General features: G+C 40.1%; 1 protein-coding gene across 1 annotated transcript; it reads right to left on the bottom strand.

Annotated features, from left to right (window-relative positions):
- Nucleotides 1-25637: 25637 nt before the first annotated feature.
- On the bottom strand, nt 25638-65456 carry LOC135216427 (long-chain specific acyl-CoA dehydrogenase, mitochondrial-like). Its single transcript, XM_064251785.1, has 9 exons — nt 65267-65456; nt 62303-62482; nt 59018-59155; nt 47362-47526; nt 36104-36335; nt 33661-33762; nt 28343-28456; nt 27547-27674; nt 25638-26263 (listed from the first exon to the last, which is right to left on the bottom strand). Exons 1-9 carry the CDS (start codon nt 65362-65364, stop codon nt 26077-26079), a joined length of 1344 nt encoding a protein of 447 aa, XP_064107855.1. The 5' UTR covers nt 65365-65456; the 3' UTR covers nt 25638-26076.
- Between the last annotated feature and the right edge of the window lie 6633 nt (nt 65457-72089).

The following is a 72089-nucleotide window of genomic DNA, read 5'->3' as shown; positions in this document are numbered from 1 at the left end:
AAAGTACTCATATTAAAGGTTAATATAACATTGTTTTAGATAAATAGAAACAAGATTAATAGGCCGATACAGAAGAGGAAAAGAGTACAGACTTCTCGAGCGAAATGGAATGTAAAACAACAAGTTGGTGGGATGAAAAATGGCCTAGGACAGAGCACATCATAAAATAAGAATGAATTAACTAATAACGCTTCATTCTAATGGCATTCTATTAACTCAATGAATTCATGGACAGAGAGGATGACGGCAATTATCTGGGAAAAAGTATTCCGGGGTCCTCAGCATTATAACAGTCTTGTACCTGACTCACTGGCGTAATTGTAGCCCCATTTGGGCTGCGTCTAGCTGCTTCTGTACAAACAGGCAAGGTCTATAGACCCTGCATACAGGCATCCTCGAACAAATGTACCGGTTTTGCTGAAAATCATTCACCCGCTTGAAAAAAGATGAACTGCGCTCTCTCTTCACCCACAAAACAACACCAACGCACTCTGCCATATCTCAAGAATGAAGGAAGTGAACTGTATTAAATGCTTTCTCTTACTAAAACAATCTAGGTCCTCTGAGAAATTTCCCTTCGTGGTTAATGCAATTATAACCTATACCAAATGTTTCTGAGCATACCTGTGAATCTTTTTGTAATTTTGGTCATTCATGGTTTGCGATACGGTCTCCGAGAGTCTCGTGTTTAAGACATTCAACTGTTAGGCATAACAGGAAAACTAAAAACTGAAAAGACGTTCGGTAACAACACCGTAGAAGATGCACGTTGAACTTATGACTAGAATAAATAGTAAAAACAAATACTGCCTCAAAACCGTGCGTCAACTCCACACAGCGGTTATTACTTAGACCTCAAAACAGGGTGGCAAACAGTACTCCCCACGTTTTCGTTAAATTACTCTCCCAAAGAGCAGCTTGCCAATCTTGTTATTCATCCCTCCCCTTTTCACGCAGTTTAAAAATAACGCGCTGGTACCTCCAACCGCGATGTATACCAGCGCGTACTTGCTTAGCAGCAAGAAGATACTGTGCACGTCGAAGTTACTAACGCGGCACAAGCCCGCCTTAGCGGCTAAGCCTGACGCTCTCTCTCTCAGTCTCACCGTCACCACGATCTCTTCTCTTTAGAGTTTAGACCGAGGATGGACCCCACACACTCACACACACACACACACACAATCCTCGGTTATCAACCGCTACACGCATCACCGGCTCAGACTCGCACTCCCAATGTCATGACAGGACGAACGAATCGTAATAGCGACGTTACCGCCAAAATTAAGCTCGACAACGAAAACCAGCAAAGAGGAGAGAAAAGTACGGGAGTCATCGCTGTGATTGATTGAGTTCGCTAATGAAATCACGCTGCCCTGGATTAAAATGAAGCGAAACTGCGGTTATAAGACAACGTCAGCATGTGTGTGTATATATATATATATATATATATATATATATATATATATATATATATAATATTAAACGATATAGAGTATCCTATGACTATTTTGAGTTGTTTTTCCCGCCACACTGCCTACCTCGTCGAGGCACTCTGTACATTTTGAGTGAGTACTGATCACACATCCTTTGTTCTCTTTATCTCTCTCTCTCTCTCTCCCTCTCTCTCTCTCCCTCTCCCCTCCCTTCCCTCATTCTCTCAACAGCTGCTACCCGCAACACTGGACTGACAATCATGTAACCATTTCACTGCGAACGTCGGTAGGAGCATTCTGAGTTTTCAAGAAAGAAACTAAAGATGTAAATACGGTATACGATAGAGTATCCTCTCAACGCTACCTGTTCTCCTTGCGGGGTTTCTGAAAATAGCATCACGATACTCAAGTGTGCATGGTTTAAACCTCCCAAATAAGTTTGAACCTTCGAAATATCAAGTTATAATCTAAATGTCAAGTTCGGATCCTCTAGCTATCACGTTTGAACCCTCTACAGATATCAAGTTTAAAACTCCTCTTAATGAAGTTTGAACTCCCTAAATATAAAGTTTGAGCCCTCCAAATATAGTCTGAATCCTCCTTACATCAATTTTGGACCCTCCAAATACCAAGTTGGAACCATCCAGATTAGAACATTCTAAACACCAAGGTTTGTACTTTGAAAAGTCAAGTTTGAACCTTTTTAACAGCAGGTTTGAACCATTGAAACTCAAATCTGAAACTCGTCTCAATTTTGAACCTTTAAGTCAAACCTTGAACCCCCCAAGTCTCAACTTTGAACCTTCCAAATATAAAGTTTGAACCCTTCATCGATTTTGAGACCTAATAATAAGCTTGAACCGCCTTTATATCTAATTAGAACCTCCTAAACATCATGTTTGAACAGTCTGAATATCTCGTTTAAACTATACATTAGACTGAACCTTCTAAAACATCACTATTGAACCCTCTAAACACCTTGGTGGTACCTTCCCAATAACAAGTCTGAACCTTCTAAATATCACTATTTAACCGTCTAAAATGTCTCGTTTGAATCTTATAAATAAGAAGTTTGAACCTGCTAAACATCACGTTTGAACCATCTAAATGTCACAGTGAGACTCTTCATATAAAATGTTTAAACCTTCCAGATACCAAGTTCCCAATAACCCAGAAATAAGACGCTACCAACAAGCTTCAGGGATCTGGCGATTTCCGTGCAGCGCACCACAAGGTTCAAAGAGTTTCGACACTTTCTGAGAAAAAGGCGCCGATCCAGAACTTCCATCAATACTTATGACGTCAGACCGTTGCTCCTCCACTGAAGTGAAAGCTCAGCACTTGACTGGGACTTGTTGTGGCGTCGTGCAAGTCTTTTATGAGCCGGAAGAAGAAGAAGAATTTATAAAAGCAATTTTTCCGCTGGCATAAATCTTATCACGACGCATGACAAAATAAGCTTAGGGCTTGCGTCATACTGAATCTAAATGAGTTTTATTATTCTTTTTAAGAGATCGACGAGAAAGATTTTCTATCATCTAGATGGCAGAAAAAGACGCATTTTGTTATTTCAATGACATCGTTCAATGAGCTTAGAATGCTGTACATGTAACAACCAGGATTTTATAGTTCTTTTTAATCTCATTTCGCGAAGAAAATCTTAAACTACAAGAGGAAAAGCAATTGCCTAAAAAGATTCTTCTCCCCGAACAAACTGCAACCCATGTTGAAGAACTTCTAATAACAATCGCTATTAATTAATGCCGCTGAACGCAAAAACATTAGTATAGGCCTATACATTAAACTTCACGTTAAGTGAAATTACGCACGCAACGTCGATGACCATAGTCATCGCGACCCCAGATGACGTAATTAGATGTGAATCACACTAGAGTGCATAAACGCAAGGCTTACCAGTGTGATTCCGTAGTCTGAATCATCAATCGACGGCTGATTCATGGTTGATTACTCGCGAGGTTTAGCTTTAGTGAATCATACGTACACTCATGAGCGTTAAGTTTCACGTAAACAAAGGCAGTTGATCGAAATGAAGATTGATTACTGAAACACACACTAGTGCATTTATACTGCAAGTTGATATGAAATATATCTTGATTAATAAAACTATAATATTAGGGCATTTAGGCGGCTGAGTATTGTTTGATTTATATGGATTTTTGGCATAATGCCAAGCACTGGGGCAACTAAGGCCATTCAGTGCTGAAACGGAAACTGACAGTAAAAGGTTTGAAAGGTGTAACAGGGAGAAAACCTCGCATTTGCACTATGAAACAATTGTCAGGAGAGGGTGGGCAGTAAGAAGAAAAAAGGAAATATGAACGGAGGCACAATAAAAGGAATGAAAGTAGTTGCAGCCAGGGGCCGAAGGGACACTGCAAAGAACCTTAAGTAATGCCTACATTACAGAAGGAGGTGCACTGACGGCGCTAGCCACTTACGGGAAGCTGGGTGTTAGTGCAAGAGAATTTCGTCAGAATAATGATAACGTCAACAGAGAATAATTTATTCCAAAATACACCTCATATTTATTGATATCACCTTTCCCTTTGGGACCCTCTTGGGTTTGTATAATGGCTTTGTCCAGTAGGGTTTTATACTGAAAATTGAAAGAAAAGGAAGAACAGTGGCCGAGATGAAAGCAAATTATGCATGAAGTAGAGTCTTACATGCGTCATGTATGGTGTATAAGAATTAGGGAGAGACACTAATAAGGAAACTAGTTTATAAGCAATATTAGCTGATGGTAATATACGGTATATTTACTAACAGAATTGGAGCAACTTCTGAACATCGTATATTTTAGATCTGTAATATCTCGCAAAAAATCGATTAGAAGCAGCAAAGCAAAAATGAACAGACAGGTGTTTTAATAATACCGGATAGTTGCAGAACACACACGCATTTAAATTATATATATATATATATATATATATATATATATATATATATATATATTCCTGTTTACTATTAGGAAATGTATAATACCTGGTTCATTATTATATATTCTGCTACGATCCTGTTATATATATATATATATATATATATATATATATATATATATATATATATATATATATATATATATATAAAACTCATTAACCAGCTATTACAAATCTCCTACTAATAACAAACAATCTCCTACTAATAACAAACAAAGATTTGTGTGCATTCTAGGTCACTCATTGTATTTAGATGAATATTTGTCTCCTGTTGGTTGTCCAGAGACATGAGGTCCACACTAGGCCTAATTCTTTGCACACCTTACCTGAGGACCCGTACCAGCATTGAGTCTAGCTTAATCTGAAGCAGCCACTTTTACTGTTTTACAACGTCTCTCATTCAACGCATGATTCACGTCGTGAAATCTCATGGAACTGATGCATTTTGTTTATTCTGTCGAGTTGCAGCCCCTCGTTCTGTCATTCGCTGCACAGTTGTCCAGCATGGGTATAATTATCTTTCCCTCTCTCTCTCTAGCAGGGTATTTCTGTTCTATGAGACTACAATGTTGACAACAGAAACACACGGTAGCTTGCTGTCTGTCACTTACACTGTGTTACCCCTCCCGGCTTATATGACCATGGTTCTTTTGAATTATTCTCTAACAAATGGATCACACCTCCATATGTAAAGACGGGTATTCACAACAGCTGATTTACCCAAAATACTCTACATCTGTTTCTCAATATTCTTGACACTCTGCAAATATTATTTATTTATTTGCAAACACGTTGCTGATGAGATCTTTTGACTTCGCTCGAAACATTACATATCATACGGCGAAAGTTTCTCCACATTATTTATAGTTATGCTGTCAACATCACCAGTCTTATTACGCGAACCTACACCTCTCTACCTTCAGTTTCAAAAGTCATAGCTATTTTCTTCTCTATACCATAATCTGATGTCAGCAACCTAAATCCCTCCCAAGCATTTACGTAATGCATCTCTTACCTTAGCGATTACCTCATCTTCTCTTTATCCACCTTTGCTGAAATGTGTTTAACTATTTGACCTAGACCTAGTGGCAGCACCAATTAATTTTTCCGAGTTTCTCACAAATTTTTCAAAAGATCTCATAGCACTCTGCAACCATTAACACGGTATATACAAGATAATTTTTGTAGGTCTAGATCTTGAATTCAGTGCAGTCAGTGGAGCTCCAAAAATTTCCAACTAGACTTACAATATAAGTTTATCTTATTAAAATGTATATAAATTCTGTACTTTATATAACTTACAAACCCCGCCCCCCCCCCCCTCTTTTTTGCTAAAATCACTTGTTTCATGTTACAAATTTCAAGTCAGACTGTTTTATTTCAAAGTTGTGGGAAACTGAATTTTGAAATAATTTTTTGGGTGTGAAGCATTCGACTTAGTATTTCTTATTTTCTTTTAGTTGCCATTCTCTCTCTCTCTCTCTGTGTTCTATAGAGAATAGAAAAAGTTACTAAAGCTAGTGCTTCGAGATTCCCGTAAATTTCCGGGTTGTTTAAAATCCCTTCACCGGTAAACATACGAATTTCCACGTAATACCCTGGAATGTCCCTTGAAATTTCTTCCCTATCTCTCTGTGTAGCCAGTTTAATGTTCCAAAACTAGGGAAATTTTCCTGCACCTGACAGCGCTATGAAATTTACCTTTCACTGCGTCAAGACTCATTTGCGTGCCCTAGTACTATAGAACGTACCCCCTATTCAGGTACCTTCCTTTTCCTTGCCCGCATGGTACAGACAGTAAACAACCATCGTGGGAAGGAACCGATAATCATATTATAGCTTAACCAAGGTATTGGCATTTCTCAGACCTTGAGCTTAACCTTAGGCATTAAGAAGTCACCGCACTATAGTTTCCAAACAATCACAAGCGCCGTTTGTTACGTGTTACATGAAAGAAGGATATTAACTAATTTATATGGAATATAAGTACAAACAACATGACTTATTAATCTTATCGTTATCATCATTCAAACTAAATAAACAGTCATGTGGCTAAAACCTCAAATTCACTGACTTGCAAAAACCATGCCTATGCGTAAAAACGAAAGAAATTAAAAACAAAACGAATTAAATAACAAAGTGAAAGAAACACAAATACTGTCATTCGAATTAGCAAAGTTAAGCTAAAGGGAAGAAAAAAAACGGAGTCACTTTTATCTGATACTTTGAAGTGGCAATTACAGCGCCTCTGAACCTTAAAAGTATAACGATCAACGATAATGCTAGGTAGACTTCGAGTAATAAACGACAAATATTCCGAAAAGCTGTTAATATCCAAACAAGATAACTGTCCCAGTAATGATCTCTGAAGTTATAAGGCCTTATGGTCTGGTCACTAGACCATAGGACCTTTCGCACCATAGTGCGAAATAGTACAGTACTACCTAGTTTTCAGGGGAACAGGCATATTATTCGGACCTTCATATGATTGGCCGATTTTTCTATGCAGTTTAACTCCTGAACAAGAATTTTAAGTAATATTTATTCGGACGACTATAATTAACCACCAGGGGCTCGTACTAAACACGGCGAAATACATTTGACGCCCCAATTGGCTTTCGTGTTCGCGGGGACGAACGATGCGGAATGCTTGTATAGAAATACCCATTGCTATAATATAAAATTATTAGTATGGGTCCGAATCAGCCAAGATTAAGGTCCGAATAGGCCTGCATCCGTTTTCAGGTGTATTATACCATAGTACTAAGGATTATAAAACAAAAAGATAGATGAAATTCAACTGTATTTGAAACCGAGAACAACTGCAAACTACGATGTCTTATCTGGGAACCAGATCTAACTTGTGAGAAGTACATATTACGTGAAGTAACCTTGTTAACATGTGCATAGCATACTCATATGTTATAGACAAGAATCTCAAAGGAACTTGGAGAACGCCCACCAACCACATTTTATTGTCAAATATCATTTGCCCATATGTTGTTTCTCTCTCTTTTGGAAACCGGTAAGGGAAAATGGTAAGGTAGACTTAATATTCAAAGCTTTAGTTTTGTCGCTGATGAAAAAATTACTTCCACAAAATGGATGGTTTTTAGCAAGTGTTCTAACGAATCCCAAGTCTTAAAATAGTAGATAATGATGTGCGTGTTCGGGATATTTGCAGCATGAAGGACATCAAATAAAAAATGAGATAGCAAAAAGTCTTTGTTCTCAAGATGTATCTACAGCAGATATCTGAGATGAATGTCGGTAGCCGGAGAAGAAGCATTTTGACAGCGGACAATAGCGATGTTGATAGATAGGAGTGGAGGTTCGTGATGCACCGACGTCATGGCTTCAAGCTTTAAATTTAAATAAACGTACATTTACGTAACTGTAACTGTGGATTTGTTTCTCCATTTGAAGACTCATGCTACTATGGGTATAGTTTATTATTATTATTATTATTATTATTATTATTATTATTATTATTATTAATTATTATTATTTTATTATTATTATTATTATTCAGAAAATGAAACCTATCCATATAGAACAGGCCTACAGGGACAATCGACTTGAAATTCAAGCTTCCAGAGAATATGACGTTTAATTCGAAATGAAATTGCAGAGTATAACAGGAAATAATAAGAGATTTGTTATTAGAAAAAAGAAAAGAAATTAACAAATTAATAAATAAATGGATAAAAATTAAAATAAATTATCAAAAGCACAAGGAGAATTGTTCTGGGGTCTTCATTTGAACTTTTGAGGAGTTCCCCGTTGGACGAGTGGGTTACGTGCTCGCCTACCGATTCGGTAGTCGCGAGTTCGATTCCCTGCTCTGCCAATGTGGAATCAGAGGAATTTGTTTCTGGTGATTAGAAATTCATTTTTCCATACAATGTGGTTCGGATCCCACAATAAGCTGTAGATCCTGTTGCTAGGTAACCAATTGGTTCCTAGCCACGATTATCTAATCCTTCGGGGCAGCCTTGGGAGAGCTCTTAACCAGCTCAGTGGTCTGGTTAAACTAAGATATACTTACCTTTGAGGTTGTAATTGTTCAACAACCTCAGGGAGACCTTTTCACAACCAACTGTGTAAGGAACAAAAGACCTTTCAAAGTTCTGTTAAAATACAACTTGTGAAAAAATTTACTAAAAGAACACCCGTCGATGGCTCAAGTTGTAACTGCTGGTACTATTAGGAAACAGGAACCTACCACCACGAACCACTCTAGTTGAAATAGAGGAATCTCTCAGAATTCCACCGAAGAACAGTGTTCTAGCAGAGGAAGGACAAACGACCTAAATTTTAACAGGATGCGTTGAATACATCACAGTTATCAATACATGTAGCCTTACGTATAATAACCAACTTCCGTTCGGCATTTACTGCCACTTTCACCAGATGTTCCTAAAAGTGAGATGTTGGTCAAAAGTTACACGAGTGTAGTTAACCTTCGGACTAATTCAGCAGAGGAGGAGGAGGAGGAGGAGGAGTAGGAGGGATGGAAGGAGGATGGAGGGATTACGGAGGTAGGAGGAAGAAGCGCTATGGAAAGGAAGTAGAAAGATTCTGGCTTTGTTAGATCATGGTGGGACATTTCAGCTGTGAGTCAATCTGCTTGAGGTATACGGTTGCGATTACTGATTCTTTGTGGAGGCTGATGGATGGTAGAATTACTGAGAGAAGTCCAGCCCATTTGTCAACAAAGTCCACCTGTATAGAATATACCAAACAAAACTTGACAAAAGACGATTAGAAAGGTTTCAAAGACAGGAACACCAAAGATGCATTTGCTGAGCGTTAACAAAAGATACTAAGGGGGGGGAGGGAGGTGAAAGTCTTTTTTTATTGCATCAGGCTTCCAATCTGTCCCAAAACGTACGTCAACGATATTATAATTTTGTACCTTGTCCCACGATCAACTCATGAAATTTGTGTGGTCCATACAAAGGACGGAACAGTAGAATACAATAGAATATAGAATTTAGGCCAGAGGCCAAGCGCTGGGACCAACGAGTATGAAGTCATTCAGCGTCGAAAGGGAAACTGACCGTATGAATGTTTGTAATGTGTAGCGGGAGGTACAGTAAAAAGAATTAAAGAAGTTGAAGCCAGGGACCGAATGGACGCTGCCAAGAACCTTGAGTAAAGCCTACAGCGTACCGCGTGAGGTGTAATGACAGCACTAACCATATGGCACTAACCACCTACGGGGAAAACAAGATAAGTGACTATGACTCTTTCATAACTTGCGGAAAAGGAACTTCGTGACCATGATTTCATAACTTGCGGGAAAGGAACTTACGTGACCATATATAAGTTTGATCCAGCGCTTACTAATATTACTGAATCTCCTTCAAATTCAGTTATAGCATGTGCTATTGTTAACACAGGCCTAAAATACTCCTAAGTATTGTTAATCTAATCGCGCGACGCCCACACATATCCCCCGGGTGTTAGTGAGCACCCCGCGTTAGGGGTGTAAGAATACTACCACCGTAGATCCAGCGTGTCGTAAAAGGTGACTAAAAGGACAGCTGCTGCCTTGCAGCCTTACTTTTTAGTAAAGGGCTAGGCCCACCGCTAATATCTGTGGAAATTGCTGCCTTGCAGTCGTAATTTTTAGTAAAAGGCTAGGCCCACCGCCAATAACTGAGGTTGATGACAGAAAGGGCATGTGGTCGTAAAAACCTATTTGCCAAATAATAAACCGTGCCTGATGTTGTAAGGAAAGGCGCGTCCGGCAACCGACCCCTCAATTATTGTAGGGATAACTGTAGGAAAGAAGATCAGCTTCCGAGAAACCGCGAAAAGACAACGCTTCACTTATTCAATCAATATTTTTGAAAAATACTGCGACTTTTTCAAAGGCTTCCATTATACCTGATTTCTTTTTTATTTTATCCCATAAATGACAATCTTTTACTCTCTTGATCAGGCGAATTGCATTGTATATCATGGTTGCGACGATGATCAAAGAGTACTTGAGGTCTCCTCTTGCCATTTTGTTAAGAAATATAGGTACGACATTTTATGGGGGTTGGGGGTGGCAGGAGTAGAAGCAGAGTTGCTAAATACCAAGTCTCAGGAAGAAGGTCAACACTACGCGGGTGTATACTCAAAAGTAAAGAAAAAAAAAGTTCTGCGCTATCGATGTTCTCAGTGGTATAGCAAATGATAGTTCAACGATATCGACCCTCAGTGACATGGCAAATAAAGTTTCAGTAATATGGCAAGTAAAAGTTCAAATGAACTTGCTCTCATTAGTATGGCAAATAAAAGTTCAAATGAACTTGCTCTTATTGATATCGCAGATAAAAGTTTAAATGAACTTGCTCTCATTAGTATGGCAAATAAAAGTTAAAATGAACTTGCTCTTACTGGTATGGCAGATAAGTTCAAATAAACTTGCCATTATCAGTAAGGCAAGTGAAAGTTCAAAGGAACTGGCTTTCAGTAGTATGGGCATAAACGCTTCCCACATAATCTAATGGCGTTGCTTTGTTAATCAAAACAAAGAAAATGGTAGACATGCAACCCTTGTCAGTGATAATACCTAACAATGAATTGGAGTGGTTTGGTATCAACCCATCTCGAACGCCATAGCAAAGGACGGTCTCATATGGGAAGCAATACTATACGTATTTGGATAAAAAGGGTACGTATAGCTGACTTCTCTTATCATACCTGACGCACCTGTGTAACTTCACTCCCATATATGGCAAAGTATCTCTCTATATCTATGGTATTATCATTCTCGTTTCACAGCGACTCCCCCAGATAACCTCATCTTGACAACTCGGTGAACATTAGAATTAAAATTTATGAAAGGTGGTAATTGCATACGCAATTACCAAATATCATTGAACAGTATTGCGGATTTTTTTCCCTAATATCTATCTTGGGAACATAGTCTTTAACAACAGCTTCTAGGTTTCTCTCACCATACACACACGCATACTTATTCATGAAATTATAAACAAGGATTCACGCTCACACATACTACACTGAAAGATAAAATAAAAGTGACATAAAATTCACCACAGGCTCTTCAAGCTGATTTCCATGAAAACTAGTTTTCTTCTCTGAACTTCCGTCTGCAACGATGGAATGTAGGCACGCGTGCGCGCACGCAACGTTTGAGTTGAAGGAAGGCATGTCACTTGCGAAGAAGACTCCAGGTGCAGTTAAATATGAATGCATGGGAGTGGCAGACAGTAGGTAGGAAATAGACGGCATCACTAAATGGAGGCTTACGGCCTCATCGCTCGCTTTAATTGTGAATTATGAACGTTAAAGGACACAAATGTGTATTGCCGTGTAAGCAACACATAAGTAGTTTAGCTTCGTACCGGAGCTTCAACTTTTGAAAAGAGGAAATATTCTTTCGAGTGTGAATTTATACGTTGTTCGCTAACGATCATATACACAAACTGAGGCAGCCTTGACCTATTCATTCCCCTCTTTATATAATATATATATATATATATATATATATAATATATTATATATATAATATCTATATATATATATATATATATATATATATATATATATATATATATATATATATATATATATATATATATATATTATATATATATATATGATATATATATGAATTCACAAAGCAGACCACTGATTAGAATTCCTTTTACACAAAGATTCAAATACGAACTATGTTGTATTTATCAGCACAAAAAATCTTACCCAAGTCGAGTCGACCGTCAATCTTGTCAGACCATCTACCTCCTTACTGAGCTGTTACCTTACAACTGCCGAACAACAACATGAAATCTGGGAAACTTCAAGACCAAGAAGCAAACCGTTAAGTTGTAATTTGGAAATGACATAAAATTGAAACAAGTATTTCAAATATATGAAACCGTTGTTATTAAATGATTGTGGACGCAGACTCCACTTCAGTGCTCTTTGAATGATCAAGTTCTGTAAAGTTGAATAAGGGAGGGAGTAAATTGGTAGGTTGACGGATCTTCGCTGCACAAGCGTTTACATTTCATTATACTGTATTGTTGCGTACTTTTTTCTTTATCCGTGTTGTATTTCATTTAAGTCAAGGGGTAAGTGGCGTATGTTACATAAATAGCTTCTGGAAATGGCAATCTCTATCCCGCAGTGAGTTCAGATGGCCCAGATGGTTGTAGTACTATACTCGAAGCTGTGGGCTTGTGGCCCCAAGGTCTGGTGCATCGTAAACTGACACTTCTTTAGCATAAAAGGAAAGACCCACAATAAAAAAAAAAAATCCTGGCCTTTCTCAGCATGACCACAAAAAAAATAATTGACAGCGGGATAGTGGACAATATTAAGGAGTTAAGCGCTTTGTTTTCTTGGCTTTAACTCTGAACACCTGGCGGATGACCTTGGCTTATAACCAGTAAGCAACAGCAGGGGTCATTGGCCTTAGTTAGCTAAGACCATCACGCTACAATGGAGGAAGTGGGTGCACCTTACATGGTGCACTGTAGGCATTACCGTTTTTTTTTTTGCAGTCCCTTAAGCCTTTATTGTTTGTATATATGGTGTTTTTACGTTGCATGGAACCAGTGGTTATTCAGCAACGGGACCAACGGCTTTACGTGACTTCCGAACCACGTAGAGAGTGATTTTGTATCACCAGAAATACAACTCTCTCGCACGGTCGCACCTCAATGGAATGACAGAGGATCGAACCCGCGACCACCGACTTCTTCAAGCCTTTAGCTGCACACCACTTCATTTCTTTTCTTGTATCTCCGTTTACATTCTCTCTTCCAACTGAATTTCCACCCTCTCCAAACAATTGTTTCATGGTGCAACTGCAAGGTTTGCCTCCTATTACACGAATTAAATTAACAAAAAATGGAAATATGCCGGGAATTGATAGAATTTCAAACGATTTTGTGCTCTGTGGTGGTGGCAGACAAATTGATGGGCTGATCATGTTGATCCCTTTTGTTTAACCGGAACAATAAATTTTTTTATTTTTTAAGACTTACCATGCATTACCAATTGTGTGAGCAGATTATACATAAATGCACTCAGTAATGAGAGTGCATGCGATTATGAATATTAGTAACCAATATCATATAATAGTAAATTGGAAGGGATCACTATTATCATATGTGTACCGTGAAATTATCCCTTAAACATGTCGTACCCTGGTTGCAAAAAAATAAAAATAAAAATAAAATAAATAAATAAACATGAACTGTATCTGCACTTATTAAGCGAGAGCACTTGGCCTATAACGGAATGTGGTTCATTGCACTTATAAATCACAACCAGCACGAGGTCATTCCTGCTTTGAATGGCACAATCATTAATGTGATTCCAAATTCCCAGCAATCTTGGACATTATACCTTTCAATACACGTTACACTCTTCTTGGAAAACAAGGAGACCGAACCAACTATTAAGGAGGTCAATCTCAACCAATTCGAAAACTTAACTCTAGACCAACGTAGAAATTTATAAACATTTCCATTAAAAAGTTTAATCTGTATCTGATATAAATTATTCAACCATTGAATGCCTATTGTTACTATATTTTACTGTTGCCATTTGCCGATATTCAGTTCGACAGTCTTTGGATTTAAAAGAAGAAAAACTGAGTGTTTTGTATATGCGCGCTTTCTTTATGAAGCTACAGAGAGGCATTCTGTGCTTCCAGAAGTCTTTGTCTTCATGTATTCTATGGCAAGGCTACCTTAAACACAAACTCGGATCCTGCACACCAGACTATATAGTTTTTATATGATCACACAACACTCATTAGCATACAGTTATCTTAAGCAAAATTTTACTGCAAACATGAACAGCAGAATTTCAGTGACCCATACTTTGGCGTATGAGATGGGGATGACTAGAGCAATTAAACTAAAATGCAAATAAAAAGCTTTCAAGCAGATACAACGAAAGTAAAGTTAAAACAATTGCGGGGAATAAAGAATTTTAACTTTGGAATAAGTACAAGTAGACCTGGAAAAAAAAAATAAAAATGTAAACTTCAGCACAAACAAGTTTTCTGTACAGTGTATAATCAAGGCCACCAAAAATAGATCAATCTTGCAGTGGTGTCAGAATAATGCTGCATGAACTACGAACCATGAAACTTTAACCATGGCCCGGTGATGGCCTCCTATATAGTTGCCAGATGCACAATTACGGCTAACTTTTCATAAATTAAATACTACTGATGCTAGAGGACTGTAATTTGGTATGTTCAATGATTGGAGGGTGGATGATCAACATACCAATTTGCTACCCTTTAGCCTTATTAGTTTTCAAGATAAAATGCAGAAGGACAGACAAAGCCATCTCAATAGTTTTCTTTTACAGTAAACTATATGGTAGAGCAATAAGTTTATTCGATCCAAGTTTAGACGTTAAGCTAAAGGGTGATGTACAAATAAGGAAATAGACATGAATCTTGAACTCCAAAGCTATCACAATAGTCAATTTTATCAATCTGACTGACAATACAACTAACTGGAAATGACAGTCCCTGGTGTGGTGAGTAGGATGGTCATTCTCTCAATAAAAAGAGGCTTCTGAAAAAAACCCTAACCCTACCTTGTGCCATTCAAAAAGATCAGTTACTTTGAAACTAATTTTCTCATTTTTACTGGTTCAACTTTTGTTACTAGGCATATGTCCATCATACTTTTTCAGAACATGATGAAAATTAAATTTCCATGATAAAATTTATTATTTGGATACTTATCTACTGTAAAAAAAAAAAAGGCGCATATACTTATATCTTCTTACTATCTTTAACAGTAAGGTTCACCCCAAATTAATGAAATGTTCATTTTCAAATACCTTAATACTATCAATTCAATCATCTTTCAACTCTTCTTTCCATTTCTGTCAGTTTACCACTTCATAACCCAAGCAAACCACATAAACGCCTTTTAATAAAACTAGACTAATAAAGAAAAAAACTGGATAAAATAAAGTGATCTATTTGTGTCTGACCAACTGTATTAGTGTTCATTTTATCAGTCAATGTTTATTTTCCTATCTGTTCATGTTCCTCATTTTTTTCTAACACAGCAAATTTAGTTGGTGTTAAAAAAAGGTGGTGTGTGTTTTTAGTCACTGTTCCTGTAGACTATTTCCACTTTTCTCTATGGAAGACCCTCTTACTGCTTCACTTTATCTTCTCATAGTTAGGTTACATGCATTCTTATATTTATAGGTTACAGAAAATTTATATGCAACTATATCACTGAGGATTATAATAAAAATTCTCATAAAGATTCATTCATGCCTTACACCTGCGTGAATTGTACTGAATATATAATTTAGGCCAAGGCCAAGCATTGGGACCTATGAGGTCATTCAGCGCTGATATGGAAATTGACAGTGAAAGGTTTGAAATGCGTAACTGGAGGAAAATCTCACAGTTGCATTATGAATCAATTGTTTGGAGAGGGTGGAAAGTAATACAGAAGAAAGAGAATATGAAAGGAGGTGCAGTAACGGGAACAAAGGAGGTACATTAAAAGGAACGAAAGGGGTTGCAGCTAGGAGCCAAGGGCAAGGCAGCTATGGGCCGAAGGCACACTGCAAAGAACCGGAAGTTTTGTTAGGAATGATATATGATATCTTTCATGCTAAATTGAGGAAGATGCGGCAAGATGAGGGGAGCTGATATGCTTCGTTCCACTATTCATTCTGACACGAAGCATCACAAACGTGTCGGCAGATCATTTCCTCTGACTATATTGAATACATAGTTTTCCAGTTATAAAATATTGACTTTCCTGCTGTTCAGTGCTTTAGACAATGAAAACAGGGAGTCAGAGTGGTTGGACAGCAAGGGTGAAGGGAGGAGTAAAACATTGTAAGTGGGTGCAGCCAAGGGGCAAAGGAATGCTGCAAATACCTATTAATACCTACAGTGTAACTTGAGCTCATTACGTTTGCCTACCCTCAGGTTCTCAGAGTTGAACATCTCCAGCTTAGCTTGAGGATAAAATACTCAACTGATAATGCTGCATAAATATCATACATAGTATATATATTTTTTACTCAGTTTTAATTCTTTATTATGAAAATTACTAAAATTTTCTGAAGAAATTTACAACCGTGCATGTGATGTCAGCTGTCGCGATGGTTTTCCATAAGGCATTAATTTTAATATACCATATACCAGGCACAAATTTAGGGTTAACATAAATCGGTGGCAATTTTTGTGTTCTTAATTTCCCTGAATCATTTTATTACCTTTCCTCCTCTATTTTTCTGAGTTATGCCTTTAAATATATATTATTTAGTATAATATAGTATAATGAATTTCCTAGAAGCTGTAATGTGTATGCTCATCTATTTACGTGTGGAATGTCTAGATAATGGTTCACCAATCACTAGTGCAATGATGTGTCTGACTTGTTTGTGTAATTTTCATGTCTGAATACTCATTTTATTGCAAATTTTGAAATTATGTAATACCTGAGGGGCAGCACGGACTTATGGTGCTTTTTCAAATACATTTACATATCAAGAATAGGTATCTATAACGGCGCCTACATTGACTTATGGTGTGACGCTGGAATGGAACCCCTGTTGTAAGTTGGGGACTACCAGTAATGACAAGTAGCAACTTGCAAAATATATACACCTGTATTTTGCTGGGAAAAGGTTCTCTAAAAACAAATTTTTATAAACAGTTTTGTATATGAATATATATACTATACCCTATCGGCTCCTTCATGGCGGTTTAGGCGTTGTCCCCTACGTTGCCAAATGTACTTCTCACGAACTTTTAAAGGTCTACCCTTCCCATTTACCCTTTCTAATCCGTGCGTGTGTCAAGGAGGTTTAACCTCCTTGGCGTTTGTTAATGTCTCCTGGGAACAGTATACTTCTGGGTATTCCTTATTGCCTCAACAATCCTTCGAAAATATTTCCATTCTCCCAAGTCTCTGTTTTTCATACAGGCCTAATTAAATCTCATTTTGGACCTTCCTTGTGATTATCACAAGCTACTGGCCTTATGCACTTTTAATTTACTTGTTTTTGTGTTAATTTACTGTGTATATATATATACTATATATATATATATATATAGAGAGAGAGAGAGAGAGAGAGAGAGAGAGAGAGAGAGAGAGAGAGAGAGAGAGAGAGAGAGGCATAAATATACATACAAATGAAATTATCGGAAGCTATTCAATTTATCATCTATATATAATATACTCCCTAGTTTCTTTCCATTAAGAGTAGTTATAAAATTTTTCTATTCTTATATCTTCATAAGGGTTTGTCAAAACAAATAAATGATTATTAGAGACATGAATGTCATAGTGATGATAATAATAATAGACAAGAATGACGAGACCATATTAAAGGCAGTCCCGGGGTTACGACGGGTTCGGCTTACGATGTTCATCTGGCAGAAGAAACATGACACCAAAAATGCAAAATAATCAATATTTGAAGTTTTATTGGATGAAAAATGCAATAAGAATGCAGTTTACATAGTTTTTAATGCACCCAAAGCATTAAAAATGTTATTGTTATAATACAATTAAGTTTGTTCATACTTACCTGGCAGATATATATATAGCTGTATTCTCCGAAGTCCGACAGAATTTCAAAATTCGCGGCACACGCAGTGGGCGGCCAGGTGGTGGTACCCATTCCCGCCGCTGGGAGGCGGATATCAGGAACTATTCCCATTTTCTATTCATATTTTATCAGTGCCACTGTCTCCTGAGGGGAGGTGGGGTGGGCACTTTAATTATATATATCTGCCAGGTAAGTATGAACAAACTTAATTGTATTATAACAATAACATTTTGTTCATGAAACTTACCTGACAGATATATATATAGCTGAATCCCACCTTCGGATGGTGGGAAGAGACAGAATAGGATTTTTGGGAAACTAATTAAGTTGATGATATACATCTTGGTTCCTCACCTGTTAGCATAGCCGACTTCGTGATTACTGTCACTAAAGTCTGCTTCTGCGTTACTAGAGTTGCCAGCGAGGTAGAGACCTGTAATGCTGGTGCGCTCTAGATGATCTGTCAACAGGGGCGTGACCACAATGTGACTAGACCATATGACCATACTTCTGAGGGCAACGAAGCTAAAACCACCACCTGACCTAACCTATTAAAGTTAGTTCCATAACTTCTAGGCTAAAGAAAAGGAAAAAGGAACGCGCCTCAAGCGACCAACCCTTCAAAGTTAAAAAGCACACCTATCCCTTTTCTATAGGATAGGATTCGTGTTGCTTGCTGCCCCCAATAATATATCTACGGATATGTATGGTCCTAGCGACTTACAGATCTCAAATGTCGTCTTCACATCCCGTCGGGAGTGTGAAGCGAACACAGAGTTGCTTCGCTAAAGCGTGGCACTCAGGATGTTACTGAGTGTCATGCTCTGTTGAAATGCTTCCGAGGCCGCGCCCTCACCTCTTGAGCATTCATATTAAGAAAAAAATCTCAAATCTTTATGCAAACATAATGAATGAGACTTCTTAAAAGAACTCCTTGACTATAATGCCAGGGTGTTCTTGGACATGAACCAGTCTGGTCTTTTACGGAACACCGCAGATTGTCCGTTGACCTCGACTTACTATAGTTTTATTAAGATAAAACTTGAGAGACCCGACAGGGCACAGGACTCTCTAATGCCTTTGCCCAATAATTTGTGCCATACCCTTGGTCTCCAAACCTTCGGGTCAAGGGTTAGACAGGTTTTCGTTCTTATCAAGAACGGAAGGCTTAGAGGACAGACGCATTATGTCCTTTAAAGCTAAAACCACCTCTGATGATAGCTAAAAGCTCACTAACCCTCTTTGCCGTGGCTAGAGCGGTTAGAATGTTAGCCTTTTCTGGTCACGTGTATTAAGTTCGCAGAAAGGATAGGTTCGAAATGCTTTTTTGGCATCAGAAACTCAGACTACGTCTAAGTTCCATGCCGGAACCTGCGATCCAGAGAATTTCAAGATCTCCCCAGACCTCAAAGATCGTGAAGCTTTGTTGTTTGACAGAACCGAATCTCTGAGCCTAGAGGCCGTCAACAACATATTTGCATTATTCTACAATAGTTAGGACTTCTATTTTTCTTATCTCGTACTTCATACGGAAAGATAGAACCCCATAAAGAAATTCACAGAGGTCGAGTTGGAGGAACAGTCATTTCCCTTCACTATCCAGAAACGGCCCGCTCCGATTGAACACTGAAAATAGGCAGCACTGCTTTGCCTTGGCCAAGAGACTGCCATTAATCTAGAAGATCTTATCGCTTCTCGATAGTCTGAACGCCTTCAGACTCAGAGAGGAGAGATATTAGATACTTCACTAAGTGACGAAGTTAGATTACACCGATTCTCTCGGGAAGGGTCTTTGGACAATTCTCTGAATTACCTGACCTCTGTGAATCCAACCTCTTAGAGGCCAACATGTGGCGACTAAAGCTAATCCTCTAGGATCATGAATAAGGGAACAACTTAAGAGGAAGCTCCTTCGTCTTCAAAATTACGAAAAACTTAACGAAAGGACGCCCTCAGTCTCTCCTCACTTTCGAAATACTTCTAAGTGAGGTTATTACTCAGACGTCAGTAGTTGTTGCCTTCGATCGAGAAGACCCGCACGGACGTGCACTAGTTTAACGAACCTCTTGAGGACCGTTACGTTCCGTGCCCAAGCCCATAACCAATTCTCTGTTCTTGAGCTATGAAAGAGCTGAGAAATTATCCGAGATGATTTGGGCCACTCGATCCAAACTCACCCTTCGAGGAACTGGAGAGCCGACCAATTTGGCTTCCAATTCTTTCAGACAATGTGCCAGAACATCTGTTCCTCTGTTCGGATGTCTGGCACCCTCTCGCTATCACCCGAGGTGATCCTCAAGCCGTTGATAGAAAATTAGAATTATTACAAGATCTTTGATGTTATTCCAATTTCTTCGTGAGGAAAAATTGTAGAGGTCTGAATTGCTGTTTATTCAGGGAAAACAAGCTTCTCCAGCGAGGAAATGGTCCCCAGCAAACTCATCCATTCCCTCACTCAGCCTGCTTCCTTCCCTAAATAAGGCTGCACTTTGCATAAGCAGGAGAGCATTATTATAGTGCTATGCCGCGGTAGATTTCGTACAGAGATCTGTTACCGTGCGGTAAACCCGCACCGAACAAGTATAAGAGATATCTTGTTGAAATTTTTTAAGTAAACGGAAGGCATGTTCATTCATGATTACTAGAATTTCCTCAACCCGAGGCTAAATCCATGATTGTATTGCAGAGAGACGCAACCAAACGCGCATGACACCGAGCTAGCCGGTACTGCGTAGATCACATCACAGTAACAGCAGCCTTGTTCATCGTCTCGCACTATCTGCCTGAGTTGCCAGCTACTCCTTTTACGAAGGGATAGGTATGAAATTATCGAGCAAAAGGAAAACTCTCAAGCAGGCATATTTAAACGAAACAAAATTCGCTAAATACAGAATCTGAGTTGGTGTTGTCGTAACAATACCTGAATAGTTATTCTTACTCCGAAAACTCTTGGAAGGTTGAAGGGAGTGTCAAATAAATATTACAATTAGAACAACAGTTCTTTCGGCTTCTATCCGCAGAGGTAAATACTATATGCGTATATGACTTGACCCATGCGTTAGCAAAATGACGCAAAGATAAACTACGTAAGTATTGTAGTAATTTGAACATCGAATTCTCTACTACATCTTTCCTCGACGAGGAAGAGAGAAAGAAAGGAAAACGACTGTCCACGTTCTAATGAATGAGACTTTTTAAAAGAACTCCTTGACTCTTTGCCAAGAAAAGGGAGTAATATTCGAATAGAGATCATCAAGAGAGAAACCGAGGAGCGAAAAGGACCCGTTCAAGTGTTTCTTATTGATATTGGACATAAGACTTCCTGGATCTAGTCTACAAGTCTTTTTTCTTACTCCACCCGGATGAGCCTCTGAAAATGAATGAGAGCTCTTCGAAATTTGTTAATGAGTTTATCCGCTTAAACGATAAAACGTTAAAATCTATGTCAATGAGAACTACCCCCCCATTTATGAGGGGTCCCCCACTTAAATGACAAAACGTTTAGTATCTTGACAATGGGGAAAACGTCCTTACTAGACAAAACTATTAGCACTTTGCTAATAGGGGAAAACCCTTTAACATGACGGAAAGTCACCCAGGAATCCGAGTATATAATCTTCCCGATTCTCAGAGAAATCGATGAAGAGGAAAGAGGGATCGAAGAAAAAATTCGGGTATGTCTCTCCGCTAACTCCGAATCCTTTTTAAAAATTTCTGTAAAGGAATGTCCGTGGAGAGTCCTGAAAAAACCTCCTCTTGACGAGCGTTTATAAAAGCGTCAAGCGTCCTAAGAAACGTCCTGAACAACAAATAAAACGCCTTCTACAAGTCTTTTTCTCTCGCAAAGCGTCCTGCCGAGCTTCCACCGAAGCGTCCTGGCGAATGTGCACAAAAGCGTCCTCAAAAGTGTCCTGGAAAGAAGCGTCCTGCTGAGCGTCCTCAAAAGCGTCCTGCCGAGCGTCCTCAAAAGCGTCCTGCTGAGCGTCCTCAAAAAAAACGTCCTGCGTAGCTACGAGCGTGTCTGAGCAGAGAACACCAAGTCTTCTGAACGACGTTTCAGAGAGGAACTCGTTGAGCGCCTTGATGCATGCAAGGCCCGCCAAGAGGCGTCCTGGCGAGCGACCTTGCCAACATCTCAATGTTATGACGAACCGCGTTTTGCGTATGACGTTGAATATTTTTAAGGGACGTCCTCATGCGAGTCTCCATGGAGAGCCGCACGCTGCTCCTGAAGAGTGTGAACACTAAAGGAAGACGTATGGCTTCCGTCTTCCGCAAGGTGCTTGCCGAAGCGTCCTGGAGAATGTCTCTACTTATAGGACGTCGAGCACCTCCAAAAGCTTCCTCACGTCTAAATTGCCCTTCTTATGCCGACCAGAGACATAAGTTGTTTGACTGTGCAAAGCAGCTTGCCGGCCGTCAAACTTATCAGCTTGCTTTTCGAAGTAAAGCGAACGTACATAACGTATACGGAGCGCCATGAGGAGAGGAGACGAATACTGAGTTGCTCCTCCAAAAGGTGGAATCAAGAATGTCCTTGATTACCAAATTCTTTTGGAATGCTAGCGAGGTTGAAACAGCTCTAACTTCATGAGCGTTCACTCGCAGGAGGCTCAAATCACTCTTCTGGCAAGATGAATGAACCTCCTTAATAATGTACAAGTGATATATACATGAGCGTTCATATACATGAGCGTTCACTCGCAGGAGGCTCAAATCACTCTTCTGGCAAGATGAATGAGCCTCTTTAATAATGTATAAATGATGTATACATGAGCGTTCACTCTCAGGGGCTCAAATCACTCTTCTGGCAAGATTGAATGAGCCTCCCTTAATAATGTATAAATGATGTATACAGAGCGGTCACTCGCATGCTCAAATCACTTCTTGGAAAGATTAATGAGCCTCCTTAATAATGTATAAATGATATATACATGAGCGTTCACTCGCAGGAGGCTCAAATCACTCTTCTGGCAAGATGAATGAGCCTCCTTAAATGTCCCTTAGAAAAAGAGCCAGTGCATTCTTCTAAAAGGGTAAATGTGGTCCTCTTTACTCCTCATCCTCTCGTGACGAGAGAGAGGACGTGAAGCGTCCTCTTCTCTAAAGCTTCTTTAGGGGTGCGAGTCCTTCCGAGAGCCCCAACCCCTGTGTGGGGAGGATGCCTCGGAGGCCGAGAAACAACCCTTGAAGATTCGTGCACGTGCTCAATCTTCGGCAGCCTGGGAAGCGACAACAGGACCTGCCGAAAGGAAGCCAGATCAGCATGAAAAACCCGTAACCCTCCTTCGGCTTTTGACATGCCCTCTCCCTGGTTTCTGGGAGTCCGACAGAGGTCTAGGCCTAGAGGCGTTATGGGGCCGATCTGACGTTCCTCCTAACGAGAGAGAGGACGTGAAGCGTCCTCTTCTCTAAAGCTTCTTAGAGGGCGCGAGTCCTTCCGAGAGCTCCAACCTTTGCGCGGGGAGGAGGCGCCTCGGAGGACGAGAAGCAATCCTTCAAGATTCGTGCGCGTGCACGATCTTTAGCATCCTGGGAAGCGTCAACAGGTTCTGCCGAAGGGACGCCAGATCGGTGGGGAGCCCCCGTAACCCGCCTCTTGCGGCTTTCGACATGCCCTCTCCCTGAGTCCTGGGAGTCCGACAGAGGTCCAGGCCTAGAGGCATTATGGGGCCGATCTGACGCCCCCTCCCACACAACAAGGGGCACTACACTTCACAACACTGATTGGAGAGCGAGCACTTTAGTCTAAGATTACTTGATGTAATCCTCTAGCAGACACTTCTTCTAGGCCCGTAAGCCATACCTCAGGGTTAGGCAAAATAAAAATCTACAGGAGGTTAGAAGGTTCATTATTTCTAACTTCTGTTTACTGTGGAGGAAAACTCCTGATTCTAACACGCTCTAAAATGCGTACATGAATCCTACTTCTTCCGTAATCAGTCACACATTACACTAATTACATTGAACTTATGCAAAGAAAACAAGTAAACGCCATATACACTAAGCGAGTGTCTACCGAAAGTTTCCGGTAGCTTCACCATCCCCCATGCAGACAACAAAATCTGAAACTAGGCTAACTAGCCTCAGACATCAAATGCAATGAAAAATTTACGATAGCGTATGCCTAGCCACAAATCCAAGTCAATAATCGTAAGAATAATTAGGATACTTAAGCGGCTAATGAAGTTTCAAAATCCTAGGCGGAGGTCTGTAAACAGTTGTTTACCGACCGGCGACAGAAAAAATATGAATAGAAAATGGGAATAGTTCCTGATATCCGCCTCCCAGCGGCGGGAATGGGTACCACCACCTGGCCGCCCACTGCGTGTGCCGCGAATTTTGAAATTCTGTCGGACTTCGGAGAATACAGCTATATATATCTGTCAGGTAAGTTTCATGAACAAAGTAAGGTTTTCTTAGGATTTTTTATGGTGTTCCGGCTTACAACGTGTCTCAAGAACGGAACGTTACCCGGGGACCGCCTGTATATAGATAATATTACTGCACGTTATATATACAAAACTGTTAAGAACAAATCTTTATTTATAAGTAAATTAATTTTGGGTACTAAAAAAATATTTGCATTAAGAATGGTACCAGCCCAGCATGAGGACAATTAAGTGACGACTACCTTTCCCAGTGGGGGTTTAATCCCAGCTTTGACGTGTTTATGCCCTAAGGTCAGCTTAACACCTGAGATAGGAACTGGCAGCGATGGAAAATATTTTTGCCATGTTTAAGAAAAAAAGTGTTTTTTTTGTAGTTAAAAGCCAGAAAATTATGTGGGCTTTTAATAATTGGCAAAATTTAATTAGAAATCAATTACATTTGCATTGTATAACTTATGCTGCCTTCAAATACCTTACAACATGAGTGGGAATATTTGATTTAGCATCGCCGGTCACCGCCGATGCCCTACCCTTTTTGCCATCAAGGAACCGATAGGGTATATATATAGAACAGCAATTTATCATAGAAAAACTCATATATCATACTGTGTCTATTAACATTTGTTTTTAGAGAACTTTTTTCAGCAAACATCATATTTGCTAGACTTCCCTTTCATGGGGACCATTTTCTATTTACATTATAATACATGCTAAAACATTTATTAAACAGTAGTAGCACAATAAGGCATACAATAAACCTTAAATTATTGTACCACAATATGTTCATATCTCTCTCTCTCTGCAGAGCAAAGGACAGTAACTAAATACAAATGAGAGTGACCCAAGGGTCTCAGACCAATTTAGAGAAAAATTTATCATCCCCCTCAACAAATGACCTCTTTCTCCCCATCCTCCTCCTCATCAATAAACCAACTGGAACCCAAGATTCTCACTGAACCAATCTATACAGTACTCAGCTATTTTATTTCCCCTGGCAGAGCAAAGTATTTTTAACCCTCCCATCCACACAGTGTGCTCTGCACCTTCTTTGGCACCTGTGGTTGAGTGCATGTTCACACCAAGAAAAGTGTGATCAGGGGCATAATGTGCATGATTGAGGATTTAATCTACAATTAAAAATGGAAAACAAAAATTTCATAACAGTGCAAGGACCGTTTGAATGGAAACTCCTCTTCTGTAAAAGTTGAAACTATTATATACCTTCAGTAATTATTTAAGACCCTAACTAGAAAAGATACAGGATATATTTAAGTAAATATATATTTATTATGTATATATACAATAATCAGATAAACTTAAAAATTAATTGCATTGCGTTGTTCTATTAAGTTAAACACTGAACCTAATTTAAAAAACCTGAACATAATATGCATACAGTAATAGTTTTAAAATATGATTTGGTATACACCCTCAACCATTATAGTTAATAATTTATGAGTGACAAAATTATTGCACAAATGTTACAGAATTTACAATCATTTACAGATTTTAACAAGATGATCTGGCGAGTGACTTACTGCACTAATTTGTTGCTGTGAACATGTCCCACAAAAAATATGGACAGACCCTATTAAAAAAAATGAAATGATTCACAATACATTTATCTTTTCCATAAAAACTTAAAATTTTTCACAAACTGGTGGATTAAAATAAATTTCAGTTCACACAGATTACAAATTATACTTAAACTCTTTTGTCAGCAACAATCTGGCGGGATATGAGTTCCTTCATAATTTCATTGGAGCCACCATAAATGGTCTGGACCTTAGCATCTACATAAGACTTACAAATTGGGTACTCCCACATGTAGCCCCAGCCTCCATGGAGTTGAACACACTGATAACCAATACGGTTTTGAAGATCAGACATCCTAGAAAATACAGATCATGGCATGTTAAGAATACTAAGTAATTTTTAAAAAATAAGAACTTAATGTGCTACGCTTAATTCCTATAAAATGAATACAAGCTGCAAAGTACAGTGGTGTATAGGTAGATTATCATAATTCTACCTTATTATTATTCAGTTCATCACCTAATTCAGCACCAATTTAATTGTTCCTGGGTCACTTGCACTTATTAACACAAAAGATTACTGCTCACTTGTCAATAGTCATAAAATTTACTCTTATTTAACCCCATTTATAGCATCATTAAATACAGGAGCATATCCCCTCAATGAGAATGATTGTGTGTGGAGCATATCCAGCCAGCCGCAGATACTTTTAAAAAGATGAAAATGGTGACAGACCAGAATCTGATCTGTATGAATATCTGCTAGTTTTAATTCATATTACTTACATACATATATTTTTGAGAGTGTTCTTTAATGAATACATATTCAAGCAGTTAGGAACCACTACCACAAGGAGACTGGAAAAGTGAGAGACAACACACTACAGATGGGGCTGAAAGACAGCTGAATAGATTCTTTTCTAATGCTTACAAAAGGGAGATGAATCAAACTTGAAAATGGCCACCAGGGCATTTCATGGACATCCAACAGATTGGGAATTTTATTCCATTTAAAGAATAACTAAACAACTAACAGTTTTAGGTTATAAAAACCTGCACTTAATACATATCTCACCTTTATAAAACTTTCTGAATATTTAATATCTCTCACAAGATTACTCTCCACACCACACTTCCTAAACATTGCATACAAATAATTTCTTCCACAACCATCTTCTAAGTTCACTTACACCACAAATCTTTTTTTCTTCTCCTCTCTAACTTTTTACATGACTATTCATTCTCACTATGTATCTCTTTCATGCACTCTCTTCCTAGTCTAAACCCCCACTGCTTTTCTCTTAATCCTTCAGGAAGAATACGTGGTATATTATATACATATACTTACATTCACCTTTACTACTATGAAAAAAAAAAATCTAACCATACAGAGCTCCTGCAAACTCAGAAGAGAAACCAACTAACAAGTTAAGAGGGGAGTTCACAGTGTTCTTTTTTACAAGGTTAATCTATTAATATTATATTATAAAGTACGTACTGTAATGAGTGTTTCTTTTAATTGACATGATTTAGAAGATTTTACTAACCTACTTAACAGTAACTCTTGAACGTCGTTGACAAATGCAAATATTGTTTGACAGCAGGAAAATAGAGATTAGACCTATTGTTTGTTACTTACCAATATTTGTTCATGGATGCCATGCCACCATCAAGCTTTCCATTTGTATGCAAATCAATGCACTGGTCAGTAAACGCACGTCCAACGCAGACCTCGGTCTTTAATTCGGCAAGCTTGTGCTGAATAGTCTATAAAAAAAAAAAACCATAATCAAAGGGTGCATATTTTCTAAGTACGACTAAACATTCTCACTTTTACCAAACTTGAAATTGTATCACTACAATTCCATTATTTAGAACAACTCATATTCATGGTCATCACAAACTCTAGGCACTTCGTTCCTGATTTGAAAGAAAACCCTCCGATGTTTTGCTTAAATATCCTTATACAGTATTTTAACACTAAAACCTAATTCTTAATTATCTTCTGTTTTACATTGCATCAAACAGATTGCCTCCTTATTTATTTTGTTTAATGTAAATGCTTTGAACAAAACGATCACGTGTTTAAGTTGGGTGGGCAAAGCTATTCCGGGAGAGGTGTTTGGTCCCACTGCATGGGATTACGAAACCTAATTTTCAATGATAATTCATATGTACAGTAACACCAATCTTTCTATGGTTATGGGTAAGAATGTTTTCTAACAGATAATGCATTTGTAAAATATCAAGAGCTAATACTTATGTTAGATGCAATGACTTTACAGCACATCATTATACTGGAATTACATTATTAACTTCTAGATAAAGTGCTTTATTGCTATATAAACTGCAAAATATTGGGAAAACATGGGAAAAACTTCTTAGTGTACCATTTTTCTACTATATTTTAATCTATGAAGGAATAGGTTACTCACCTGAAGATTTGACAGTGTCTTCCCAAAAGCTTTCCTCCCACGGAGATAAGCACGAGTTTCCTCAAACTGCCATTCACAGTTGGCACATGACATAATGCCAATGAGAAGTCGTTCCTGCAAGATTATAAAAGTAACAAAACTTAATCTATATTTGCACTATATACTACTTACACGGCCACAAAAAAAATTTGTCAATTTATAAATATATACTTCTCAGAACAGAGAGCAGCTCTAAAGAAAAATAAACACAATATTTACTGCCACATTCATGTCTTGACTACAGGTTCACAATCCCTTATCTGTAACTCTTGGGACCAGCTGAGTTTTGGTTTTTGGATTCTTTTTGGATTTCGGAACTGAAGCTTCACTACCTACTATTGTGCGCAAAACACTGGCATCAACAACAGCAAGTACTGACATAGACTACGGAATCAAGAAACAGCCGTTTGTCAATGCTAGTTATCATAACTAATACATGTTTATTAGTGATCTTACAGTTTTCAACTTGTTAAAAACTTGCTTATGTATTTTTAATGGTGATTCCCATAAATAATAATAAAATCAATTTTTACTCATTCTTCACACATTGGAGGAGGGGTTAAGAAAGTAAGCCACAAAAGTGAAGCTGCTGGTTGTAGCTGTGGCTGATCAAATAAATAATGAACAGGTTGCAAAATGCTTCAGAGGCAAAAAGCAACATCTGAAATTGGCAAATTCACATCTTTATCCCATTTAATTTACTCTATTTTTTATAAATAAAGTAGTTGTACTTTTAACCCACTTTGATAATTTACAAAAGAAATATATCTTGGAATTAAGTTTCATCCAGCAACTAAGGGCAGTGATAATGTTGGTAAAATGCAATCAGCTGATCATTTCCAGGAAGTAAAGAGAACCAGATTGCAAATGTTGCATGATCGCTTTGTTCATGTTTTAGAATATGTTAACATGACAGTAACACATGAAATATAACTGGATAGAGTGAGTAAATCAACTGTCTTATTAACCCTTTACTGCCGACTGGACATATTTTACGTCAACATTTTTTGTCTCTCGTGTGCCGACTGGACGTATTTTACGTCGACTTACAAATTTTTTTTTTTAAATTCGCGAAAAATACTATAAGGCCTACCAGCCTAAAACTTTTGAATCACGCGCCTTGGGGGATGCTGGGAGTTCACGGATGAAGGTGTTGTTTTGTTTACAATCGTTACGCAGGCGCGCAAGCGCGAATTTCTTTCTTGCCGCACTAAAAAGTATCTGTGACACATCTCTGAAATTATGTGCGCATTTTTATGTAGAATACAACAATAAAATACTCATGATTGTAGCTTTTATCAGGTTTGAGATATTTTCATATAAATAACGATAATTGCCAAAATTTCAACCTTCGATCAACTTTGACTCTACCGAAATGTTCGAAAAAAAAACGCAATTGTAAGCTAAAACTCATATATTAGTAATATTCAATCATTTACCTTAATTTTGCAACTAATTGGAAGTCTCTAGCAAAATATTTCGATTTATGGTGAATTTATGAAAAAACTTTTTCCTTATGTCCGCGCTGTAACTCTTCCGAAAAAAATCATACATGCGATTGTGGTAATGTTTGCACCATTTTAAAATTAGCCGTTATATAAAGTTTTTATATATGGAAATGTGCGCAATTTCATGCACAATACAACTAAAAAACAACCCATGGTTGTAGCTTTTATCAGTTTTGAGATATTTTCATATAAATAACGATAATTGCCAAAATTTCAACCTTCGGTCGGTCAACTTTGACTCTACCGAAAATGTAGAAAAATGCAATTGTAAGCTAAAAACGCTTATATTCTAGTAATATTCAAGCATTTACCTTCATTTTGCAACAAATTGGAAGTCTCTAGCACAATATTTCGATTTATGGTGAATTTATGAAAAAAATAACATTTTCTTTACGTCCACGTGGTAACTCTTCCGAAAAAATCATACGTGCGATTGTGGTAATGTTTGCACCATTATAAATTAGCCGTTACATAAAGTTTTATATATGAAAATGTGCGCAATTTCATGCAGAATACAACAACAAATAATTGAAGGTGGTAGCTTTTCTCATTTTTGAAATATTTGCATATAAATCGCCACAAATAGAAAAAAAACCACGTTCGGTCAACTTTGACTCTACCGAAATGGTTGAAAAACGCAATTGTAAGCTAAAACTCTTACAGTCTAGTAATATTCAGTCATTTATCTTCATCTTGAAACAAATTCGAAGTCTCTAGCAAAATATTTAGATTTATGGTGAATTTAAAAAAAAAATCTTTCCTTCCCTCCACGCGCGGATCCTCCGCCACAAATATTTGCTCCGTTTCATATTAGGCATTTCATAGAGTTTTATATATGAAAATGTGCGCAATTTCATGTAGAATAAAACAAAAAATATTTGAAGGTTGTAGCTTTTCTTATTTCTGAAATAATTGCATATCAAAAATATATATATAAAAAAAATTCGACATTCGGTCAACTTTAAATCGTTAGATATGGTCGAAAACTGCAATTGTAAGCTAATACTCTTACAGTATAGTAATATTCAATCATTTGTCTTCATTTTGAAAGAAATTGGAAGTCTCTAGGACAATATTTAGATTTATGGTGAATTTTTGAACAAAATATTTGTTTACGTCCGCGCGTTACGAATTCGTGCATTATTTTGTGATAATATTTTCCCTGTGTTGCTTTTATCGTTTTAAAATGTGTTATATACCAAAATGATCGCAATTTAGTGTACATTACAACGAAAAAAAAAGTAACTTGTTACCTTTAACCGTTTTGCGCATAGCGCGATTTGAATACAATTATATATGAAATTTCGTTTTTGTGCTATCATATATCGCATTATTTATATATGATAATGATAATTTTTTTCATTTCTGATGGTTGCATACTAAACTTCAGCCAATGACAAAAAAAGGAGCCAAAAATGAACTCTTAATCTAGAAAACTAAGCGCGCTGTGATTTTTTGAAAAAAATATTTTTTCCGCTTCCGCGCTCACTCTGAAACACCTCCGGCACACGGGAGACAATTTTTTTTTTACCGCTTCGGCATTTAAGGGTTAACATTATCATTAGTACTGTATTCTCAATACAACTATTATTCAAATGGATATCTGTTGGTGGTTACAACCGGGGCCTCTCTCTCATTATGTACGGTGCCATCCCCTAAAGTTAGGTATTGAAAAGATGCATGTCATGTGATTAGTACAGGTATACAATCCTTTATCAGAAATTCTAAAAACCAAAAACATTTTGCAGAGTCGATCCATAAGGTTGGTAGTTTGGTGTGCTAAAGGCTGACCTGGGTATCTGGGTGTGTGATGCAACTCAGATTATTTTTCTCAAGAAATTCCAAGAAAAGACCTTAGAAAATCCCAAGATATTAAAATAATTGTACATCTCCCAAGCCTTAGATTCTTTCTCTCTCTCTCTCTCTCTCTCTCTCTCAGGAAAACATACTGCTAATTTGAGTCTCTTTAACCAACAGATATTAGTACACTTGCATACAGTGTGTGTGTGTGTGTGTGTGTGTGTGTGTGTGTGTGTGTGTGTGTGTGTGTGTGTGTGTGTTTTCATAATGCTTTAAAATATGTGCAGTATAGTAATACATCTTTGGAATAAAAATTTTTTTGTTATTGTCAGACACGTGAACTATACAGGTTGTGACCAGCAGGTAGACAGTAATTTTTTTGTTATTGTCAGACACGTGAACTATACAGGTTGTGACCAGCAGGTAGACAGTAATGGATTAACATACCTTGACAGATTAAAAGATTAATTTGTTTTGAAGGTATGTCAAATGCAGCATTTGTAAATATATTCTGGAAAAAAAAAAAAATGCTTTTGTTGCAGAAGAACCTCTGAACCAACAATTTTACACTCTGGAGTAACGAGAAGGAATTCGTTCTAATCTTCATGCAATCAATGAAGTGCATTCACTATTAAAAACTATGTAATGTATTCAAAACACACACACATACGTCATTGTCAACTTCATACGCGTAAAGCATTCTTTCTCTTACAGAATACAGCTAAAACCTGACTGGCTGGCTGGTTGCCATGGAGATCTGTTATCCACTTCTGTTCTATCTATAGACTTATGTCATGAAAGCACTAAATTTGAACATTAGAATGATCGTGATTATTTGACTGTTGATGGCAAAAATTTCTCAATAATTTGCTTTATATAACTATTTCTTCTTGAAAACAATAATTTAATAATTTTAACTTTAATTGTATAGTGAAAATCCCACAGTGTCTTAGTGATCAAATGTTTGACTGCAAACTGATGACAACAATGGTGACAATAAAGAACAACCATCTCCATAGAGTCTTATTTATAGTGAAAATTCACAAGTTGAATTCAAGTTCAATTTGTGAATTTGAATTAGAAAGACTATAAAATTATCAGCTTGCAGTCATACATCTGATCACTATGACACAGTGTGGGATTTTTCATACCACTGTATTATTAAAGTTAAAATTATTGTTAAATTCTTTTCAAGAAGAAATAATAATATAAAGCAAATTATTGAACAATTTTTGCCATCAGCAGTCAAATAATCCCAATCACAGTAACATTTAAATATACTATGTATATGTATATTTTGGGGTTTTACCAAATGTTTTTGTTGAAAATATGTATGTGTGAACATATGGTATTAATTGTCCTACTGATTTATTACTGATGATGTTAATTATCTCACATTCATTTAACAGGGTGCAAAACATTTTGGAATAGGTGCAAACGATGTCCAGAAACTAGCAAAATCCCATATTTACTTCTTTTAAATTAAGTAATCCGCAGGATTTAAACCCAATTTTATTAATCTAATATAAAAATCCATCACCAAATTATGTTCCATCTAGCAACTAATGATGATGCTGGTAGCATGCACTAAAACAGCTGAGGATTTGAGTGTAAACAATACCAAATGCAAAAGGGTGTATTATCACAATGTTTATATTCTCTACATAATATGATAACAATATGATAATACATGCAGTCTATACTGTAAGCAAAATTGGTTTTAATTAAATTGTTATAAATTTATCAGTAATTTTTTACTTATGCAAATAATACTGTCCTCCAAAATATATCTTAGGTTTTTAGATCATATACACCTATGCAGAAACATTTAACAATATAAGCTACTTAAAACAACTGTGTGCATCAAACACACTTAGCATAATGCATCATTAACTAACTGATATGCATTCTATTGCATCACAGATGTGAAGAATTCTATATAAAGTTCAAAACCAAGACCTGTTACACTACCTGAGGCAATTCATTCATCAGATAGTAAAACCCATGGCTCTCCTTTCCTAGCAAAGCTGAAGAGGGAAGTCGTACATCATCAAAGAAGAGTTCAGCAGTATCCTGTAAAAATGGAGTTTTAATTTACCTCATGCTACCACACCCTGCTCCAATTTTTTTTTTTATATTCATGTGTTTACATGGACACACAGCAAGGTAAGAAAAAGAACAAACTACAAATCTATCCAATCTCAAAAAACAATTAGAGGTAAGGTATAAGGGACTAAAAACCTAAACATAAATCTTCATTATGACCCCTTAAAAGAACTATCAAAGAGATATACAGTAGACCCTTGACTCACGGACACAATCCGTTCCTAGACCTTGGTCGTGTTCCAAATTGTTCGTGACTCGGAGCTAATTTCCCCATAAGGTTTAATGGGAATAATATTAAATGGTTCTCGACCCCTACGAACCAATATATATTATGTATATTTTGCCTTATTTTACACAGATAATGTAAAAGTCAGTGTAAAAAACCAAAACCTTAATATATCTAATAATATAATTTTAAAATGGTAAACTAACACTATAAAAACGTTTGTAAAGTGAACACTTACTATGACTGGCGAGACTTCTGGCTTGACGGACAAGAGAAGAGGAGGGTGGTGGGTGGGGAGGAGGTTATTGTGCGGAAGGAGACCCTCCCCCATCCAGGTCGGGGAGATCTCGTTCCGGAGATTCAACTCTTCTAGGTTTTTTTGGTGAACGTTTAATCACAAACTTATCCAATGTCTGTTGCCTTTTCCTTCCTTGCATAACTTTTCTGAAATGGCTCATTAATTTTCATTGAGCATATTCACGATCCTGTTCGTAACAATTTTGTCCGGATGATACAATTCAAGGAAGCACTGGACATCATTTCCACTTTTCCAATGCGGCTTTTATCACATCACTGCTGACATCTGTAACTTCCTCCCCAGCCTCCTCTTCGTCAGTTGATTGCTCCCGAGCAAGTTGCTCCTGCTGCTCTTTGTGGAGTTGAACAAGTTCGTCCGCAGTCAAATCTCTGAATGTTCAGCGACCAATTCTTCAACATCTTCGTCGTTGACTTGTAGACCCATACTGTTGCCCATGGACACAATTTCTTGCACAATCTCTGCATCGAAGCCCTCAAAGTCACGGACAGTTACGCACTGGGGCCAAAGTTTCGCCACGCAGAATTTAATGTGCGGTACGTAACTTCAGTCCATGCGTTATCAATGAGGGTTATGCAGTGAAAAACATTAAAGTGCTTCTTCCAAAATTCTTTTAAGGTTAATTTTGTCTTCAGTTACACGGAAGCATCTGGAGAAGAGCGCCTTCGTATATAATTTCTTAAAATTGCTAATGACTTGTTGGTCCATGGGCTGGAGACAGAGGTCGTGTTGGGTGGAAGGAACTTGAACTGAATGAAGTCATGTTCACTGCAGTCAGCCAAGTACGAAGGGTGTGCCTGGGCATTATCCATGATCAGAAGGCACCGCAGGGGTAGCTTGTTCTCTGTTAGGTACTGACTCACGGTCGGCGCAAACACTTCATCAATCCACTAGCCATAAACAAGTTCCGGTGTCACCCATGCGTTTTTTGTATTTTGGCCCTCCACATTACAGGCAGTCTGGCCTTATTTACGTTGTGCTGCTTAAAGGCACGCGGGTTATTTGAATGGTAGACAAGTAGCGGCTTTAGTTTCAAGTCGCCACTTGCGTTTGAGCATAACAAGCGTAAGCCTATCCTTCATTGGCTTGTGGCGGCTGGAGGATGGCTGTTCCCATGGCAACTCAAACGCTCTCACGTACGTGCTGGGCGATTTCGCGCATTTTTCAAATGTTTGTGTCTAAAAATTAGTTTGTGAAACAAAGTGAATTGTTATTTTCCAGAAATTTCCAGCATTTTTCAAATGTTCATGTCTCAAAATTAGTTCATGACCCAAACAGAATTTTTATTTTCCGCATTTTTTTTGTTCGTATCTCAAAGTTAGTTCGTAGGTCAAGGGTGAAATTTTACCTATAATTTTGGTCGGGGATCGAGTTGTACGTGGGTCAATGCGTTCGTGAGTCAAGGGTCTACTGTAGATAGATAGATATAGATATAGATATAGATATAGATATAGATATAGATATAGATATATATAGATATATATAGATATATATAGATATATATAGATATATATATATATATATAGATATATATATATATAGTATATATATATATATATATATATATATATATATATATATATATATATATATATTATTATTATTACTATTAAAAGCCTGAAACACACGTAAATTACCATCAATACTTTTGCATACTGTCATTAATACTTGTTAAGATTTGAATCTACAAATCTGACACACTGGTTGCTATTTGTAAGCAAACATGTACATACGCACAATCAACCTAAACAAGCAACGAAACTAACCTGTGCTTTCATGCCCATTTTTTCCAGTTTTTTCCCTTTTCTGAATCCAGGCATTCCTTCTTCCACAAGGAAAAGGGATATTCCATGAGCTGCTGTCTTTGCACTAGGATTGGTGACAGCAACAACAATAACAACATCACTCATGTAACCATTAGTAATAAAAGTCTTAGAACCGTTCAGAATCCAATCATCCCCATCCTTTTGAGCATTTGTTCTTATACCCTGTAAGTCACTGAAACAAGAGAATATCAAATTAAAGTAATAATATAATGAATGTAACAATAACACAACTTGTATGCTGCTAACTTTCAGAAAAATAAAATTCATTAGAGACGCTCAAACAATTGGTGGCCTTATTAATCTATTCTTCTTTTATAAGTTGGAAGAAATCTTATGTAATGACATTAAAAACAAACACTGATGTCTTTAGAACATCATGGTATGTTATTGTGTAAAACTATTTTCCATATAACAAAATTGACGTGAACGAGACAAAGTGATAAAAAACGTCATATCACCACCATTGATATACATTACCAGTTAAATTTTACAGAAAACATTGGAAACTCACACAATGCTATCAAAAGATAACCTAACAGTTTGAACCATGCAACCTCATTCTCATTGCTTTTGATGTCATTATGTGCATGGGAATCTAATGTCAATGTGTCATTTATCGGTCTACGAAACATCCCTTGCTGAGCAAGAGAAAATTATTGCACTGTTTTCAGTGCAAGTTCCTGTTGGAGAGATATCAAGAAGAAAGCTTAATATACCGCAGAGAATCATTTATAGATGAAACAAATTGTTTAGAGAACGGCAAAGTTTAGAACATGGGCCTAGAGGCAGAACTCCTCGAAGCACCACAAGAGAGCAAGACTATACTGTAAATGTTGCTTAGCAACATTCATTTGTGGATTTTGAATTCTAGCGCCTTGTCACGATATTGCTGAACCAGGAATCATGACTAGTTCTATGCCTATGACTGGTGTCTGATGAATAATTTAGATGGAGAGGAAGAGATTTTTAAAAATACACTTGAAATATTTGATAGGTGTCTAATGAATAAGCACATTTACCTTTGATGGATGAGAGATTTAGTTAGGTTTACTCTTTTTTTGTTGTGTTTTTTTATCAGTGGCCAGTGAATACCACGGATAGGGAGGGAAACAGATTCAACGATGCATGCATTTTTTTCTCTTCAAAACCTTAAGAATACATTTTATTGGGAGATACTTTATTAACACCGGCCTAATCTCCCCATCACTCCCATACGCCACCTTTGCTCTCTTCCACCTCTCAGGCGACTCGATCTGACCTCTCGCTACAGAGTCCATCGCATGAGAGCATCACTAATGATAACGGTTATTTTAAAATTCCCTGCACCGACAACAGAAGCATTAAAATGCATGTTTATAAAATATTTTCTGTTCAAAGTCAATTTATCTTTCATTCCACAAAATATTTGCATACACTCGTGTTAAGCCTTATATGATTGTTGTAGCTATCAAAGAGCAACTCCTGATTAAAGCAGTAGGTTTTTCTTGAGAGAGAGAGAGAGAGAGAGAGAGAGAGAGAGAGAGAGAGAGAGCGAGAGAGAGAGTAGAGAGAGAGAGAGAAGAGAGAGAGAGAGAGAGAGAGAGAGAGAGAGAGAGAGAGAGAGAGAGAGATAAGACTTAAACGAGAACATCACCTTTCATATTTCTTATCCTTTCAGCTACTTACAATATGCTTATGGTAGTAGGTCTAGCCATACATGTGAAATTAATCTTAATTAATTTCTATTTATAAGAAATGAATAGCTACAGAAAGATCAACCCAAAAAACTTCAATGAAAGTAAGCCTCTCTTAATATATTCGTCAGTTTTAAGACTCCCACAGCTTTCCAATGTGTCCAGACGAAACAGGATGATATGCAAGGAATTCAATAAAAAAATAAAAGACTGAATTATATTAGTTTGATTTTTCATGATTGCCTTTTGACTTTGAATAGCTAGGTCTGAGTAAACTATGTTAAGAAATTATGAAAAGGATAAGAAAAAAGGAGAACATGGCCAATAAAACAAGAATAATGGAAATAATAAAATAAAGCATATTAATATAGATACTGCCGATTTAAATATTGATTCACATTACGTATCTAAGAGTATACTGCTGAAAATAGACCTAGGCTAATCATGTGTGAAAATCAGAAGTCTAAATGTGTCATGCAAATTATTTTATTGATCAAAGGACAAAATTAGTTTAATTAAACATCGTTATTAAAGAATGTTAACGCCTTCATGTATTATTTATTGGCTGTAGGAGATGAAATGACAACACCCCCGTGCGGTACGATACATTGGGTCAGGACTCGAGCGGCAGCAAAGCCAACTCCAAAATGCTTATGCTGTCACAAAGCTAGAGTTGAGAATAAAATTAGAATTCGTGGACCCATTGGTATATATTTTCCTTACTTTGCAAAATAATTATCTTTAATCTGTTGAATAAGTCTACTCAATTCTAATAAATTTATTCCAAGTAAATATAGCACATTTGAAAGGAAATATTATTTATTGTTAAGTAAATAATCTGGCACCTGCATATGGCAATATTTCCATAACAAACAATGAATTAAGAAACTATGCCAATTCTTTGTGGGCTGACTGTACCTCCATCTTATCAGTCTGATATAATTTATCAACATAAAAAATACCAAATATTAAAAAGGAATTAGTATTCTTCCTAGGATACAAACTTACATTTCCATAGATGGAGTACTTAATGCAAGGAATGTTGCTATCTACCGACCTGACTAGAAAACAAAAACCTCCTGGGTAGGCCTATGAGTCACCCGTGACCAGAGATGGGTTAACTCTACCATTTTGTAAATCAGCCTGTCTGCAGTGCTGCACACCTGACTGAGAGAGATTTCAACCTGAGGAAAGCATGGATTCCTACCCTATGAAAAAACAAATTCTTTTTTAAAATTTGGTATTTGTTCTGACACGAATAAAAAACCTATGATTTCATAGATGGAGCCTCACCAAAATGTGGGAGGGCAATCTATCTGGAGTGGCAGTTGGGTGTGTCCTGAACTGCCAGTGCCCCACCTCTCAGTGCCTACAAATCTTCCTCCTATGCTCAGGTCACCAACAAAAAACAGGACTAGGCTCTACTTGTACTCGTCACACCACGATGGATGATACCTCGTCTCCTGTTGGGTAGAACCTTCCTTACCTTAGGGGTTTGATGCTGTTATACTACCTGCAGAGCTGCTACTACTGGGCCCAGGGTGGTGAAGGTAACCAAAGATTTGTGGGCCAAGTCCTACTGATAGGGCAACTGTCACCTCCACATTTCCCCCTTTAGGACCTCTTAAGATGGAATGGCCACGGTGGGGCCTATGCCTCCATTGCCATGGGCTTCAATTTTTGCCAGGGTATGTTTGTAATCTCCCTAGGGCATGTATGCACAGAGACTGACTTCTCTCAGCCAGAAGGAGATGGTATTCCTGGAGACTTCTCTCTTCTCACAACCAATACTTAAGAAAAGCCTTCAGCGGGTGGGTCTGTGAGAGGCTGTAAACTTCAAGTACAGCCTATAAGCTCTCTGGGAAAGGAAAGAAAAGAAAAGAAAAGGGGAAAAAAAAAAAAAAAAAAAAAAAAAAATCTGGGAAAAACTCCAAGGATAAGGAGGAGGACCACCCCATGGCGTGTGATGATGTATAGCACGGCATGTATTGTTTGTTTGTATGGTGTTTTTATGTTGCATGGAACCAGTGGTTATTCAGCAATGGGACCAACGGCTTTACTTGACTTCCGAACCATGTCGAGAGTGAACTTCAATCACCGGAAATACACATCTCTGACTCCTCAATGGAATGCCTGAGAATTGAACTTGCAGCCACCGAGGTGGCAGGCCAAGACAAAATTGACCACGCCACTGAAGCGCTTAGCAGGGGCAATATAGTTCCCAGCTCTCTTGGCCAATGTGGGAAAGAAGAGATCAGGAAGGCAGTTTTCAACATCAGATCTCTGTCAGGCACTTTCTTTAAGGGTTGGAGGGGAAGATGTTTCCAGGAAGAGAAGAACTTGGTAATATCCCACTCCAGAGGTCTTGACTCCCTTGGTGGCACTTCACTACATAGTGCCTGATGACAATGGACAGTTCCTAGTTATTTGAAAGATCTATTTCCCTTTGCCTAAGACATGGGCCAAGAATGTTCTGTGGCCTTAGATTCATGTGATGGAGGGGGATCTTCTCACACAGCAGCAGCAGGAAGTTTGCTGTATCCCCCACACTGGCCTTGAGTGGATTTAGTCACTCTCACGGCACCAACTGCAGAAGACTGTCTGTTTTCCCTAATACACCCTGGGCGATGAAGGTCTAAAGGTGTCTACGAATGCCTTGGCAAAATGCTTTGAAAAACCTTTCTTTCCCAGAAGTTACTGAATAGTCTCCCACCATGAAGCCAAAGGGAGCCTACTTCTTGAATGTTACCTCCCATTGTGCTCCAGAGCCAGAAGACCAAAGATCTTGGGTAGTTCCTTTGGTACATCTACTGGAAGGTGGAATGTGTCTGCACATCACTCCCCTACAGCCACAGGGGTACTATCGACATAATTACTGGATGCCCTCACGGAATGGGGATGTGCAGCCATGCATTCTGCAGGGTATACTGACACTTTGCTTCTTTATAATGGAAGCCAGGAATGACTGGGGTGTTTCCTTGGGTAGTTTCCTGGGAGGACCTGCTGAGATCTTTGGTTGCATTTGTTGCCGCTCTCTCTTGAAGCATAAGGATTGGGGAGGAGGGGGGCAGAGCAGGAAGAGGGCCGGTAATGAAATGAGCTGCAGTCCTGGACAGATCTGTTCCTCGGAAAAAGCTGATGAAAAACAGGGCACACGAGGCTTGACTATACATTCCTTTTAATCCAGAAACAAAATATATAAAAGAATCTACCCGAGGTTGAGAAAATCTAAATGGGTTTTATCAACATATTTATGGGATATTTCTTCAACATTTCAAAGATTAGCCATGATTATGAAAGTTAGTTTCTATATATTAGCTGTGATTACGATAACTAGCTAACATATGTATACAGAAATCATGCATGAAAATATGAAGTTTTTATGTTAAAACAAAGTTTAATGTACTATACTTACCTGGCAGGTATATATATAGCTATATTCTCTGTTCCACCTGGCAGAAATTTCAAATCTCGCGGCAAACGCTAGTAACCTATTAGTAGTTCAGGATACCACCACCCCGTTACCGTGGCGCTAGCGCCAGGAACCGTTCCCACTTGAACCAGATTTTTCTCTGACCCTGTCTCCTGAGGGGAGGAGGGTGGGCATTAAATTATATATACCTGCCAGGTAAGTATACATTAAACTTTGTTTTAACATAAAAACTTCATTTTAATGTATGACACTTACCTGGCAGGTATATATAGGTATAGCTGATTGACACATTTGGAGGTGGGTCAAAGACAGCAACATTATTAGAGTATAAAATATTATTAAAATAATATTAAAACTCTGGTAGCTGACTTCATAGGTCCTGCCTCTCAGTCTGCTTAAACCTTAGGAGCTCTCAACAAGGAAGTGTCCTGTATGTTGAAGAAGCTAAGACTGGAACTGACAACTGGGCGTGACCAGTGTTGACAGAACCCTACAGCCCTCTTATGCCACGGCATTCAAGCTTAGTAATAGATCAGTACCTGAACTACACACACACACCATACCAATATAAACCAAACCAGACTGAAAAAAGTAAACACACTTTTCTCAGACTACCAATAAGCACAACACCATCACCTGATAAAATACTAGCTTAAAAGAAGGTTATGGGGTGGTAACTCCTTTGCCCAATACTGTACCCGAGGACACGTATGGACCTAGCGTCTGACAATTATCAAAGGTTGTCTGAATATCCCTCAGATAATGAGACGCAAATATTGAATTCGTTCTCCAAAAGGTCGATTCAATAATTTCCTTGAGGGCTAAATTCTTTTTAAACGCCAATGAAGTCGCAACTGCCCTGACTTCATGAGCCTTCACTTTCAAGATACCGAAGGTCTGTTCTTGACACAACATGTGAGCTTCTCTAATTAACTCTCTCATAAAGAAAGCTAGAGCGTTCTTTGTCATGGATCTACTGGGGTCTTTGACTGAGCACCAAAGAGCATCAGAATTCCCTCTAATCTCTCTTGTTCTTTCAATGTAGAATCTTAATGCTCTCACTGGGCAGAGGACTCTTTCTTGCTCATGTCCCACTAACTCAGATAAACCCAAGACATCAAAGGATCTTGGCCGGCCAAGGATTCGCAGGGTTCTCATTCTTGGCCAAAAAACCTTCCTGGAATGAACACACTGCATTACCATGTCTCCATCCCACTTTCTTTTAAATGGCCTGAAGCTCACTAGCTCTTTTAGCCGTTGCCAGAGCGACTAAAAAGATAGTCTTCTTAGACACATCTCTCAGAGAGGCTTTCTCTAAGGGCTCGAATTTACTCGAGGTTAGATGCCTCAAGACAACATCGAGGTTCCAAGCAGGAGGCCTGCATTGTGGCTGTTTCTTAGTACCAAATGACCTAATCAGATCTCTAAGGTCCAAATTATTAGAGATATCAATATCTCTGTGTCTAAACACTGAGGTCAACATACTCTTATAGCCTTTGATTGTAGACACTGACAATCCTAAATCCTTCCTTAAGTATAGAAGGAAGTCTGCGATTTGGGTCACAGAGGTACTGGATGAAGACACTTTCCTCTTCCTACACCACTTCCGGAAATTTTCCCACTTCGACTGATATACTGCGATTGTGGAGGTTCTTCTGGCCCTAGCCACATCACTGGCCACCTCTCTAGAATATCCCCTCGTTCTGACAAGACTTTCGATAGTCTGAACGCAGTCACCCCCAGAGCGAGGGTATTCTTGTGAAATCTGTCTAAGTGGGGTTGTCTGAGTAAATCTACTCTTAGAGGAAGAGTTCTTGGTGTATCTATTGTCCATTCCAGTACCTCTGTGAACCAACTTTGGGCCGGCCAAAACGGAGCTATTAAGGTCATCCTCGTTCCTTGGCTCTCCCTGAATTTCTTCATAACTTTCCCCAGTACTTTGAATGGTGGAAAAGCGTAAACATCTAGGTTTGTCCAGTCCATCAGGAAGGCGTCGACCGCCACTGCTTCCTGATCTGGAACCGGAGAGCAATAAGTTGGTAATCTTTTTGTTCTGGCTGTCGCAAAAAGATCTACTACCGGACGGCCCCACAACTTCCACAGGCTCTGACATACCTCCAGGTGCAACGTCCACTCTGTCGGTAGAAGTTGTCCTCTTCTGCTCAACATGTCCGCTCCCACATTCTTCTCCCCCTGGATGAACCTGGTGAGCAGAACAACATTTTTCTCTTCCGCCCAAAGTAGAACTTCCTTTGCCAGCATGTAGAGGGGATAAGAATGAGTCCCTCCTTGTTTGCGGATGTATGCCAGAGCCGTGGTGTTGTCCGAGTTGATTTGCACTGTCTTTTCTCGAATAAACTCTCTGAAGTGCTTCAAGGCCAAGAAAATCGCCATCAGTTCCTTCCTGTTTATGTGCCAACTTGTTTCTTCCTCGCTCCAAAGACCCGACACCTCCTGAGGGCCTAATGTCGCCCCCCAACCTGCGTCCGACGCGTCGGAAAACAAGATGAGGTCTGGGCTCTTCTGTTGAAGCGACATCCCTTCTGCTAACCTGCCTGGGGTTAGCCACCAACTTAATTCCTCCTTCACTTTGACAGGAATTAGAAACTGGATTTGCCCCCAGGGCTCTCGGAGATGTTGCGAGAGGAGGTTTCTTTAAGAAGGGAATTTTGTACCCTTCCCGAGCTATGTTTGAAGGCCCCCACCCCAGGGCCAGGGATCGAATTCTGCCATCATGTTGCTGCCAAACTTCCCAAAATTCTTGAAGTCTGGCTCCTACTGCTGTCTGGAGGACTGAGTTCTCATTGTTTAGAGGTAGTTTTGGCTCCTCTTTTTGTTGGTACTCTCTTGCCTCTAAAGGCGGGTCGTGCAAACGTTCTGCCTCGAAAGGGCTGTTGAGAAGGCCTTGTTTGAGGGCTAAATTCTTTTGGAGTTTTCTTCACCAACTTGGATGGTAAAAACTTCCTTACCGATGAAGAGAGCAAATCTTGAGTGGCCTTCTGCGAAAGCGCCAGAGCTATATCCTTAATAACCTCTGACGGAAACAGCTGGTTAGAAAGGGGTGAGAACATCAATTCTGATTTCTGTGCGTTGGAAACGCCTTTAGAAGCGAATGAGCACAAAAGCGACCTCTTTTTCAAAACTCCTGCTGCGAACAATGAAGCCAGCTCATTTGCTCCATCTCTGAGAGCCTTGTCCATGCAGGACATAATGCTCTTAGCCACTTCCATATCCTGTTCCTTTTCATCTTCTAAGGAATTTCCCAACGCTCCCAATGACCAATCTAGAAAATTGAAGACTTCGAAAGTCCTAAAAATTCCCTTAAAAAGATGTTCCAACTCGGACGAAGTCCACCAGACCTTGGCCGAATGCAACGCCTGTCTGCGCGAACTGTCCACTATACTGGAGAAATCCCCCTGGGAGGAGGCAGGTACTCCCAGGCCAAGACTTTCTCCAGTAGCGTACCATACCCCAGACTTAGATGGCTAACTGGCTTCTGGGGGAAAAGCGAAAGAGGATTTCCCCACTTCTTTCTTGTCCTTCAGCCAGTTATTCACTCGTTGTAAAAACGCCTTCTTTGGCCGAAATCAACAGAGTCATCTTGAGAAAAGAGGACTTCTTAGGAGTCTTAGTTTACTTTAGAAAACTGAGATCATGGGGAGGGGATACAGGAGCCGTAGGCTGAAATTCCCCTTCGAAAATAGACAGCAGACGTGAAGTAAGGATCTTATAATCCTAAGACGGTTCGACATTCTTCTCTTCAACAAAATCCACTTCTTCTGCTGAAGAAATGTCTTGCAGATCACTATCGTTGTGACGCTTTGCTGATGGATTAATGTCCTGCCGCCTGCGTCCTGTTACCAACGAAGTCTCTGCGTCCTGCTGTCTGTGTTCTACAACCGTAGAAAAATCGATGTGCTGCCGCTTGCGTCCTGCGTCCATCGTAAACACGTCTGCTTCCTGCCGCCTGCGGTTCCGCGTCCTGTTTCTTCCGAAACAATCTTCTTCTTCCTGCGTCCTGGAACACTACGCGATCGCCCATCTTCGTAGCGCCCGTGCGTCCTAAATCCTCGACAGGCAAACACTTGTCGTCCGTCTTCTTGGAAGACTTAACGGGAAGGAAATCGTCCTTACGCCTTGCAGGTCCTTGCAAAGGAGCGTCCCATGAATCGACGAGAACTGCAAGCTTCGACTGCATTTCTCTTAAGAAATCCTTCGTACTATCTTCCTGACGAACAGCCGTAGGAGGAGGAGGAAGATGAGAAGGACTAGGACGCAAAGGAGAACGATCTTGGACTCTACCCGAAGGAGAGAGAAGAGGAGAGGAAAAACAAGAGGACTGGGGGGAGTCTCTTGACGAAATCCAGGAACGTACGGGCCGTACCGAGACTTCTTTCGATCGCACAATTTTCTTCCTCTTGGTCGGAACCACGTCCTCGTCCGAGGAAGACAAAACCTCCGGGCTGCTCCAAGCTTCACGATCTTGAGCACGTCGATCATGAGTAGTCGATGTCCTTAACGTCCTCTTGAGGGGGCGAGACACTACCGAGTACCGATGTTCGCGCTCTGATGCCGAACCATCAGAGGACGCACACATCCCAGTTACGCCTTTTCTGTGGCGAACTGCAACAGCCTGGGATCTTACAACAGGACTGTCCGAAGGGACGCCTGACCGTGGTAAAACCTCTCTCGCCTCCCTTCGACTGTCGACATGCCTTCTCCCTTGGGTCTGGGAGCTTGACAGAGGTCTAGGTCTAGGAGCACGACAGAGACGATCAGACGCCCCCTCCACTACACTTTCACTGACATCAAAAGCACTCACTTTATCCGTAAGGCGCTGTAATTGGTCTCCCATGGACGCAAGGGCAGCGAAAACCTTTACAATCTGTGTATCGTTCGTGCCCTCCGATACAGCAGCGTGCGCAGGAGATACCTGGGGAGAAGGAACTACCAACTCTACGTTAGAAGGAGCTGGAGAGGAAACACATTCACTCCTTTTACTAGAAGTATTCGACCTCTCACTACGAGAAACAGATCTCCTTACACGATCTTTCTCAAGCCTTTCAACATATTTCATAAATATCTTCCACTCCTTCTCTGACAAATTCTCACACTCAACACACCTACTCTTCCAAGTACACACATTCTCTCTAAACTTCTTGCAAATGGTATGAAGGTCGACCGAAGCCTTCGGCAACCTTACCTTACACCCCTCTTTCACACAAATTCTAAACATACTACCAGTGTCAGACATCTTCCAAGAACAATCCAAAGCGAATGCCAAGCTAACGTTTCCCAAAAAATCCATGAAAAGTCAGCAACGAGAAGAAAATCCTAGCAGGGAACCACCAACAATGTTGCCGGTTCGGCTGGCAGAAAAAATCTGGTTCAAGTGGGAACGGTTCCTGGCGCTAGCGCCACGGTAACGGGGTGGTGGTATCCTGAACTACTAATAGGTTACTAGCGTTTGCTGCGAGATTTGAAATTTCTGCCAGGTGGAACAGAGAATATAGCTATATATATACCTGCCAGGTAAGTGTCATACATTAAATTGTAAAGTAACCATCATGTATGAGAAATTGTAAAGTAACTTAAGTCGACGGGCAGAACCAGTTCAGTTTCAGGGAATCCCTTCTCATCCACACCCCCTTCAGAGGGGAGGGAGGTAGGATGAAACCCCATTACAAACCATCTTAGGAGGCCCCACAATAACCCTGCCAAGTTTCATGCCCATTGGATCAGCCTTTTAGCTGTGACTGAATGACAGACGGATGGACAGACATTACGCCCATTATAGTAAGATTAGTTGACATTTTATATGAAAGTTAGTTTCCAAATATTAACTGTGATTATGATACTTAGTTGACATTTTATAGGCTTATTCAAGAGCTGAATTCAACTAAATCACTTTTACTTATGCAAAAATTTTATATGAGCTTGTACTGTATTAACCTTTTTTTTGTTTCTTAACCTATTAGCATAATATATCTCTAATTTGGCCACAATGCACTGTAACCAAAGCACTAATTCAACTAATGAACCATAGTAATAATTTCTGGTACAGTAACCTAATTTCATTATGTGAGACTCACCTCCCAGCACCTGGTTCAGTCATAGCAATGGCACCAATCTTGCGACCAGCCACCATGTCAGGAATTAGTCTTTCAATCTGCTCTTGTGTGCCATAATGGGTTATGTAAGGCATGACAATTTGAGAATGAAGAGCGAATCCTGGACCAGAGCAATTAACGTATGACCTGAAAAAAGTATTATATTGTTAAAGCATATCAAGGTTATATAAATTAATATTTTCAGTTTTAGGAATACAAAGCATTTATCACTATGATTCCTCTCCCTTCCGCCACTTAAGTTACTTAATTACTTTACGTATTTTGCATAAAAAATTACATTTTTTATTTTAATGAAAAGTTTATTATAAAAACCAAGGTTTTATGAAATGACAAATTTTTAATCAATTTACATTTTTCATAGCCAATAAACCTTCGGTCTTTACATTAGGATAATCTACGCCAGTTGGAAGCCAATTACAAAACAATCACAGATTGTAAATAATAATAATAACAATAAAATCACAATGTCGAAAATTGTATTTTTCCTAACTATACAAACCTGAGGTCCTTTAACAATAGGAATGTAACTTAGCAGCAGTTGAACCGGTCGTAAGCTTCGAACCAGGGGGTTCGGTAGTTAACTGCTTGTCTGGCAGTAGGTTGGTCAGCGCGACTAAGAGGAGAGGAGTCACTTTGCTTTAGGCCCAGGAAAAAGCAGAGTGAGGGGTGGCATGAGGTGGGACTATGTGTAAAGGACCTCAGGTTTGTATTGTTAGGAAAAATACAATTTTCGACAAATTGTGATTTGTTCCGATACATATACAAACCATAGGTCCTTTAACAATAGGAAGACTCACTTATTGGTGGGTGGAATCTGAGTCTTATGAACAGACTGGTGTTCGTCCGACCTTGGTTCCCTCCCTGGTCGTAAGAGCATAGGGAGGGATCCTAGCCTCTGCCCAGCTGATCGGGGTGTGCACCACAGGATCAGTGGTCAGACCTCTGGACCAAATTTGTAAGAGGGAGATCAGTGTACCTCTTATAAATAGCAAACAAGAACTAGTTCCTCCTTCAAGAGCCAAAATGAAGTCATGGGTTTGTCTCTTGTTGGCCTCCACTCCCCCCCTTGTAGGGGAGTGGTGGATAAACACTCCTATCCCTACTGAAAGGGATAGGATGGAGCTCAGTCGTGTAGCTTACCTGAATTTGCTTCCTGTTCAGCGTAGTGACGACCGCGGCCCTCTGCCCACAGGTAGAGGGGGAAGAAAGAGGGAGTAAGAGAAGCCAGTCACACACTCTTTCACTCGTCCATTCGTGCAGTCACACAAGGATGCGATGCTGTTCTGTCCACTTGGGTGCTGGGTAAGCTACACAACTTGTTGAGCAGCCACCATGGGTCCCAAGGAAAAGGTGTCCAAGGACCTGTGGGCAATATCCCTAAGGCAGAAGGAAGTAAAGGTGGTCTAGTTAGCCCAAAACCCCTGCCTTCAGAACCTGCGCCACGGAGTTCTTGCGGAACGCAAGGGTTGGAACAATACCTCTGACTTCGTGAGCTCTCAGACGAAAGGTACGGGTGTCGTCACTACCATCCACGTCGTACGCCCTCCTGATCACCTCACGCAGCCAGAAAGTGTGTTCTTGGAAACCCCTGTGCTAACAAAGAAGCGTCGACACTCAGGCCTGAGGTGCCGAGTTCTCTTAAGATAGTGCCGTAGTGCCATCACAGGACAAAGCAGCATCTCATCCGCATCGTTATCAGTGAAGTCCTTCAGGGAGGGGATGGTGAAAGACTCTAACCGGTCGTCAGGGACCGAAGGTTTATGGGCATTAGCTTCGAAGTTCGGGACGAAATCAAGCGTCACGGATCCCCATCCCCTGGAATGCTTGACGTCGAAGGAAAGACCACAGAGTTCCCCTACTCTCTTCGCCGATGCCAGGGCCAGCAGGAAGAGGGTCTTGAGGGTCAGATCCCTGTCTGACAACTCTCGTTCTTTTGAAGAGGAGGGATCCACCACTTCAAATGATCTCTTACCTCTTGTGGAAGTTGGAAGATGTCCGAGAGTTGTCCCGTCTTCCAACTCCACACCTCTTTCAGGAAAAACTGAAGAGGGCGAAGGTGAAGCCTCCCCAGAGAGAAGAACTTTTCTAGTGAGGACAGGGTCCCTAAAAGGCTCAGATAATCCCTCGCTGAACTGTTCTTTCTCTCTAAGAAGCTCGAGATTCTCGACAAACCTCGAGTGATTCTTTCTCGCGAAGGATATACTCGAAAACCCCGAGAATCCATCTGAATCCCCAGATAGACCAAGTTCTGGCTGGGGATCAGCTGTGACTTCTCGAGGTTGACGAGCAATCCCAGCGAATCTATCATGTTCCTTGTTACTAATAAGTCCTCCAAGCACTGAATCTCCGACTTGGCCCTGATCAGCCAGTCGTCCAAGTAGAGGGAGATGTTTATTCCCTCTAGGTGAAGCCATCTTGCCACATTCGCCATCAGGTTGGTGAATACTTGCGGAGTTGTAGACAGACCGAAGCACAGAGCCCTGAATTGAAAAATCTTGTCTCCTATTACAAAACGAAGATATTTCTTTGACAAATCAGGTGAATTGGAACGTGGAAATATGCGTCTTGCAAGTCCAGAGAGACCATCCAATCTCCTGGACGAAGAGCCGACATTACTGAAGCGGACGTTTCCATGCGAAACTTCTTTTTCTGAACATAGCGATTCAGAGCGCTTACGTCCAGAACTGGTCTCCACCCCCCCGATGCCTTTGGTACTAGAAAAAGGCGATTGTAAAATCCTGGGGAGTGTGGATCCTGTACAAGTTCGATGGCCTCCTTTTCCACATTTGTTCCACCATTTGTAGGAGAGTTTTTCTCATTACAGGGTCTCTGTACCTCGCTGATAGTTCCCGAGGCGTAGATGTTAGGGGAGGGCTGTTCTCGAAGGGGATTACATATCCCTTCTTTAGGACCGACACTGACCAAGGGTCGGCTCCCCTTTTTGCCCATACTCCTGCAAAGTTCAGGAGTCTGGCTCCCACTGGTGCTTGAAGGAGTAACAAGTCATTTGGATCTTTTGAAAGGCCTAAAGGAAGACCTTCCTCTCTTGTCAGAGCTCTTCTTTCTGGCAGGGGGACGAGCCGCTGTACCTCCACGAAAGGGCTGCTGAGGAGGACGAGAGTCCTTCTTAATCGCCGATACTACAGGGCGTCTTTCTTGACGTTTGTGTTAGTAGGTCTTGTGTGCCTTCTCAGTTAGCGAGCGAGATATATCCTTCACTAACTGAGAAGGAAACAGATGATCCGATAGAGGGGCGAACAATAAAGCAGTCCTCTGGCTCGGAGAAACCCCTTTTGATAAAAGGGATCCATAAACTGATCTCTTTTTCAGGAGACCAGCACCAAAAAGGGACGCCACTTCTCCCGAACCGTCCTGTACTGCCTTGTCCATGCAAGACAGGACGCTATGGAGAATCTCTGGGTTCTTAAGAAACTCCGGATCTTTAGACTTGTTGGCCAGAACTCCGAGTGACCAATCCAGAAAGTTGAACACCTCTAAAGTGACAAAAAGTCCCTTTAGAAAGTGGTTCAACTCCGAAGTGTTCCACGTCGCTCTGACCGCGATCCTAAGGCGTGACGTCTAAGAGGCCTCCTCACTAAATTGGAAAAGTCCGCATCTGCAGAGGCGGGCAGAGAAAGACCCATAGTCTCTCCTGTTCCATACCAAATACCTCTCTTTCCATGTAGTTTGGAAGGAGGCATGCAGAATACCGTCTTTCCTAACTCCTTCTTGTCCATCCAAGAATCTAAAGAATGGAGTGCCTTCTTCATTGAAATTGCAGGCTTCATTTTCAGAAAGGCCGAAGATTTGCCGTAGCCGAGCTCGAAAAGAGAGAACGAGGAGAAGGAGGAGCCGCCGGACTAAGAGAGTCTCCAAACTCTTGCAGCAATAATGAGGCTAAGACCTTATAAGTCGAGAGTCCCTCATTTGCAGGCGGTTCGTCATCAGACAAATCTTCTAAACCTCGGTCAGAAGAAGGAGAAAGTTCACGTTTGGAGGGAGAGTCCTTCCAAGACCTCCTACGTTCTGAAGGAGAGGAACTCCTATTTGGAGAAGAGTCATAAATTCCAGGAACGAGTCTCCGACTCCTGCCTCCTGGCTCTTGACTCTTGCCTCCTGACTCCTGCCTCCTGCCTCCTGGCTCCCGACTCCTGCCTCCGGACTCCTGCCTCCTGACTCCGGACTCCTGGCTCCTGACTCCTGCCTCTTGGCTCCTGCCTCCTGACTCCTGACTCCTGCCTCTTGCCTCCTGGCTCTTGCCTCCTGCCTCCTGCCTGGATGCCTCCACACTCCTGGCTCTTGGCTCCTGCCTCCTGGTTGACTCCTCACTCCTGGCTCTTGGCTCCTGCCTCCTGGGTGACTCCTCACTCCTGGCCGGTGCCAGACGTCTGAAAGGTTCATCCAGGTTCGTACAGGACACCTCACCTCGAGTAGGAGTATCGATCCTGGCGGCAGATACCTCCATACGCCTGGAGGATCTTTTGATCGGAAGGGAAGAGTCTTTCCTTCTAGGAGGTTCCTTTGACAGAACTCCTACAAAAGACGAGATCTGCTCTTGCATCGCCATCATGAATCTCTTCGTAACCTCCTCTTTATCCTCTTCGGGAGGAGGGGAGGAGTCCATAGCCTCCACCTCCTGCCTCCTTCTCACTCTGGTTGAAAGAATGGCTCTTCTTGCCTTCTTCACTCCCGAAGGAGACTCCTCAGGGAAGTTTTCTGGGCTCGAATCAATATCCGGAGCCTTCCAACTCCTCTTGAGTGGCCGAGATCGATCAGAATCCCTCCAATCACGTCTCGGAGATGAAGATCCCGACGACGAAAACACTCACGCAGGACGCTTTTACAATAGCGATCCTTGGCAGTCCTGGGGTGTCACAGAAACCGCCGAAGGGACACCTGATCAGTGGGGATTCTCCACAACCTCCTTTCGGTTTTCGACATTCCTTCTCCTCTGGGCATGTGAGCTTGGAAGAGGTCTAGACCTAGGAGCGTTGCTGAGCCGACCAGATGCCCCCTCCACTACACTGGGGACACTCATATCACTGTCCACTGAATAATCACTAGCCTTACCTTGTATGGCAGCCATTTTGTTTTCCATCAACTTGAAGGCTGCTTTTAGATCCGCCAGTTCTTTCGCTGAATCTACAGGTTCTGCAATAGGTGAAGGGCTGCAATGGAAGGAGAAGTAGCAATACTTACCCTTGGGGAAGATCCAAGCTAGGAATTAGTTCAGATCTAGAACTACTCAAACTTCTATAAGAAGCCTTCCTCACTCTTTCTCTCTCTAACTTTTTTAAATAATTAGTTAGATTCTTCCATTCGTTCTCACTCAAATTCTCACATTCCTTGCAAGTATTAGTAAAAGAACATTCATACTCCCTGCAACCCTTGCATACCGTGTGAGGGTCTACCGAAGCTTTCGGCAACCTCACCTTACAGCCTACATTCACACAACGTCTCACAACCATTCCAGAGTCAGACATTTTAAAGAAAAATCCAAAATCAAGTCCACAAAACAGTCCACAAAAGCGTATGCCAATCCAACAATCCAGATACGTCACCAAAAGTCGGTCAAGAAGATCAATTGCCGGTGAAAAAAGAAAAATCAATCGAGAGGAACCAACAACAATGTTGATGGCCCGGGCGACAGAAGAATTCTGATTAGAAAACGGGAATGGTTCTAGTCCTGCCACCCAGGGCAGGGCGGTAGATCACCTGACCTACCGGTAGCGTGTGCCGCGAAATTTGAAATTCTGTCGGAGACGACGGAGTCTATAGCTAAGTATATATCTGGCAGGGAAGTTGAATGTATAAAACCGTTGTTTTACAGAGGACTGAAAACGCTAACCCGTTATTTCAGTGCTGTTCAGTGAGAAGTCGGAGTTTATAATGAAAGTGGGGCGCCTTTCAGTAATGAAAACACAGGATTGTACTGCCTGAAGAACCGCTTCTCATGGGCTGGATCAGGGAGGACATTTCTATTACTTGGAAGCAGAGCTGGCAGGGCGGAGAACAGGGGAAGTCTTCCGTTATTCATCTACAATTCAGGGTGAACAAAGAATAATTGCACACCTACAAATTACAAGATGTATTTAGAAGACAAACTCAGATGTCTGAAGAAATCATTCTGCGTCATCGTAGCAGCAGGAAGACTAGGCTACAGACTTCTGTTACTGTGAGGTAAACGGAAAGATAACGAGTCTAGTGAGATATCTCTGTCTGAAAATTCTTGCAACGTCTAAGGCGATGAAGTAGAGATGGTCATATATGTATGCGAGAATTCCAGCCAACCAGAGACCTAAGTCTGTGATTGGCGGGCAGAGATTCGATTCGGTAGTCAATCATTGCAGAGGAGGAGAGACAAAACCCAACTGAACTATCTCGGAGAGCCAGAAGGACTGGCTGCGGCAGGCAGGGCTGGCAGGCTAGCTCTTGCTCACTTGTCATCTTGAGTTGCCAGGTAATCCATTCCATGAAGGAATGCGTTCGGCTAGAATCATCGAGCGCAAGAAAATACGCTAGAGCATTTGCATTTTAACCGAAACGGATTTCAATGAGTGCAAACGCTGTGGTGGTGTTGTTGTAAACAATACCACTAGTATCTCAAAATCGAAACTGGTAACTCTTGGGGGGCTTGCAAGGCAGTCCTGAGTTGTAGTTCAATCAAGAGGATACTATTCGTCTCAGTCACATAACTGTAGAGTTACAGTTTGTGCCTACACCTCGGACAATTCAACTGATAACAGAAGCATGTCGCGAGAGAAATATACATAGTATATTTGTAGGTTCCTGTACATAGACCTCCAGCCTAAATTTTCTTCCATTCAAGGAACAAGAATAAGGACTGGAAGCCGACCTCCTTCATTCTCTAATGAAGAGCACGAAGGTGAAGTTTTCCCCAAGGAAGACTTCTACGATGATAACAGGATACTGAAGATGACTAGTTCAAGCCGAACTGGAAGTTCCCAAAACAGTAGCATTGGAGAGGCATTCAAACTCTTGTTGCTATCCATCCTAAATGGATTGACGGATGTTCGGTAAAATCCTAGGATTGAACCAAAAACAGTCTCTCGGGTTCGAATTCCGAGGAGTAAACTCCACTGAATTCCTCTTATTTCCTTATTTCATTCTGGTATAACCAAGAAGTAAAGGGAAAAAAAAGAGAGGAGGATTGACTGTTATTGCCCATTCTTCTCTATCCCGGGGTTGAACGCCTACTGAGGCAACGGACTGTCAGGTCCATGCAGGCCGAGCCCCTCCTGAGACATTCTTCCTTCAGCAGCAGTTCTTCCTTTGAACGCTAAAAATTCCAGGAATTCAAGCATTCGGCGAGATTCCTGATTATCGTAGTAACAATTACCATGAATTCTTGTCTCGCCCAAGTGTTTGCAGATCGTAGAAGACAAAAACACTCGGAGTGCGAAACATTCACCCCCAAAATTTCGTCAGACGATCATTGGGTGGTGGTTTTCCCGATTCCCATAGAAATTGAAGAGGAACGGGCAAGACCCTTCCTCAACGACTGGGACTTACGTCCGGTTGGACCCGAAGGTCCCTTCAGGAACACAGTCCCCGATGCGGAATCCTAAGGAGAATGCTCTGCAGGATCCCTCCCATTCCTGTCGCAGCTATAGGAAGAGAGGGAATATGGAAGGAAGATTGGATGCTCTCGCTCGCCTTGCCAGCGGAACTAGCAGTCGGAGAAGCAAGTTATGGGCAGCCATCAACCTGCAGTGATGGCCGCTCTGAGTCTAGGAAAACGTTTTCCCGAGGAGGGTTACGAAACTTGTACAGTAGGCGAAACATCTCCCGCCACCGTGACCTTTGTCTGGATGGGTGTTACAGACCAACAGTTGAAACTGAGGCTACGAATATAGAAAGAAACTCGAACAAAACAGCAGTTTATTTACAAGCTTACTAACAATCATAAATGCAGAATGGTTTCTCCTATTTACATAAAAATAAAATCTTACAAGATGCAAACTGGGGAAACAGTGTGGTAATGAAATACTTGCTGGCCAGTTTTGCAGCGGTACTCGAAGCAACGGCTTCACAAAAAGGGACAGCAGAACCTTCAGATGGCTTCTTGACTTCGTACTGCAGAAAGAAAAGTCTTATCTTGATACTCAAAGGGCGGGTTGCTCCTGAAAACCACTTGTAGGACGTTTCTTCTCTGAAAGGGGTTGCTCAGCATCGAGACATGTGTCTCTCTCTCTCTCTCTCTGACTGCAGATGACTTAATTTGTTTCTGTTTACGCTTTCTCATGCGTCCTCTTCCTCTCTTATCCTTCGTCTATTCTTTATTCTCTTATCTCTGATGATTTGATTTTTTCTACTTCCTCAGGGCATATATACTATATACGACGCTCTGGGGCAGGACTGAAAAGAGCGGAGCCTACCAGTGAACGTCACCGTCCCTCTAGAAGACTCTCAATGAAAATGTTGCATCATAATATGCAGTGTTTCTAACAACGCGACGGCGCCTGCTGAGTTTCATAACACACCTGGGGATTCTCAAACAATCATGAGAATAGATGCCTCCAACACGTGCGCGAATGCCTTTTGCTGCAGAACTACTTAAAGAAAATGCATTTTCCTTTCCTTTAATATATAATCCTTTGCTATAGAGTGATTACCATGACAGAGGGGCTGAGCGTGCACCTGACAGGAGAGAGCCGATACAGTCCTCCAACACGTCTCAGTCCTTGTCGAGGCCGAAACCTCTCAAGAGCACCAAAGGGGGAGCCCACACCGGTCTCTGCGTGCACAGTCCAGCGGGACCGCCACATGAACAGCGGTGATGGTCGTCACTCCATGAGTCTAGGAAAGCGTCATCGTCCTCGCCAGCCCCCACGATCTCCTCCAACCACTTGAGCATAAGATCTGTTTGGTCCCAAGACCAAACCAGGCTCGTGGCCGGACCGCAAAAAGTGCATTCATCACGGTCACTCCTGTTCGCCTCGTTCCTCCCGGTGTAGCCCAAGGAGGTTGAGGGACAGGTGAGGGAGACCTGATGCTCCTACCCTGCCTAGGTGGTGATTGAGCTGCAGGTCTGGACTAGTGGTCTCCTTGCAGAGAAGTGCTGGACCACGGACGGAGCATCGGTCGTGTCAAGGGAGCTGCTACAAGCGCTCCTACCCTGCCTACCAGCACAACTGGAAGGCTGGGAGGACTGCAGGCGATCACCAACCCACGGTGGCGATCGAGCTGCAGGTCTGGACCAGCGGTCTTTTTGTGGAGAAGTGCGGACTGAGGATGGTAGCGTCGGTCTCGTGTGTCAGGGGAGCAGCTACCAGTCATGCAAGCCGTCCGGTGACAGTCAGGGACTGGTAGTGTCCACTAACGCGGTGAGAGCGAGCACCGTCCTCTCAACGCGCCACAGTACCAGGTCCAGGCGAGGCTGGACCTGGTGACCAGGCCCAGGCGAGGCTGGACCCGGTGACCAGGGGAGACTTCTTCACAGCCTCGCTACGTGAACAGTCTGGTGGGGACGTCACGTCAACCCTCGGTACATTACAATCGCTGCACGAGCAATCGCCGGTCTGGCAAGAGTCACCTGAGCGACTCTTACCATCCTTCCGCTCCGTGCCTGGGTCCTGACATGGTGAATGTACTCAGCAGTCTGGACCTTGGCTGCACGGTCACCCGTAGGTCCGCTTGCTCCGAGGACCTAAAGGCCCCACACTTACGGCCCTCCACACCAGGGTACACTCTCCGGTTGGTTGGGGGGCAGGGCGAGGGGGGGGGGGGGGTTTCTCACCTTCCATGAGCTTGCGTATGGTTCCAAGTTCCAGATGCAAATCAACAAAGTAAACAAAATATAATTCAATAAGCACTTATGCAGATCCACACTACAAGTACTACAGCAAGGAAAAGTTTTGAAAAAAAAAACAGCTTCGTAATCGAAAGCAAAGAATGTCTCACGACGATGGTGGGAAGAGAGGTGAACACACGTATTCATCCGACAGTGGCCGAAAGCAAAGTGGAATGTTTACCTCCAGTCGGGCGGGACTCCCAACCATCGGACCAGCAGTTACCACCGAACTACCTTGTTAGAAACCTTACACCGGTCCAGCTGGCGCTGTAAGTAATTCCCCTATGTAAAGGACTGAGGGTTTGTATTACGTGTTGGAACAAACAAGCAATAAATAGGTTAATATTCCTCTCATTACACCTGTGCAAAAAGCTGCCTTTCTTCACCTGGAAGAGCCTGATGGTCAAAGGTCAACAGGATCAGGCAGAGGCTACAGCAGAACTTCCACAAAGCTTCTGCCTCTGAGACTGTTTAATAACCTGTGAAGGTAAAAGTGCCTTGGTTTGCATAGAATCTGTGGAAATGAAGCTGTTTCAAGAGCTTCCATGATGGAAGAAGTCTGGGGATGCCCATTAACAGCAGACAAAAATCAGGGTAGCAATACTACTTGAGCCTGAGCAAGCATAACTGTAAGGATTGTCCATCTGTGAAGTATGGTGTAGTTTCAAAGTTGCTGAATTAGGTTGAACTGGTCAATAAATAGAGTTTTAGTTCAATCTCGCTGCGACGAGATCCATTTGGTTATATGCCCAACGGCTGCTAAAGGTTCATTCTTTTCTTAAGATGCACACTTCTATGTTGGAACTCCCTGCCCATCATTGATATTGCCTTCTAAACCTCCGTCAATGGCTTAAATATCAGTAAAAGTTTCCAGTCAGCTAATGAGCCAGTCCTGTTTGCATAAGCCCAAGTGCCTACTACCTGCTGGCCAAGGTGACCTTCTAAACTGTACAATGTAGAAACCATTTAGATGATTTTTGTAGGTTAAGGAGTCAGGATGAAGCCTAATCTCTGGCAAACTCAGTTCTACTACCAATGCAGACCTCTGAACACTTCTCCAAAACTAACAAGGTATGCAACTAGGAGAACCAAGCCAATGTACACCCCTGTGAGAGGCAACTGAGGTGATTCTCAGTGGACCTATCCTCTGGACACAATCTGCCACTATTAACCTACTTGTAATTATATTCATTCAACTGTTCAGACTATATAACAAATGATATTCTCCACTTGAAAAGCACCAGTCTGTTCTCCCAAAGGAACAAAACTAAATAACTAATCGTTTTAGTACAACTATGAAGTCTATTACATCTTTACCTGCACTGCAACTTATAAGAATTATAGCAAAAACCAAAATGTACCAACCCAGATAAATAGTACCACAGCATGGAAATATTCCTAAAATGAAAACTATTTGTCTAATGTTTTATCTTTATAGTATAAAAATAATTTGTAAAGTTTTCAAATGCTTGAGGAGGAAAGCTACTTTATTTAAAAATTCTTTTCTGCCAACAAGGGATTCGACGCAATTTAACCTTTATTAAAATTAAATGGTTGAAAGCAGTCTACCCTTTCACTAGTATCCATCAAGCCTCCACTTATCCAACCAGGAAGGTATGTATTCACCCTTTGCAAGTGAATACATACTCAAAAGGTTCTTGATGGAAAAAACTTTCTGTATCTACTGACTGGCTATAACAGCTGAACCTTAATCTTTACTTCTATGGAGTCTTACGTGATAAACAAGACTACTAGAATCCTACAGCTTAACCTCAATTGACAAATAAATAAGAAGATAATTACTGTTCCTCCATAATGATTGCAGCATCCTTAAAGTCTCCACCAATGCCTCCTACTTCTGCCGGAGTATCTGTTCCAAGAAGGCCTTGTTCACCTGCTTTTAGCCAACACTCTCGACTTATTTGGCCATCTTTTTCCCATCTAAAAAATATAAATGAAGGAAAATGAATCATTATGACTTTCATTAATGACAAGAAAATACTTTTTACAAATACACACAACTTTAATATCCTTACACTTAAAGCAAAATCTCAAATACATTTTCTTTACAGTTTAGCAAGAGAAAATCTACTTAAGCATAAACTGTTCCACCAACAAATCATAAATACTTCACTGGTTTTTTCCATTTTATTACCATGGAACCTGTTTTGCTTTACATCTAAACCTTCTTTAGAGATATCAATATTAACACCTAATAAAAATTGCTAACGTACGACTGAAAAGATATGGATGTCTACTAAATTATTCCTCTATGAGGAGATAGTTTATAGTAAAAAATACATTCAACCTCTCCCATTATATCTGAAAAACTAATATACATAAAAATACTGTTAGGAATATGTAAAAAAAATTTTACACTACAGTACAACATAATAAATTCTTTTGAAATTTCATCATCTGAAATATTGTTCCACCCTATTCATGATATTAAACTCAATAGCTTCAAAATGTCAAATGCTCAACAGCATAAAAATCTTTCTAAGTAAATCTAGACTACTAATGCTACCATAACAGTAGGTAAGGTCAACTTCCAAATTACAATGTGGTACAAAAAGCATAAAAGCAATACCTCTCCTCCAAGTGCTTTTCCCCAACCATTCATCCACTTCCCTCAGGACTCTCTTCGAGGAAGATAAAAGGGCAAATTTTGTAAGACAGCAATCGCTCGTCCTTTTCCTCATCAGGAAAGTTGAAGCAGGCGAAATCAGCAGTGCAGGTTAAAAAGAATCTGGGAAGTTGGCCAAAAATACTTCAACAAGTTTAAATATGGTAAAGACAGTGTGGAGACATGATCCACTTCTTCATCAGAAAAAACAGATGACAAGAAGGCATCCCCACTCTTAAAAACAGTGCCCTTCTTCAAGAACCCCACCAACAATAAGCTGTCGATGAATCTGTGCCAAAGCAGGGTGGAGAAGGAGAAGGTGGCGCCGAGCAACCAACTTATAGCGCTGAGTGTCCCACAGCTGGCGCCAAGTGGACAGGAGAATGGGAGTGCAGTACCACGTTTGGAAGTCGACAGACGCTCAGAAGTGAGAGGTCACTTGCGATGGTCTGATCGCTTAAGAGCTAGCACAGACGATAGAAAGAACCCAGAATCTCTGGGCCGTTCCATGAAATGTGATCAGAGCACGCTGCAGCAGCAGGAGGCGGCACAACAGCATAGATACAAGAAGGCTGCAGCCTCCAGTCCAGCTCCTTATGCTTCTTGACAGGTGGAAGGGAACTGTCTGCAAACAAAGAGTGCCTCTTCAGAGGTCAAGAGGCAACCAGACGTTGCCACTGGCACTTCTTGTTGGGAGAAGACACTTCAAAGTCCAAAGACAAATGAACACCATTCACTGAGACGTCTTCTGGTGGAACTCTGTGGCAGCCTGGGACCATACAACAGGCTCGATGGACTGCTTGTGGGCAAACCCCACCAGCCTCCCTTGGACTTCTGGTATGTCTTCTCCCCGGGGTGGGGGAGTGGGATAGTGACCTTCATCTGGGACCACTGGTAGAACGCACAGCTACCACCTCAGGCACAACACTGACACTTGTTGACTTCTCTACAAATGCTCTGAAAGACAATCCCAATGCCATTAGAGTCAGCTAGAAAATCAACTGTCTTGTCAAACCTAGATTCAAGGCTGGCTAAGGTGTTAAGATTGGAAGCATGGGAGCCAAGTAATGGAGTATGTGGTAATGAAGTAGGAGGACAAAGAATGGGAGAGACAGCGGAATAAGAGGGGAAGAAAATGACTTAGGCCACGCTCAGCATTCTGTGCAAGAATTTGTGATAGTACAAAAATTAGAATGACACCTGCTGCACGTTCTGTGAGGGTCAGTCGAAGCAAGAAAACGAGAACACGGAAAACCTGGAACTCCGGGGTACATATGCTGATGCAGAAAAGGAGGAGAAGCCATCATAATATCAGCCAAACACACACTAAACAGAAGTGAAACGGCAATGAACTGGGAAAAGGCGTAGCGGTGTCATCCTTGACCGCTCCTCACCCGAGCTAAGCATGCGTTGCCCGATATCACAAGATTCCTTGCTTTCATCTGCTTTATAACTGGATCCAGCAAGGCGCTAGAAATTATCCTATTGTTAAGACCAAAGGTTTGTTCGCATTTGAACAATAGCACTACGCTCTGCTTCTACTGACAAAGGAGTAGCCTCTACATTTTCTGCTCTATGGCTGCCTTCCTCTTTCTATCCCTATCCAACTTTTCCGAATGAGATTCCAAGATCTTCCAGTGTTACTCATCCCACCTTTGACATTCCAGGCAGGTAACGTCCCTGTTACACTCCTGCCCCCTTTCACTTTACACATTTACTGTGAGAATCAAAGCTGATCTTAACTAATCTAGTTTAACAACCTTCAGTACAAAACTGAACATGAAGAACTAGAATCAGACATATTGTAAAAAATTCCAGGATTAACTAACCAAAAAAAAAACACCAAAAAGGAATAGTTCATAATTGAACAACTGGAAAACCAACAAAAAAAGTGATAAGGAGGACTGGCAAAAACCACCAATGTTGGTTAGGAGCCAGCAGAAAACAAATTGATAGCTCTCTGCCAAGCTGTACCTGGCGATCACAAAAGGGGGCGGGTCCTGTTCACTTACCCAAATTTGAATTTTGGACTGCCATGGTATGAAACTTTCAGCTAAGCAATTGCTTGGTTAAGCCACTTATGTAAAATTATGGTATTGAACACTACCATAAATTCTTGCTAAGTTGGATATGAAATCATCTTTGCATGATAAAACCTTCACTTCTTTTGCAATTTACAATCTCACAATGTGCCTTTGGTGATACATTTTAGATACGTAGCACTAAAGGTCCTTTGCAGAAATCCTGTCCCCACCACTAGTTTTCTTTCTTTTATGTCATTTACTCCCTTTTGATTTTCTCTGACTGTTCAACCTTATCACTTTATCTAGCTGTAGTTTTCTTTCTCATTCAAGATCAAAACCTAGGAAACATCCTTGAAGTCTCAAATGTGATTTAGTGGTCTAAAAAAAAATTGATAATAGTTACTATCTTGAATGCAACAGTGGATAATCTGTACTTACTGGGAATGGTAAGGCAAAACTTCTTCATTGAAGAACTTTCGGACGGAGGTTCTGAGTATATCGTGGTCTTCGTTAAAAATTGCTCGAGTACCAATATCCATCATGGTTGGTGCTTGAGCTGTTGTTGGTCGATAAGAGACCATGGTCTCTTCTGCATCAGCTGAAGGTTCTCCATCACACCTGAAACAAATATTTCAATACATAATTAAGCCATTTATTTACAAAAAAAACTATTTTAGATAGGTATATATACGTAGTAGCAGCTAGGAAATTTAGTCCCCCTTCGTGTGATTCTTTTCTCTTTAGTAACAAAAAATCGGGTAAAAATTTCACATCAGTTATTGAAAAATTATATATTTACAAATTGGCACAGGATATAGGTACGGCAGCCGTATCCCGATCGTGGTAGATATTGGTACGGCAGTGAATTGCGCATGCATCAATTTCAGACTTCCTGCCGTACAAATAATATAGTGCGGTGAGGGTACGGCAGATTCTGTCATTGGTGCCGTATTTGCGCTCTTGGCTTGCTGTAGATACGGCAGTTAGCTGTATCCGTTTACTAGTTTGCTAATCATACTGTATTATGTAAACCAGAGTTCGGCTTTTAGGTGGGACAGTCACGCTTTTTGAACATCTGTCCCCCTTTTTTCAGTTAGCAAAATGTCCCTCCCCCTTTTTTTGTTTGTTTAGCTTTTGTGAATTTTGTCCCGCTTTTTTGTACTACAAAAACAACACTATCCCGATTTTAATGGAATAATGCTGAAATTTGGTTTAACTTTGCCATTTCACTACCTGGTAAATTCTATCGTCTTCTCCGACAGCTGCAATATACCCAATGAAGTGAATTAAAAGAATATTGTAAAGTGTATAACGGCCCTTGCAACTGCTGATGTCGGGCACAATGTATATATTTATATATAATCCTCTTTGAATCGCCTCTTCGGAATTCTTTTCAGGGCCGATTCGATCGTTCATGACCTACGTATATACCATGAATTACCCAATTTTTGACAGTTTGAGTCTTCATAGATGTCTATGGCTTTCTTCAGCTCGTTAAAGCCTGAAAAACATCTGTTTTTCGGCGAAAAAAAACTAATGTATTTCCGCGGTTCATGCTGTTCCGTCACCATTTATCTTGCTGTCACTGATATGCCCAAAGACTGTGTATATGTTTCAGTATACAGTCTTTGGATATGCGTGAGGCGGTAAACAAGGGTTCGCGCATGCGCAATTCACTGCCGTACCAATATCTACCGAGATCGGGGTACGGCTGCCGTATCAATATCCAGTTCGTTACAAATTAGCAAATAAATAAATAAATAATAAAACCAATAGCTTAAAATAAAAGACTTGTTTTAGGGTACTAATGAGTTGCATCTTCACTTGAAATGAACTTTTGAGCACATCCACAAGAGGACTGTTTCATAATCCAAAGGTGAGAGGAATAGTACAGGACCTCTGGAATTGAGAAGTTCAACAGTGAGGTACATTTACTGCTTGTTGGTACTGCTGTTCTACAAATCTGGTAGCTCTTGGCAGGCAAAGAAGATCAGGGATCAATTAGGGATCAATTATGAACATGAAAGACCTGTTAAAATCAAACTTATGGCAAATTGACAAACAAGAGACCTTACGTTGCTGGTCCAAGTCAAAAGTGCTAATGTTAGGAAACACAACCCTACCACCATGAACCCTTCTATCTAAAAAGAGATAAATCTCTGGCAGCGACAGTGATCCATAATGGAAAACAGTATTCTAGTAAAGGAAGAACAAACAACCTTACTGTTAGAAATTATATGAGGCCTTCAGTACAATATTTAACTTCAGTGCAGCATTTGCTGACTTTCATTAGTTGTTTCTCAAAAATAAGAGGAGTCAAATGTTACACCAAATATTGTTAAAGCTTCAGATATTCAGGGGAGCTTCATTTCTAATAAGTGGAGACTTTATTACACCCACAAGAGTAGCATCATCAATAGGCTATAATGAACAGGCCAATAATCATAGTATCACTTGTACTATACACTAAAATTAAGCAGACTAAGAATACCTAGTACCTACTAGGACCTGCTGGAACTCCAGATACAATACCCCTAGGTAGGTTTTTCTTTGTTAAAGATCCCATCAACTGCAACCCACTACCTACTTCCTATGGTAAGGAAATCTTGAAGTAATCCCAAAACATATCCACCCACGCCAAGAATCCAAGTTTTATAAAAAAGTACCTTCTAATTTACTAAATAAAAAGCAGCACTAAAATACATTATATAGTAGGTAAATTATTCTACGCTCAAACCCCTTACCAAGATCCTCTTGCAGATAGTAAGCTGCATTTTTTTCTCAGTGATTCAATACTAAATATTTAGCCTATCAAATACCTATGTGCAGATTTTAACTTTATGTAATTCAGTGAATTTGGACTCGTACTAAACTGTATGATTATCCATTCCTTGCCAAGAGGTTCGTAATAAATACGGTGCCCTTTTTGCATGTAAACTGGCAGTTACACCGAAATATAGGGGCGTAGCTAGTGCCAAACAGTTTTACCTTTTCCCAATAGCCCATAATATCATTATAAAGAGGGAATGGGTATCAAATGGATAAAATTTCATAGGTATAATACCTCAGATCATATAGGTAGGTCGGGTTAATAAGTTAACAAAATGACCTCAATAGTGATATAGGCTAAGGTACTAGATTAAAAGCTGATTTCTTCATCTACCAGGTTCAAACGGATAGCTTAGCCTATGCTAAAATGGGTTGGGCTAACATCAACCTATATGGCCCAGGGTATTTTGGCAAGAGGCCAAAAGCCTAATGTCGGCGCAATAAGGCCAGGCTAATTAACAAACCCCGAGAGTTCTTTCTGTCCACTTACCTAATAGCTAGGTTCTACTAAGATACGGGACTGGTCATAAACCCGTACTCAAAAGAAACGGTGTAAAACTCTGAACAAATTACCTTCCTGTTGTTCCAACGGCTCTAGTGCCAACTGCTCTTTGTGCGTAGAGCCGGCCTACGTTGCTCAAACGAGAAATATTCTTCACAAGGGAGCTCATTATGACGGTGACGGAGAACTTTCACTGGTAGTGTTTTCCCAGCTCGTACGGTCGTACCTCTGCGACTGCCGACTGTGCGAATATATGTAACAGTCTGAGTCTGCGCAGTGGAATGAAAGCCAGAGTCCAGCTGATGATTAGGTAATCCCTTTTCAGTAGTATCTCGTTCAAAATTCCTTTAATTCGTATCACAAAAGATATAAAATGTATATGTGATCAATTAATAATTATAATTATTTTGTAAATAATTATAATATAACGCTTTATGATATTTTTATAAATTGTATCTTAAACACAATTATTACAAATTTTAAGAAACACTATTAGAAATTACATGTTCAACAGCTGGTAAGGTGTCATCCTTAATTGGGGTGAAGTATTGCGTACTTAGTATACTAGTCACGTAATCTCGTTATTCGTAGCCAAACTTAGATATGTGAGACTGCATGAATCTTGCGTAAATATGAAATACTGAATATAGATACGTATAAGCAAATTACTTGAAAAGCTGAAAATTGAATAGGCTTGCAAGTAGAACGAAAAACTGGAGTTTTAGAAGGGGCAGTGGTTAATCAGCAACTAAGCGCTAACTCAACAAACATTATTTTTATTTTATATATGACAAATTTCCAGGATATGCATCTTGTACGGGGTATTAAGATAGTTTTGACATAATTTCCCAGATTCTGGTATAGTTATTGTTATTCAAGGAGCAGAGTATAGTTTTACTGGTCTGGAAGAATAGGGAAAATGTAATTATAGTGGCGATGTAGCCTATCCTGTTTATCGTAGAATAACTGAAATTTGACAAATTTCAAATTAATTCAATTTGTGTGTGACAAGTTTCACTACAGTACAGACAGGTAATCAGTTATATAAGTAAACTTATGATAGTTTACCTCACATACTGCGAGTTACTTAAGGTACGTTTTCTATATTTAGTGAGGTGCATAAACAGAGGTCAAAGGTTAAAATCAGGAATTGCGAGCCGTTTTTATTCCCTGAAAGCATAAGATATAAACTATTTCCGTGTATCTTCCTAGATACTTGAACCTGTTACACCGTTGTTCTCCAATAATATATTTGCATTACCTATATTTTGTGCTGGGTATTTTGTTCTTCTGTAAATCATAGTAAAAAGTGTACTTTCATCTTATGAATAGTTCTTGCTTTAAGTTTTCTGTTTTGGCTCTTGTTCCCCCCTTTTTTTGTAGGGGTTGGGGCTAGAATTACCCGAAACGCCATCGAAACCTAGATGAATATATTTTTTGGTAACAAACACCGTTGTGAGTACCTATAAATTATAGTACATATCATTTTTGTCTCGTGATCGGTGGAGATCTCAAAAAATGATAAAATAAAATAAAAAAAATTAAAGGGCCAGGGACCTACTGAAAGAAAAAAAAGGGGGGGAGCGGGTGGGGGAAAGGTAGTTAATATAACGGAAATGGACTAGACGCAGTCAAGTTTAGGAAAAATTCTCCTGAGTTGGCAGAGATAGAGAAAAAAAAATTACAAAACGTGTAAAGAAGAGAAAGATACCAGGATAATCATGAAAGATCGAATAAAAATTAATTGGAAGTTAAAAAATATATACTAAAACGAGGAGAGAGAAAGAAAGATTAATGCAGACATTTCTTGCAGATTGATGAAAAGTTGAAATATAGGCTACGAAGAGGGCGTGAAAAGCACCACCCTTTAAAAAAAAAAGAAAAAATGGGGGAGGGAGAAAAGACGGGAACAAACCCAATAATGTGGTTCCGGTTGAGGTGATGGATGATATTAAAATAACAAGACATTGGAAGCAGAAGAAAATAAGAAAACACGAAGTAATCTCTAATGAATTGTTCAATCTGAACGGTCCCGCAGATGAAGCAGACATGGAGGCAGAGGAAAGTAACTTTTTTTCGATAATGAGAAAAAATATCTTCGATTGAGCGTTCAGGAAGCGGAAAGACACATATATAAACAAATAAACACACTCCAGACAAAAGATAAATAATTCAGCGATTAAAGCTCATAAAGAAACGGCGGTTGATGTGGCACGTCTTATGTGAGTGTGACGTTGATTTAAGCAACCTGTGAGAATGTGAGGAAATACAAATCCTGCCCCTGGAAAACAAAGCAACAAATTTGAGCTTGAAAACCGGAGAGAAATTCATGACTATGCATACAGGTAAACTGTCTGCCAGCCAAAGCAACGCAGAAAATAACGATCGAGGAGAAACTGTTTGGAAACGACTAATCAGATTCAAGTGTGGGAAAGACGATACATTGATTAATTGCACATTGCGTTCCGAGGGAAGAATAAAAGTGGTTCAAAACTACGTCGTTTAGCAAGAAGACAAGATGAATGCAATACATATTAAAGACATAACACACATAAGAATATTAGAATGAGAGTCTCTGGTATGTCCCCCATCAGCATAAAAAGAGTAGGAACTGAAGTTAGTAATTGCTGCAGCCTAGAACAACTCAGAAGCTTTGCTTTTATAACATAAGGTGTGATGAGTCAGCAGTTCTGACAACTGATCACTGACGAAAGAAAAAAGGACAAGTGAGGAATGGTTCAATGAGTAGTAAGTAAACGAATACAAGTGCGTCAGACATATGTGCAAGGAAAATGGACCTTTAATAAAAGATAAAGAAAGAAAATAAAAAGATAGATTGCATGCTAAGAGAAACCAGAACGCACTGAAATGCAGCTTAGGTAACTTCGCTGAAAAAGGCACAAAAGAACTGGTGAGGCCACCTTATTTGGGACTTTGAGCGGAATCTGGTGTAGTATGACCTGTGACCCACAGGATAGATGGAAAGGAAATTTTTTTTTAACATTATAGTTTTGGATGAAAATAGGCTAATTAAAGATGCATGAGGGATTGGCTTCTGTTGCTAGGGAGAGGCCTTGGCTCATACCAGGCCTCACCTTTACCACTGTTGGCATAAGCCTAATTGATTCAAACCAGGTGAATATATAATAAAATAATAATTCACTATGGAACAGCTTTGACCCAAGAGCTTAGTAACAATACTCTAAAAACAATATGGAAATGGAATGGTTGAGAATATCTGTAAAGTAAAAATACTGAAAAAAGAAGAAACAAATGAATGAAGAGATCGTAAAGCTCATGAGAATCATTAAGAAAGAAGAAAGCTAGACTCAGCAGGGTGGATCTGAAGGCTACTTTCCGGGAAAACACCAGGATGAGATCTACATTCAAGCAGAACTTTTGAAAACAGTACTAAACATCACATCTAATAAATTGAAATGATGACCGTAAAGGCTCGTAATATATCGCTGCGGAGTAACAAATAAGCAAGAAAATATTAAGGAGCTATGAGGCTTAAGACTAATACGTTTCCGGTGGAAATGTTGGTTGTGAAAAGGCATTACACCATCTTGTAACACTAAACGAAAAAGGGAGTTTGATCACCTGTCACTCAGAGAATAATGTAGAGTGGGTAAACCTTGGAGGAATAATTTTCATTATTCCTCCAAGGGGCAAACAGGACGCAGAAGATTAAGTTATGCTACAGAAGCTGGGCCGCTGGTATAGTGGTTAGCGTCGTGGTATGCCACTCAGATGTGGCGGATTCGCGTCTCCCCCGGGCTATGAGAAAAATCACTGGCTCTGTATCATGATAAGTTACTGCTGCAGTGTGGGGTCTGCGGTAGGAGGTTAAAACCTACATTCTTTGGAAGCTTTAATTTCGAGTCAATGGCCCCTGTGTGCTTGTTCCTTGCAAATAGGTTTATTCTACTGAAATAATAATTCATAATAATATAATTATAATTTTATGTAAGATTATGGTCTTATATCGACTTATTTATTTACAAGGAACTATCATTAAGTTGTATTATATGCAGGAAAGTGTGATAGTCGAGGATTGGCTACAAACATTCAAAATATGATACGTACTGGAATCCACACTGTAGAAGATTAGGGACCACGACTCCACGTAGATCGTGGTAGAAAGAGCAGAATATAAAGTCTAACGCTTATATCCTAACAGTTAGCTGTAATAACGTTAATGGGAAAAAAAGGACTGTTGTTATGCGCAGTTAAAGAAGTGCAGTCAGTTTAAAGGTCGCTCAAATCGTCCGTCCCAACCGTCACCACCTCCACCCGATCAAATTACAAGGGCAAGCAAATGCCTTGCAAGAAGAATATCTTACAATCAGTGAGATGTGAAATGAGGAAGATTAGTTAGAAGCCAATAAGACAGCACAAAAATCAATAGGTAGGCTATACCTTCGTCAAGCATCCAGATAAAAAAAAAAGAAATGAAAAACTCTCGTCATCCACATGTGACTTCCTTGATAGTCAAGATACCGCAGCAGCTAAGATTCACGTGAGACAAGCAAGCTGATACAACTAAAGAGGGAAGATTATGACAGGCTAGATAAGAGGATAACTATATCTCGTAATTCAGAGAAACCAGATGCATAAATACAATTCAAAACGGGGGTGATGAGACAACCATATCTAGGTACTCCTACAGGAAATGACAAATCCATGGAAAATGCAGTCAGTCGCTATTACAGTTTTTTTGGGGTTAGAGAGAGACCAGAGATAAGCATTGCTAAAAGTCAAAAGATTACAATACTTTACCTTAAATTAGAAGAAAAAAATATTATCATGGTTACACAAGGTGAAAAAAATTAAACATAACATATCAACGATGTCCTGTTAGATGAAGAAGTTTTTCATGAATGATGACGTGTCGTTATAATACTTCTGCTCTCGGGATGGAATACAAATTTTAGGCCAAAAGTCAAGCGCTGGGACCTATGAGGTCAATCAACGCCGAGGAAAGATTGAGTTTAAAAATGCTTTAAATGCCTAATAGGAAGAAAACCTCTCAATTGTTAAGAGAGGGTAGAGAGATGGGAGAAAGAGAATAGGGTCCGGAGTGACGAAGCAAGGAACCTTAAGTAATGCCCGCAGGCCTGCAATGCACCGCGTGAGATGCACTGCGGCGTTACCATATATCTATGGGCGTTACCCCTCTATATATACGGGGAGATTTTTGGCCTCTATCCAGTGTTTAAGCAGGAAATAGGAGTGGCTGAAGAAAATGCTTGGAGAAGGTCACACATTCAGAGTGGACTACCCTGCTAGTACGAGTAATGAATATAATTGGAATTATAGATGATCTGGTGATAACTTATAAACGTTTTATCCTTCAATAGAGACCACAGCTCACCAACCTTACCCGGCAGTTTGCAATGCTATCTGGCTGTAAATTTTCGTTCTAAGAATGGAGTCAGAAAAGTAGTTCAAGATCTCATAGTTCTTGCAAAGAAGCAAGTCTAATAATGGACTGCAAGCATTCAAACTGATCTTGCCAGTTGGATTTTATATTGTGAAGGACATTTTCTATTAGCGACAGGAAGGTTACAAGGGTGTTATCAAAGTACGAAGAGATAACTGTAGCGATGAAGTGCTGCCCGTAGAGTGTTTAAGTTACTTAATCGATGGAATGATATCCTTATAAAATGGTAACACTTGAGTCATTCCGGGTTCGGAAGCGTAGATTAGTTACTTATTATCTGATAATGGATCTCGTAAATTTTATGGTTCCTTTAAAAGAGACTTAGCCACGACTGCACATCGAGACACTAGAATTCAGTGATTCCCAACCTTTATATACCTTAACCAACCGAAACCATTTTTCATGTCCCAAGAAGGAACCTTTATCCACAGGCACTCATATATATATATATATATATAATATAATATATATATATTTATTAATATACACACACACCACAACAACCACACAAATATATATAATATAATATATATATCTATATATATATATATATATATATATATATATATATATATATACATATGCCATTATCAGGGGTTCCGCAAAAAATATTGAAATAAATGTGTATTGCAAATGACGCTGATCTGATTTTATACAGCTCGAATAGCAGTGGTAGATATTATATGACACACACACACACACACACACACACACACACATACATATATATATATATATATATATATATATATATATATATATATATATATTGTTCAAGATTTTAGCTAGAAACAAGGAAAGGATTAATCTTTAACCCAAGTTTAAGGTATTTATACGAGTTGCCCCTTCGACTTTGTAGGAATCCATTCTCCTTTTTCTTTTGAAAAGCTATCCTCTTCTCCCATTGGTTGTTGGAATATCCTCTGCAGGCCTATTGGGCAGAGCTATCCAGGAGACCTTACCTTACAGACCTTACAGTTCGTTCGGGTTGCCCCAGGTCCCTCAGTGTGAGGCGCCTCTAATGTCTACCAGAGAGTTGCTAGTACATCTTCCGGTATATTTTGCATCTTCCAATCTTGGATGGTCTGGGATGCAGTTTAGATATTTGTCGAGCTTATTCTTAAACACATCTACGCTCACTCCTGATATATTCCTCAGATGAGCTGGCAACGCATTGAATAGACGCTGCATTATCGATGCTGGTGCGTAGTGGATTAATGTCCTGTGTGCTTTCCTTATTTTTCCTGGTATAGTTTTGGGCACTATTAATCTACCTCTGCTTGCTCTTTCTGATATTTTTAGTTCCATGATATTTTCTGTTATTCCTTCTATCTGCTTCCATGCCTGAATTATCATGTAGCGTTCTCTTCTCCTTTCTAGACTATATAATTTTAAGGATTGTAGTCTTTCCCAGTAGTCTAGGTCCTTAACTTCTTCTATTCTAGCTG

The sequence above is a fragment of the Macrobrachium nipponense genome, chromosome 6 (genome assembly GCF_015104395.2).
Source record: "Macrobrachium nipponense isolate FS-2020 chromosome 6, ASM1510439v2, whole genome shotgun sequence".
NCBI classification, from domain to species: Eukaryota; Metazoa; Arthropoda; class Malacostraca; order Decapoda; family Palaemonidae; genus Macrobrachium; species Macrobrachium nipponense.
This window is presented reverse-complemented; position numbering and strand designations above follow the sequence as displayed.

Excerpts from the sequence above, each read along its gene's own strand:
- LOC135216427 (XM_064251785.1), bottom strand. The coding sequence starts at position 65,364 with ATGAGCTCCCTTGTGAAGAATATTTCTCGTTTGAGCAACGTAGGCCGG. Across the intron at positions 36,336-47,361 it reads ACTGAACCAGGTGCTGGGAG|TGACTTACAGGGTATAAGAA; the intron begins GTGAGTCTCACA and ends CTCTTGTTTCAG. Across the intron at positions 28,457-33,660 it reads TGATGAATGAATTGCCTCAG|GAACGACTTCTCATTGGCAT; the intron begins GTAGTGTAACAG and ends ATAATCTTGCAG.